General features: G+C 35.2%; 1 protein-coding gene across 1 annotated transcript; it reads right to left on the reverse strand.

Moving 5' to 3' along the window:
- Window positions 1–15,216: 15,216 nt before the first annotated feature.
- On the reverse strand, window positions 15,217–52,133 carry LOC127723259 (heat shock 70 kDa protein 12B-like). The gene is made up of 5 exons (XM_052229823.1): window positions 52,063–52,133; window positions 22,339–22,654; window positions 18,448–18,666; window positions 17,006–17,159; window positions 15,217–16,448 (listed from the first exon to the last, which is right to left on the reverse strand). The coding sequence occupies exons 2-5, from the start codon at window positions 22,645–22,647 to the stop codon at window positions 15,394–15,396; spliced, it is 1,737 nt and encodes a 578-aa protein (XP_052085783.1). The 5' UTR covers window positions 22,648–22,654; window positions 52,063–52,133; the 3' UTR covers window positions 15,217–15,393.
- Between the last annotated feature and the right edge of the window lie 10,300 nt (window positions 52,134–62,433).

Consider the following 62,433-nt stretch of genomic DNA (forward strand, 5'->3'; position numbering starts at 1 on the left):
TCATTTCTAACTGTTCGTTATTCTTATAAACCAATCTGATCTGCTTTTACTCTAATTTGTACAATAAAAAACAAATGTATTTTTGTAGTTAAATTTAATGTTATTTTTTTTGGCTGTTGCTAAGCAATTTTTGGGTTGCTATGCTCAATATGAACTTCTTAAAAAAGAATAATGATGACTCAGACATTATATATAAATGAAAATTCATTTTATGTCAGCTAAATCGTCATCCATTGCTATATTCATACCTCATATGGCAGAAATTACAAATTTTTTTAACCGTTGCAAGGCAATAGTTTTGTTGCTAGGTTGTTGCTAAGCATTTATTAAACTGAAATTGAAGTGACTATTCATTTGCAACTTCGAGTTATTGTTAAACAAACAATACTATTTTAAATAATGCTAATTTGTAATGAGAAAGCAATGCATAAGTGATAATTTGGCTATTTAATAAAACCGTTGCTAGGCAACCTCCCTTTCACAGGAACACAAAAAAAATCATTGTTTTTTCTAGTTTCTATACAAAGGCTATCAATGATCTATATATAAACTTATTCGGGAAGGGGGCCAAAAACGCCCCTTATCATACCTTGTCCTTTATTTGATGTATTTTTCTATTGTAAGATCTCTTGTTAATATATATATCGCGTCATTATTTCTGCTGTGTATGGCACAGCAAGGAAACCATATATTTAACAAGATAAAAACTATGTCGTTTCCATGCCTAGATGTTTAAATATTGTCCTCTGTATGTACATGTGTACATTGTAAAATGTGTCATATATATATTTTTGCTTTAGTCACGTGGCTTGAGTATACCTGCATGTAGAAAAGAGAATAGAAATTGGGAATGTGTCAAAGAGAAAACCACCCGACCAAAGAAAAGAAAAGAGCCTATGTCAGTAATGGGTCTACAGAAAAATCCCGCACCCGGAGACGGACTTCAGCTGGCCCCTAAATGATAATGTATATATATATATATACTAGTTCAGTGATATGTGTATTAGTAAACATATCAGATTCCTATATTTTTGATATAGCAAGTTTACAATACCTGTGCAATGATCGTTGTACCAGACAACGTGCTTAATCAAATCCTTTTCTGATACGTCACTAACAGCAAAGAGTGCAGAGATAGGGAGTCCAAGAACCTCTGAATGACCTTCACTTAATATTTGTTTTATCAATTGAATTCCAGGCAGTCCGCACAGTTTGGCATTACACCCATGACGCAATTCACGATGAACGTCCGCAAGAAATATCTTTCAAATTTCTCTTTCCTGGACTTCACATGTGCTCCATAGCAATTCCCTCCATACACACATGCCATATCCATTGTTCATTCCAGTCAGCACAGAAAACATGTGGACTTTTGTATGAACAAAAATAGAACCGATTACATATGGACAAATAAGAAAATTTGATTTCATATTAAAAATGCTTACCTAAGGGAGTTACCATTTGATTTTTAGGGGGGGGGGGGCTAGGATGTAATTTGAAAAAAAGGCAGGACAGGAGCTTTGAGTAAAAAAAAAGGCAGGATGAACAACTTGGCAAAAAAAAAGGCAGGATAACAATTTATGTAAAAAAAGTCAAGTTGAAGGAGAATTTAACGTCATAGATAAGAGAATTTACATCGTGTAACATTCGTGTAGGCCTTGTCGGAAATTCACTTAAATATTGATTGCATCCTGTTTTGAAATATGAAGGCAGTTATATTGTGTAAATCATATAGGGAAAAACCATTGATTAACGAAAAAAGAAACTATCTAACCGAAAGTTAACTTTTTGGAGACATCTTTTCAATGTCAATGTATTTGTACACATGCGCAAGATGGACAGATGTTATTTTTTTTCTTCTCTTGTAAAATGGAATAAAATGCAACAAAGGAAAGACTGTTCCAGCAACTCCGGAGATGAGCTAAGAAGTTTTCAGTAAAGGAAACTGAATCATACATAATAAGTGGTAGGCAATACTCTCAAATTTACTTCGGTATTGACATTTTGATTTGTGTGTAAATCAGGCATGGGGTAATGCAAATTTGTAATTGTAATGCATGGTAATGCATTACATTTTTCCAAGTAATTGCATGTAATGTGTAATGCAGCAATTTTGCATTACATGTAATTGTAATTTAATGCATTACTTCAGCAAAAAGTTGTGTAATTTCATGCATTACATTGCATTTCATGGCATTACTTTTTTCACATACTATATATCTTTAACAGATTGTTGGAGATTTAGCTAGAGCAGAATTTGGATTTCTTGATTAACTAAGAGCATAATCATTTGAATATTGATTTTCTATTTTCTATTTATTTTTCACACTTTGCATAAATCACTAGAGGGCATTTGGAGATTAAGCCTTGCCCAAGGTAGAACTTGAAAAAAATTGGTATAAATACTAGAATTACCAAATTACAATTCTAAATAAATAACACAACACTGTATATCAGATTTGGTTCTCTTTTTTTATTTTATTTCATAAATTTTCCTGCATAAAAAGATTGTTATTTGAAAAGCATTACTGTAAAAATCATGATTCAAAATTCCTATGGAGATTTGCATCGATAAAGGAGATAACTCTGCAAAAAAGGGCAGAAATATAAAAAAAAATGATACAAAATTATAATTTTACCGCTTTTATTCAACAGAATGTATTAGATTTTTGATATTTTAGCCGTCTTTAGAGTATAACAAACAACTCTAAAGGTGTTTTCATATCTTTTATCAAGCTACAACCTAGATTTCACAATTCATCAGTTGACCATTTATTAGATTTTTCAGCATGTCAAGGTAAAGAATCTCAAATTGAATAAAACTAATTAAGCATATATTCTTCTTTTTGTTTTGTGGTTTAAAGTTTCTTTAAACAAGGTAGATGCTGAACAAATATAATTAACAGATATAAACAATACCAAATATTCACATTATTTATTCAAAATGGTTACAAAGCCATAAATTTGCAATTTCTTTAATGAAAAATGTGCAAAAATAATAAAAATACCCATAACATTTTGGTTTTGTACATTTCATGAGCAGAAGATTATATAATATATTTAGATACCAACTTATAACCCCATCATAGTATCATACTTTACATGAATTTTAAGAAAATCAACCAAAAACTGACAAAAAAAAGACTAATTTTTGCGGAGTTATCTCCCTTTATAATGTTAATTTCCATAAGAAATTAATAATACAAAATTTTAGTTTTCCTAAAGTTAGATTTTATGGTATTTTTTTCTGTGTATATTTGGGGCTTAATGCTATAGATTAGAACTAAAACATTTTCTGTTGCATATAGTTTGAGGTTCAAACTTAGTTTGACTGGACTAATAGTAAATTGACGACAACCTGTCTTTACATATCCAGACAAGGAACGACAACGTAGCAACGTACATACTTTTACACTGACAGTGGACTACATAACTTGTGTACTAGGCAGCAACCCAACAACATTGAGCCATCATGGATCACAGTCACGTGGAACAGCAAGACGAGGTTCAACCCCAGAGGGAGATGTTTCTGGAGAACTATTAGAAAATCCACCTAATACCACACATTTAGATGATAATCCCGAGACTAGACGAGTACGTGATCTAACGGAAAAAGGACACGAAGCATTCGCGGAGAAAAGTGACAAGTTCTGTAAGGAGCTAGAGGCCCTTTGGTCAGGTTTAGAATTCCAGTTATTGGAAATGACCACTCCCCCAAACGAGCTCCAACAACTGCTTACAGCAGAGGACAAAATCGTACAAGCCTTTACTCATTATCGCAAGCGCATAAATGAGTACCTGAACTTTTTGAAGAAGACCAGAACGCCGGAAAGTCTTAAGAACATAGATACATGTAATCAGTCATCAGAAATTCGACTGTCTAAAGTGGACCTGGCTATGGAAACCCTACAAGAGCATCGTCTCGGTCTGACTAAGGCTAAATCCACCAAAACAAAAACATCTAATGGTAAGAAAACCTCGCATAGCGGTAGCTCCAACGTCTCTGATATGTCAAGCCTGGCACGGAGGAAGCGTGCCAAAGCAAAGGCTGCTAAGTCAAAAGTAGCCTTTGCCGAAAAACATGCCTTGATCATCGAACAGGAGGCATTATTAGAGGAACAGGCTCTGTTCAGACGAACTGAAATCAAAGCCGAAATGGAGAAACAAGCCATTCAAGCAGAACAAGGAGCCCTACGCAAAAAAGTTCAAGAGGCTGCACAAAGAAAAGTTAAAATAGAAAAAGAGGCCGCGTACCTGAAAATTCAAATGAAACAAGGGGCAGCACAAAGGAAATCTCAACTAGAACAAGAAGCCATTCGCAGAAAAGCTCAACTAGAACAAGAGGCTGCACGTGTACGCCGGGAAAAGGCTGAATTAAAAGCCAATTTGAACCTTCTCGAAGCACAGAAAGAAGCCGCAGAAGCCGAGGCTCGTATCCTGGAATACGATGGCAGCCAAGCATTTAGCGATCTGCCTGACGAAACAGAAGACCCGCTCCAGCGTCAATAAACATCCTGTACCATCTGCTGTACAGGAAGTAACAGAACCTCAAAAGTTAAACAAATTCCTGTTAAGATTGAGCTGAGTCATGAAGCACCAGCGTTCGTGCCATCCGTGGCACGGAACTTGCCGTCACAGACATCTGTTGTCTTGCCTTCCGATACTAAGTCACCAGAAGTTACTAATAATGTATTCCCAGATCTGGGAACAATAACTGGCATAGGAAAACAGGGCGTTTCAGAAAAGATCCCTGTTGCATACCATAAACAAGGCGTTATAGAAGAGATCCCTGTTTCACACCAAAAAGAAGGCGTTATAGAAGATATCCCTGCTGCACACCTGCAACCAATCAATCCTACATCAGAGATAACTAGATTTCTTCTACGTAAGGACCTGCTGTTCTCCCGGCTAACAAGCTTTAACGACCGGGCAGAATCTTTCCATACATGGAAAGCAAACTTTAAAAACGTGACAGACGAGTTGCAAGTTTCTGACTCGAAACAGATTGATCTCCTGATCAAGTGGCTCAGTCCAGAGTCTGCTAAACATGCCATTAGCATAAGAGCGTCGAACGCCAATAACCCTACAAAAGGCATACAGAGATTATGGAAGAGGCTTGACGAGCGGTATGGCGCTCCAGAAATGTTAGAGGCCTCTCTCACGAGTAAACTTGCCAAATTCCCAACCTTGACGAATAAGGACAACGCACGTCTCTATGAACTGTCTGATATTCTATCAGAATAATATCACAAGGAAAATCCCAAGCTGGGATGTCTGCTAGCTTGTTTCGATTCACCGTCCGGAATAAACCCTATCATTGAAAAACTACCATATGGACTTCAGGAAAAGTGGATTACAAGGGCGTCTAGATATAAATCTAACCACGACGTTGCTTTTCCGCCTTTTACAGAGTTATCTGCATTCATCAGTGAAATTAGCAAAATTAAAAACGATCCTGGGTTCATCTTTGGGTCAAAAGTCACATCAAATACAAAAGGTGCTGCGCCAAGGTTCACGTCTCACCCCAAGACTAAAGTTGGTGCTCATAAAACAGCGGTTGAGCAGCAATCTGGAGGCATTAGCAAACAAAGTCTATGTATTCTGCACAATACAAAGCACTCCTTAAATGAATGTCGAGCGTTTCGAGCCAAGTCAATAGAGGAAAGCAAAGGTCTTTTGAAACAAAACAATGTCTGTTACAAGTGTTGCGATTCTACCACGCACTGGAGCCGGTAATGCAATGCACGCATAAGTTGTAAAGAATGTGGACGTAAACAACACACTCCTGCACTTCACATCACTAGACCACAGCAACCTGCAAGTTCTCAGTCTAGGCCTGCGGCGGGGAGCCAACAGAATCCGCTGAAACTTAGTCAACCTCAGTTAACTCTACCTGTACTGAGATCTGCAAGGATACATATAGCGGGAAATCTTGTGCTAAAATACTACTCGTGAATCTTTATCAAAAGGATAACCAGGACAAAGTTATCCGGATGTACGCCATCATTGATGACCAAAGCAACCGGTCACTAGCATCGCCTGAATTCTTCAATCTTTTCGACGTAAAAGATAAACCGTAGAACTATACCTTATCAACATGCTCCGACAGAGTAGTCACTTCCGGGAAAAGAGGAAGAGGTTTCGTCATGGAATCAATAAATGGTAATGACAAATTTGACCTGCCTGTACTGATACATCTTTGCTAGCCAAGGGTTACGATCCACTTTCCTCCTCTCCACCCTTGGCAGATTAAGCCAACATTTGTAATACCAATGTTGTGCCATCTATCGGTAGATTAAAGTCACGCCCATTCCGAATACATTATTCTTGACCAATGGTAGCACTTGAACTCTTCAATTTGGAAGTAAAAACACGGTAGCGTCTAGATTCTACACACTTGGTAAAGCAGGAAACGAAAATATAGGTTGACATTCATGCATTTGTGCAAGAAACATACACAGGAACTTCTATTAATTGATTAAAAACATTCAAATTGTCACTAAATATAGTCGTATATTTAGGGATGTAAAGACTTGTTGCACAATAAGCACGTGGCAATTGTTTACATACACTTTCTACATTTACACGTGATCATGTTATAGGCGCTTTTTGATTGGATGCAGCGAGTTTCGACTGCAGCCAATGAAAATCATTACCTTGTGTCTCCGAAATTCTATCTCAATCTGCCAAGGGTGGAGAGGAGGGAAGTGGTGGATCGTAACCCTTGGCTAGCAAAGATGGTACTGATAGAATGTGATCATATTCCCAATAATAGGGACGAAATACCTACTCCTGAAGTCAAAATGCATCACTCACATTTAAAAGAACTCCGATGCAGCATTCCACAAATAGAGGAAAATTGCCAAATTCTGCTCTTAATTGGCAGAGACCTTATAGAGGCACACCACGTCCTTGACCAGCGCATAGGTCCACCCAGAACTCCATATGCACAACAATTGAAACTGGGTTGGGTAGTGAAAGTAGAGACTTGCATTAAAAGGCAGCACGTGCCCTGTGAATTAAACGTCAAAATAACCAACATTTTACCTACAGGACAACCGGCAACTTTTAAACCATGCACAAGCAAGTTTGACATCCGGGAAAATTACACAGACCCTGTAAAGAAAGATTTACAATCGCCACTCTTTGAAAAAACAAGGGACGATGATAAGCCTGGAATGTCATATGAAGACAAAATGTTCATGAAGCAGATGGACAACGAATTTGTGGTGGACTCGGAAGGAAGTTGGGTACCACCGTTACCGTTCCGAGTGCCAAGATAGCCATTGCCAAGCAACAGACCAGACGCTCTTCATCGTACTAATATGTTAGACGCCAGTCTGAATAAAAACCCAGTGATGCGGGAACACTTTCTTACATTTATGTGTAAGATCCTAGACAATAATCATGCAGAGCTCGCTCCACCATTGGACGACCACGAAGAGTGCTGGAATTTACCATTGTTTGGTGTTTATCACCCGAAGAAACCCAATCAGATTAGGAGTGTGTTAGATTCATCCGCCAAATATGACGGAGTCTCACTTTACAGCGTCCTGCTAACAGGTCCAGACTTGACCAATGATCTCTTGGGGGTACTGCTGCGTTTCGGGAAAGAAATGGTCGCAGTAACTGCAGACGTTCAACACATGTTTCACTGCTTTGAAGTAAGAAAAGACCACCGGAATTGTCTGAGATTTTTATGGCATGAAGACAACGATCTACAAGAAAACCTTGTCGAATACCGCATGAGAGTTTCTGTTTTCGGAAATAGTCCGTCACCTGCCGTTGCTACGCTTGGCCTCAGAAAAGCAGCTCAGACATCAGAAGAAGAGTTCGGCAGTCACGTGACTAGCTTTGTTACAAGAGACTTCTATGTCGACGACGGTCTTACGTCATGTCCTACAAAAGAAGAAGCTGTTAAGCTCATGAAGGACACACAGCAAGCTTTAGCAAAATATGGAAACTTAAGGCTTCACAAGTTCGCCTCCAATTGTGCGGAAGTTATGTCCGAGTTTCATGACACTGATTTGGCTTCAAATATAATGGATCTAGACTTAGAATCCGACAGCAAACCCCTACAACGTAGTCTTGGACTCAGCTGGGACGTAAACACTGACAACTTCTTATTTCAATTATCATCAGAAAACAAACCGATCACTCGGAGAGGAATTTTATCTTGGATTTTTGGCTCCGGTGATTATACAAGGGAAGCTCCTATTAAGGAAAATAGTACCAGAAACCGTCGATTGGGACCAACCTCTCTCTGATGAGACAGCAGCTGAGTGGAAATCTTGGAGAGATACTCTAATTGCTATCGAAACATTGCGCATTCCACGTACCTGTATGCCGTATCTCAGCAAAACCGCCACAAAGGAGTTACATGTCTTCTCTGATGCATCAGAAAAAGCCAAAGCAGCTGTTGCATATCTACGCACGACCGACAGTACTGGTGAACCAAACACAGGGTTCATTCTTTGGAAAGCTAAAGTTGCACCAACAAGTGGTCATACTATTCCACGACTTGAACAATCGCTGCTATATTAGCAGTTGAGATCACACAAACCATTGTGGATAATTTAGATTTACATATAGACACCGTGAAATTCTACACAGACAGTAAAGTGGTCTTAGGTTACATCAGTAACGAGACAAGAAGGTTCTTTATCTACGTCGCCAATAAAGTAGAGAAAATAAGGAAATTTAGCTCTCCAGGTCAATGGAATTATGTACCAACGAACCGTAATCCCGCAGATTTGGGAACAAGGTCCGTACCAGCCCACGAAATTCATAGAAGTGAGTGGTTATTGGGACCGAAACAACTTATTTCCTCAGAACAGGAGGAAAATTCCGAGGACATATATCAACTAATAGATCCAGAGGAAGACGGAAAATCCGTGCAACTGTTAATGTTGGAAAGACCTTTGCTACAACTGAGCTAAAAGGTATCGGAACTGATAGATTCAACCGATTCTCCAACTGGACATCACTTGTGCGAGCGATAGCATTTTTGGAACGTATCTCCCGTTTACATATGTCAAAACAGGCAGCATCAGTGACTTCTCTGGAAAGCTTTTCGAATGCCGAAAATGTCATCTTAATATCTGCTCAACATGAAGTTTACGGAGATGAAATAGATTGCATTAAACGTCAGGAAAAAATTCACAAGAGGAGCCCGATAGCTAACCTCAACCCGTTTTGGACGAACGAGGACTATTACGAATAGGAGGTCGTATTACCAAATCTGACTTAAACCTCCGTGAAAAGAAACCATTGATCGTTCCTGGACGCCCTCGTTTAGCGACATTATTAGTCCGACACTACCATGACAAGATAAAACACCAAGGTCGCCATTTCACAGATGGAGCGATTCCATCCGCAGGATTCTGGATCGTCGGAGCAAAACGCTTAATCTCTTCCATAATTCACAAATGTGTGACATGCCGCAAACTAAGAGGAAAACCGAGTGTCAAATCATGTCGGATTTGCCAGAGGACCGTCTTGAACCGTCACCTCCGTTTACCAACGTTGGAATAGACACCTTTGGACCCTGGACAATTGTTTCACGTAAAACACGTGGTGGATACGCCAATTCAAAACGTTGGGCAATTCTATTCACATGCTTAGTGACAAGAGCTGTTCACATCGAACTAATCGAGGAAATGAGCTCTTCAGCCTTTATAAACGCCGCAAGGAGATTCGCCGCTATAAGAGGCCAAATTAAGATTTTCCGATCTGACCGTGGAACAAACATTACTGGCGCAATCGACGACTTAAGGATTGACTCGCTCAACGTTGAGGATGGACCCCTCAAGAACTTTCTGTACAATTCTGGTACAACTTGGATTTTCAATCCGTCGCATTCGTCCCACATGGGAGGAGCCTGGGAGAGAATGATTGGTATCACCAGGAGAATTCTTGATTCTATGCTTCTAAATGCAGCCGGAAGAAGCCTAACGCATGACGTGCTCAACACTCTAATGGCAGAAGTTTCAGCAATAGTAAACTCTAGACCTCTGGTACCGGTATCAACAGATCCAGAGAATCCGTTTATATTAACTCCGGCTATGTTATTGACACAGAAAACCGACTACATCTTCACTTCAGATCATCTTGGAGAATTCGACAAACGAGATCTAGGTCTTGATGAATGGAGACGAGTACAGGCTCTGGCCAGTGTTTTCTGGTCCCGTTGGAGGAAAGAGTACCTGCCGTTACTACAACAACGACGAAAATGGACCGAAGATCGCTGTGATCTCATCGAAGGAGACGTCATTCTTCTAAAGGACAAAAACCTTTGCCGTACCCAATGGCCCGTTGGAATTATAGTGAACTCATTTAAAAGTTCCGACGAACATGTCCGAAAAGCAGAAGTGCGAGTAAACGTTAATGGAAAAGCCACAACCTACACACGACCTATCGTGGACATGATTCTTCTCGTAGAGAACAACCCTGTTTAATTATATGTATATATTTTGGATTTATATCGTGACATTCACATGTGTTATATTTTATGAAATAGTGATATCAGATAGATTTCAGACGGGGAGTGTACTAGTTCACGTTTGCAATTGTATAAATTACTATAACGTCTATTGGATTGAATTTTCAGACATTCATATTTTCAGGAAATAAATCTAGACTTATCCGTACGTTCACTACCGTTTACTTTCTCTTCCTCGCCTTTCAATTACAAATGGATGCCACGACAAAATTGCTCCTGTGGATATTGTGACATATTACCGTTAAGTACGTTTCAAATCGTTTATAAACTGTTAAATATATATACCGTTAATTCCGTTAACTTGAATTACACATTTATTCAACAAATACGAACTGTAATTGTTTATTTCTTTGAATTGAACTGCAAATTCTACTTTCGTTTTTGACTCGATTTTTAAAATTGCATTGCAAGTTCATATATTTCTTTAGTTCATATTGTAAAATATTGTATTTTTATTTCTTTCAGTTTACCAAACAATACACACTCTGTAAAAACTCCTGTATCCCTTCTGGTGGAATTATAATCTACAATCTTTAAACACAATCTTCAAGATACATTTGAGACTTTTTAAAATGCAACTTCGCAAGCAAGTGATGTATGAATAAAGATTTCAGAGGTAAGCAAGCTAACATTTGATTTTTATTTGTGGAAAAATGGAAAAAAGGTGTGGGGGGGGGGGGGGGGGGTAAAATAAATCTAAAATAAACAGGCTTGATCTTTTTTTTGTTGAAAAAATGCAGGATGTGCCATTCTATTCCCCCTTCAAAAATAATAAAAATCGTACGTTTGCTCCCAAATATATGAATTCAATATATATGAATTCAGAATATATATGAATTCAATAACAATATAAATGTAAAAAAAAAGAATGAATTTCCTATTTCATTAGTAATTGAAACGCTATGAAAAAATGTATTTTGTTTTTTTATTAGATATATATAGGCATTTATTTTGGATTTAAAAAGAAAATCATGCTTATAGGTTTTTATATGTCTCTGATAGTGTTTATCAGGATTAAACACGTGTCACAATATGCTCCAATCGCAGCTTACCGTACAAAACTTGTGACATAACTTCAATGTTCAAGATGTGCTGCTTATTTGACGTATTACACGGACACTTTTTATTTATAGGATCAATCGTGCAATGGTGAGTTGATAGGGATTTTATCTTATGATTAGATTTGAGTTTTTTTGTATATATTTCCTGTCTTTTTTTGTTGAAATATAAACCAGCATTTTTTTACTTTCAGTATTGTCCAGAATACTATTCGTGTCCATATATTGAAAAAAACATTTACGGACCGACCATTTAGCTTCAAAAAGGGGGGTGTATGTTTTTTTTCTGAGTAAAAAAATTATTTAGTTTTTCAACGCCATCACCCAAATATGTAATATGTTTTTTCGAAATTAGCACTCGGTATTCGGAAATTCAGGAATCAGAACAATATATTGGCATCTGCTTGACCACAATATATTTTATCTCATAAAATTGTGGATCAGAATATTTTTTTAGGAAAAAACCATAACCCCCCTTTTGAAGTTAAAAAATTGAAAACAACACGTTTAATAATTTCATGCGTCCGAATCGCTTTTCTGGATTTACCTTCATCAGGAACGCTCAAAGCCAAACATTTGAAATCCGAGGGATGTATAAGTACCGAAACAGTTGAAGAGCTATATGACAAAAATACCTAAAACAAATAGCCAAATTCATCTAAGGTCAACTTTGCCTGAGATGGTCAATCCCTTAGTGTACTGATATGAATAGTAATATACTGGAATTGTTTGAAAAAATAGAGTTATTGATGCCAACGTAAATATCTTAATAAAGAAGACACGAAATATGTCGGTGAAACAAAAAGTTCAAATCTAATTGAAATTTAAAGTGCCCATGAACTCTCTGATCATGCACGAGTGATTCTATTCATAAAAAAGTGTCCGTGTAACAACTAAAAAGTGTCTGTGTATCATTTTAAAAGTGTCCGTGTATCACCCGTTATTAATGTACTGTTTTTCTATATCTCTGCTGGGGGCAAAGTCGTACAACATGCCATATCTTCTTTTGTTTATGAAATATTTTTTATCTTAAGTTACAATTTTGATCACGTCAAAATGAAGTAAAATTGCGTGCCGCAACACCATGATTTCAGTCTTTGTAAACGATAGTGAGTAGTCCTCTTGCGATCTTACAAACGTCAACAAACTTAATTAATAACTTAATCATAAGTTATACTTACGAAAGACGCATTTTTTGTTAAATGAAGATATGTCAATACTGAAGCTTCAATACTCAACACGACGGGAGATAGAATAAAATTATGTCAATCCACTTTGGAAGCATATACATTACACCAAGGGAAGAACTCACTTACTCACGTTACACTCGATAAAGTACACATTTCGACTAACAGCAACACAATCGTTACTTTTATACAATGTTTCACTTAATAGACTTGCAAACATAATAAAAGAAGAAAAAATACTACATTGAAAAATAATCTTATGGACATATAAACAATGAATAAATACTTTAGTTGAAATGAAATGTGCACATGAGGGGGGGGGGGTAAAATAAATCTAAAATAAACAGTCTTGATCTTTTTTTTGTTGAAAAAATGCAGGATGTGCCATTCTATTCCCCCTTCAAAAATAATAAAAATCGTACGTTTGCTCCCAAATATATGAATTCAATATATATGAATTCAATAACAATATAAATGTAAAAAAAAAGAATGAATTTCCTATTTCATTAGTAAATGAAACGTTATGAAAAAATGTATTTTGTTTTTTTATTAGATATATATAGGCATTTATTTTGGATTTTTAAAAAAAATCATGCTTATAGGTTTTTATATGTCTCTAATAGTGTTGATCAGGATTAAACACGTGTCACAATATGATCCAATTGCAGCTTACCGTACAAAATTTGTGACATAACTTCAATGTTCAAGATGTGCTGCTTATTTGACGTATTACACGGACACTTTTTATTTATAGGATCAATCGTGCATTGGTGAGTTGATAGGGATTTTATCTTATGATTAGATTTGAGTTTTTTTATATATATTTCCTGTCTTTTTATGTTGAAATATAAACGTCGGTACCAGCATTTTTTTACTTTCAGTATTGTCCAGAATACTATTCGTGTCCATATATTGAAAAAAACCATTTACAGACCGACCATTTAGCTTCAAAAAAGGGGGGTGTACGTTTTTTTTCTGAGTAAAAAAAATATTTAGTTTTTTAACGCTATCACCCAAATATGTAATATGTTTTTCGAAATTAGCACTCGGTATTCGGAAATTCAGGAATCAGAACAATATATTGGCATCTGCTTGACCACAATATATTTTATCTCATAAAATTGTGGATCAGAATATTTTTTTAGGAAAAAACCATAACCCCCCTTTTGAAGTTAAAAAATTGAAAACAACACGTTTAATAATTTCATGCGTCCGAATCGCTTTTCTGGATTTACCTTCATCAGGAACGCTCAAAGCCAAACATTTGAAATCCGAGGGATGTATAAGTACCGAAACAGTTGAAGAGCTATATGACAAAAATACCTAAAACAAATAGCCAAATTCATCTAAGGTCAACTTTGCCTGCGATGGTCAATCCCTTAGTGTACTGATATGAATAGTAATATACTGGAATTGTTTGAAAAAATAGAGTTATTGATGCCAACGTAAATATCTTAATAAAGAAGACACGAAATATGTCGGTGAAACAAAAAGTTCAAATCTAATTGAAATTTAAAGTGCCAATGAACTCTCTGATCATGCACTAGTGATTCTATTCATAAAAAAGTGTCCGTGTAACAACTAAAAAGTGTCCGTGTATCATTTTAAAAGTGTCCGTGTATCACCCGTTAATGTACTGTTTTTCTATAGCTCTGCTGGGGGCAAAGTCGTACAACATGCCATATCTTCTTTTGTTTATGAAATATTTTTTATCTTAAGTTACAATTTTGATCACGTCAAAATGAAGTAAAATTGCGTGCCGCAACACCATGATTTCAGTCTTTGTAAACGATAGTGAGTAGTCCTCTTGCGATCTTACAAACGTCAACAAACTTAATTAATAACTTAATCATAAGTTATACTTACGAAAGACGCATTTTTTGTTAAATGAAGATATGTCAATACTAAAGCTTCAATACTCAACACGACGGGAGATAGAATAAAATTATGTCAATCCACTTTGGAAGCATATACATTACACCAAGGGAAGAACTCACCTACTCACGTTACACTCGATAAAGTACACATTTTGACTAACAGCAACACAATCGTTACTTTTATACAATGTTTCACTTAATAGACTTGCAAACATAATAAAAGAAGAAAAAATACTACATTGAAAAATAATCTTAAGGACATATAAACAATGAATAAATACTTTAGTTGAAATGAAATGTACACATGCAGACAACATTGAAAACAAAATATGGGTGATGTAAAGAAAATAATGCTTAATTTTCCTGAGCAAGACTTTCATAAGTGACCAGTACTTCATATTATTTCTCTAATTCTACAAATGAATGTCTCACAAAACATAATGTTTTCTTTTAAGATCGGTTTTATGAAGTTTTCAATATTTTATCATATCTTTTAACAGATCCAAAGTAAACAATATACTGATCTGTTTTTTTTTGTCAGGATGAAGGAAACTTTGTCGTTTAGGGAAAAAAAAAACAAAAAAAAATAAAAGTACTGTTTCTGAATATTATGTTCATTTTTATTACTAATAACATGTATGAAAACAAAACATCGGCGATTTTTAAACCTTTAAAGTGAATAAAAGAACTATATTTCACACTACATTTTGTAACACACTTTGAAAATATTACTAAGAGTGATAAAAACTGTTAAACGACCTCCATAGGCATTAGATCAGATTAAGCTTAGTCTTAATTTCGTTTCCAGAAATACGATCAGTTGCTCGTATTCCAATTTCTGTATTGCCAAATACAAACTCAACATCTACAGCTCTTTCGTCTTTAGTAGGGTCAGGAATGTCTAAATTCATTTTGCAGAGTTCTGTACATCCATCCTCATCCGTATACACAGGGCATTCGTCTGTCGAGACAAAAATTTCAAATGCTACTGATTTTTGCATTTCATGAACGGTCAAGAAGCATTGACTTTTCTTTGTACCTGCCTCAACCTCTTCATTTTTGGCAACAAATTTGGCAAAAAGTCTTTTGCATCTCATTTGTCCGCAAATTTCTTCACGGTATTTCTCATCGTGTTCCGTCGGGTCAAATATTTGAGTTGTCATAACTCCATATGTGAATCTCATGACACGTGATTGGACATAGTCTGGCTTATGTCCAAATAATACAGCTCCTTTCAAAACAGAAAGACCAGCTTCCTCAGGGATTATTACTTTCTTATTCCCAAATTTCTTTACGACAGCATCTTGAATTAAGCGACATTCAGAAAAACCACCTACAAGCAATATCTGAGTTATATTTCTTACTTTTTTGTCCTGGAGAATTTCGTACATGAGAGAAAGTATGTTATCAATTGTGGGTTTAAACAATTTTATCATCAGGTCTGCATCAATTCTCATTTTGTCTCCGCGTAGCGAAATTTGATTTGAAAACGGACATGACGCAATCACAGCTTTAATACTATCTCCCAACATTTCCATACAGTGAGTATCAAGAGATGCATAAGGAATAGCAATGTTTACTTTTCCAGTTTTTCCAGTCTCTATTGTTCTTTTTACAGCTTCAAATTCTCGGAAAAGATCCAGATAGGCCGATGGATCTTCATCTTTTATCTTTTTCATCAATGGTCCACCTAGTATCTTCACCAACATCTGGAAGAATCTGCCATCAACTGATGTACCACCACAATCATTGCCCGAAGCTCTGTGAAGCTCCTTCAGACGTCCATTTTTTGTTTTCTCATGAACAGTCATATCTGCTGTACCACCTATTAAATGATTTATCAATAATTCAATTATATCGGTAGCTATCATTCAAGTCTCAAAATATTGGGTAGTATGTGGAAGTTACTTGTGAGTAAGGATTTTACTGATGAGGATTATTTCCGAAACTGGTGTTGTGTGCAAACCCCGAAGTATTAATATATTTCTTGCTTTCTTGTTGAAGTTAAATCCAGAAAAGCGCGTCAGACTCACCAAATTTATTGTGTTTATTCTTTTTTATAGAAAGAAGAGGAATTTGCGAAAACATTTGACAGACGTTAAAATAAATTAGAGAAGCATACAAGCGTCGATATCGTAATATTTTAACTTAAAAATCATCAAATTTCAATAATGAAAGACTTACGTAAACTATTTTGAAGTTTTAAAGGAAAAAACAATAGAGAAATACAATAACACACCAATAAGATTTTGCACTTGCGACAGACCAAGAGTTGCATTAGTTTTAGAAGAACTGCTGAAATTAGTGAATTGCGAATAAGGAACTTGAATTCAAAATATAATTGGAAATGCGCATACCATGAGCAATTTATAAAAAAAATACCTCCTAGGTCAGCAACCATGTATTTTGTTCCCTCTGCTGACATGGCAAACGTCTGGTTTGCTCCATGCAATTTCTCAGTCGGAAGGTACTGGCAGAATATACTAGCGGTTTCTGGTTCAAGAGCAAGCAGCAATTTTTCCGCTGGAATGCCAGCCTAAAAAAGATTAATATCTGATTTAGTTAAGTCCTTATCAAGAATTTTGAACTCACAACAAAACTGGAAATCCAACATATACCCCTACATCATTCAGGACAGAGGGGATTTTAAAATCACAATCCCGTCATTCTCTTATTTAGAATAAGCACCAAAAAAAAAAAAAAAAGAAAACAAAAAGCGATGGGAATCTCCTGTCCTTATATTGAATACATAAACTTCACAAAAATACTTATAAATATGATAACTAGACCAGTCGTCAAGATGTCTGACTAAAAATCTTTCTACAGTTAAAGATGACCTTCAGAAATATTGTGATGATGTATATATTCAACCAGATGTGCTGTCTTAAAAATCACAAAGTTCTATTACTGTCTTCAATCATAATCTTTACAATGTTGCTGTAATATAAAAACAATCGGGTTTTCTACGCTTTACACTACAAAATAGATAAGAAGAAGTGGTATAAGAGCCAATGAGACGATCCCCATGATCAAGATCGACTACATCTTCTCATTAAACAGACCTTTTGCTACAAATATGGGAATCATAGATACAAATTTCTTGTTTGAGGTTATGAAAAATCTTACTTTGTGAAGAATCACGTTAATTCTAAAAACAAATACACCAAATAATATATCATCAAAATGTTGGAATAAGGTCAAGTTCAGATAAACCCTGTCTGTCGGACATGAAGACCTTGTCAGTATCCGGCATACAAAAATCCAGGTAAGTTATTACTCATAGTAAGTGAGAATAGCACTCGATAAAAACAAACTATACTGAGTTTTTAAGCAGTTGCTGAACTATAAATAAGAGGTCAATAGCAACAGACATCTCACAGACAAAAACTTTTAACATATTTATACAAAATATGAAGTATCAAGGTCTAATATTTTCTAAAATATAAAGCTTAATACTAAGAGTTGCTATTGTCGCTGACGCTGCCCGATGAGCATATGTCTTGCATCCTGCGACTTTCATCAAAACGAATCAACAAATATGTTTCAAATGGAAGCTGACAAAAATTGTTTCGTATGAAAATTAACGAATAAAATAAATACAAGATGGAGTTAAAGCGTAAATTGTGTTTCCTAAGACCCTCCTAAACATGCATGTTCGTAAAACTCGTAATTAATTATGTGTAATACACTGCTGACCATATCACTAGCTTGTAGTTTAATGTATTAACTCGGTCGCCTTTCACGCACATCCACCATACAAACCTTAAGCTTTCAACAGCAAGCACAGTTTTTCAAGTAAATTCAGCAAAAGCACAATGAATTACCTTTTCAGCACATTCCCTCATGAACTGTTTGGCAGAATCCGTCCATATTGCTGGTATTGTTAAAACCCACTGTATTTCCTGTAATTTCACACCAGTTCCCTGTTTTTTTACACTGTCCATAAAATGATCTACCAAAGCTTTAATGGAAAGACTAAAAACATCAACTGCACTGACGGGCTTACCCAATATGTCTTCCAAAACCATTTCAGCAGAAATATTCTAAAACAACAACTTCAGACTATATATTTGGGATAAATAGAATGACATATTTAAAAAAAGACCAACATTATTCTGAAGTTTCTATATCAAACATATTGTATGTGGTAAAATATAAATTGTGTTACTGCTTCAAATGATCAGACTATAACTTATTTTCACATTAACAGAACGTTACGGAACCTTTTAGGAGTCCGTAAGGAAAGAAAACTGCCTTTACAAAGCATAGAACTTTTTCAAGTAACCTTTATTCATCCAGTTTGCAAAACTTAACTATTTGATTTATTGTTTTTGATAGCTACAGATAATCTATCATGCCAAACAATCTATTTGTCCAACATATATATATAAGCAAAAAAAAAAAAAGGGACGTTCGCTATGGCCCCATTTCGGCCTACAAAAATGATGCATTACAAATTTAGGGGTTTTAAACACAAAGTTAATTGATAAGTATGTGCAAAGTTTAAACTGTCATATCTTCAAATTCCATTTTCTCTACAAAAATAAAACAAATTGCATATTTTTATACATATTTGTAAATTGGAAATATTGAGCGCATGCAAGTACCACACCAATTTTTGCATGAAACGTGTTGTTCATATACTGATATATACACATATTGTGGTTAATTATTTATTTGGTACTCGCATGCACTCTATATATGCTCCAAAAACTGTGCAAAATAAAAATCTGTTTTTTTTTAGAAAGACGTAGAACGGCCTTTTTCATGACGTCACATCTGTATGCATTGTGACATAATGGGTAAAACAAATACACGTTTTTAATTTTCCATAAATCAACTGTTAAACAGATATAAATGGAAATCTTAGAAATAAAAGATCAATTTCAGTAAAAATTTAGCCCCCGAAAAGGACCCTTATTGCACCCTGTCCATTAAAAGTGTTAAGCGCATAAAATAAAAAATTTGTATGATAATAAAAATATGGACAAAGTACAGTACCTTACACTATGCATTGAAAGTAAAATTATCATACTGCCAGTCAAATTCGTAAAAATACTGTTAGTTGTTGACAGTTAAAAAATGCAAAAAAAAAAGTATGAGTCTTGACCTATGACAGTCATACAGAATATAATGTAAACCCTTTAAATGAATTAGACTAGTATTTCAGAAAAACAATTAAAATTGAGAATGGAAATGGGGAATATGTCAAAGAGACAACAACCCGGCAAAAGAGCAGATAACAGCCGAAAGCCACCAATGGGTCTTCAACGCAGCGAGAAAATCCCGATACCGGAGGTGGTCCTTAGCTGGCCCCTAAATAAAAATGTGCACTAGTTCAGTGAAACTGGACGTCATACTTAACTCCAAAACATACAAATGAACTACAGCAGAATGCATTGAGTGTGTAGGTAAAGGTAAAATCTTTGGTTAGCTTTCTTGTTAGCTGAACCGTGAAGTTATTATTAGGTTAGGTATACTACCTCCTTTCGGAGTAGTCTAGTCCTACAGACAGATAGATTGGTAATCGGTCGGACTAGTCTACTCTTAAGGTAAGGGAGGGTAGTTTACCTAACTTAATAATGACTTTACGGTTCAGCTAACAAGCAAGCTAACCAAAGATATTACCTATACCTACACACTCAAAGCAGTCTGCTGTAAAATTAAAAAAACATACAAGACTAACAAAGGCCAGAGGCTCCTGACTTGGGACAGGCGCAAAAATGCGGCGGGGTTAAACATGTTTTGTGAGATTTCAAACCTCCCCTATACCTCTAGCTAATGTAGAATAAAGAAACACACAGCGATGCGCACAGTAAAATTCAGTTTAAAAGAAGTCCGAGTCCGATGTCAGAATAGGTAACAAAAGAAACTAAGCAAAATGACAATGATACATAAATGAACAAAAGACTTCTAGCAGTTACTGACATGCCAGCTCCAGACCCCAATTAAACTGATTGAAAGATTATGTCTTCATCATATGAAAATCAAGTACAATCCCTCCCATTAGGGATTTAGTATCATGCCATCATAAAATATATGAGAAGAACATAACCCGTATCATACCAACAACTGGTTTTAGAATAAATGTGTTTATTTCCGATGCAAAGACCCTATGAGTGAATCAATATTAATACCAAAATATGCAATCCTTAATGATCGTAACTATATCCCTTCCGAATAAGTCTGTTTAAAGGTTTGGTTAGCTTTTGAGGTGCATGCCGACATTTTTGTGCTTTGTAAAGAATATTACCATGAAAGATTGGATGTGAAATACCTAAACGTTTAAGATGTCTGCATGTTAATTTATATTTCCGAATAATGTCATTGTACCGATGATAAAATTTAGTAAATGGTTTGACTAGTTTTTGAAATCGAAAACCCTGGTGTAATAACTTTTCAGTAATACAGAGATTTTTTTCGTTTAATTGTTTATTTAAAACCAAAGACAACTAATACAAGATACTGTCAACTCCATTCAATGGACATATAATTTGTTAAAATAGCATACGCCTTTTTGACTAATTTTCAAACTCACTTTTCATTAAGAAAATAAAGAGATGTGGTATGGTTGTCAATGAGACAACATTTCACCATATTATAAATGAATTAGATATATTAAGCAATTATAGGCAACCGTACGATCTTCAACAATAAGAAAAACCCACACCGTTTAGTCGGCTATAAAAGACCCCGACATAAATAATATGAAATAATTCCATTGAGAAAACTAACGAGAAGTAACATGTCGTCTAACTTTTTGGATTTGATTTAATAGATTGGAAGTAATATTTCATGAACAATGGAAGTAAAAAGCTGACATCAAGATATTCATAATTCAACGCAGTTAAAAAAAAAGAGGAGTGGTTTTGGTATGATTTATTAATAGGATCTTGCAGGTATTATTATTTTGTGATTTTTGTGAGAACAAGATTTTTATTCGTTCTTACAAATATTCAATGAAATCACATGGGCTGCGTGATATCACGAAATTTCGCCGTGTAGCCCACCTCATGCACTATATTTCTCTGTTTATGATATGGTAACAGTATACATAATTCCATTCAGAATAATTTGTTGAGAAAATTGTAAAAAGAAAATTGCCACCTTAAAATCCTTTTTTCTCAAAATTCTACTGTTTCCAGTAGTTTCCCAATTACCTTCAGTTTTAGTTTAGAACGAGTCAAGAGCTTTAAACTTATTTTTTAAACATTTGCCAAGTACATTGTTATACATCTTTTACTGATCTTTTATCAATTGTTAAAGCACACTAGTTTTTGTCATGTATGAAATGTTTATCAAAATCTAGAGAATTATCTTTATCAAGTTCAACAAATATATCAGTGGCAAAGGTTTACTAATTATATATACCATCATCATATATATATATATATATATATAAATAAACCCCTTTTTAACAAGGGTCTTTATTTCATCTGATGGTGAATTCTGTCTAAATGTAATGAATTAAAAGTAATCAATCAACTCAACGGTTGCTGCAATTCTGCTGGGTATTTTCCTTATACGATATAACAGCTTAAAAAAATATAAATACGTTTAAAGATAAATCTTTCTACCAATAATAAATCAGTTTATTCCATGTAACCTGAATCTATTCACCACCGTAAAGATAGTACTCTATTCTTCCATACAACTTACCTCACTATTGAAGAGTATTCTCTTATACTATCAAAATTGTTTAAAATGTGTAATACCTTGTTGTTATGGAGATTCATTTTGAATCGATGAAAATAGAAATATTCGTCTTGTTTGTCATCCATCACAATATCTGCATACTGATTCTCTGCGTCATACCCAAAAGCAATGAACTGCTTTTTAGCATTTAGAAGTAGGCATGTTGGCGTTTTCAGTGATAGGAAGGCTCGGCCACCGGAATTCCAAGCCTGGTTAGCATGTATTTTCAATGGATCAGTTTTGAATTCATGTCGCATGGAAAATGCATACCCAGAATACGTCGTTCCGAAATCCAATGCAGCAACTAACAGGTGGTCATTTGTTGCCATGGTGAATCTGTAAAGATGAGATAAATAGACATTTTTAAAAGCAAAAATGATTAGCAAACAATATCTACAAATAAGTCAATATTTTGCGAAAACGTTAAGAAACTCTTTACAGAAGTGATTGCACTTGTATGACAATTTTTACCCTTTTTGTGTATTGGTGTTTTGGGCATTAATTAAAGGAGATAGACAAAAATTATGAACATAAAAAATTATCAGCAATACAAGATCAACAAAAGCAAAGATTTTGTTAATTAATTTTATTCAAGTGTGTGTGGACGGGAATGAATATATATTCAGTCAAACACGCAAGAACAGAAATGCAATTCCCTGTCGAATAAATTTTACAGAACTGTGCATTTTGTCGGTTTTTGTACACATTGTGTTTGGAAAATTTGGTTGCGCCAACAATGCGTGCTTTTGCGCCAAAACTCATTTGGCCAATGCTATACGTTTGCGCCACTAGTTTTCAAAATACATAGTATCATTTGCGCCAAAAAAAGTGTACGATTGCACCATGCATTTAATACAAAATGTTAAATAACATAAACAGTATTAATTTTTCTGCACCAGATACGCATTTCGACAATCCATGTCTCTTCAGTGATGCGCGAGGCCAAACTATTTAAACATCCAAAGCTTATTAAAAAGCTGAGCTATAAACCAAAAGTGACAAAAAAGTAAAGCCAAAGCTGGGCAAGGAATCAGAGTTTTGCATAAGGGAGATACATTCCTTAACCTTCTCCTTTATTTGGGCTAACTGCGACCGCTAGTTAGCACTGGGGAGTAAAATCGTGTTAAGTTTATGATATAGTATCTTTTAAAACATAAAATTATTTTCATTGAGACAAAATAATTATATTTAAGGCTGGAATTTGTAACTCATGGCACGCACATAGTCTCTTAACTGCTGAGTTCTTCTTTCGTATAATTCTGGTACTTTTGAACGACAAATGAATTCTTTTATGATATAACATAATTTATGGGTACTACGCAATTAAATATAGGTAGTGGCTCGAAAGTTTGTATTTGCTGCGACTCCACTATAAGTACGCTGCACTTACATGATTTAGGAGTAAGAGCAAATTAAGACTGTCTTGGGGTCAGATAAGTGTGCCTATGTATGGCGGAATGTCTTCCTGTAGACTTAAACCATGTGAACTAACAAGTTAAAACCTGGCTCAGCGTGTCGGTCTACTATAAAGTAGGGTTCATATTCATACCATATTAAGATATTCTTCTCCTGATAGGCATACATGTATGATATTTGCCTCTAGACCTTAAGCACCAGCCTAACATATCCTTTTATTTAAAAGTAAAAAACGAATTGATTAGCGTAAAGTATAGGTTCCAAACTCTAAACATGTTGCGGACATCTAAATGAACATTTACGTGTGACGTTTCTAATAAAATTACATAAAAATCATTCAAAGTTTACCATTTGTTATATGTTTATTTTTTCCATAAAATTGTATGCACGTGGATTGGCTGAACTCTATAAAATATATATTATTATACGTAATCGCGGTAGCTTAACAACCTTTACTTCCCGTAATGGAATGACCGAAGTATTGAAATATAATCCACATGGACTGCTCCCATTCAACGGAAAAACCCAATACGGCTGAATCCATGTTTTCGATTCTGGCAGTTTTTTTTAAATGTTGGAATGTATCCAGAAATTAGAAGAATTCTTGATATATTGAATTAAAATTGGAAATCAAGATTCACGATTTACAAATAACAAAGTTAAACACATTGTTATGTCATTGAATTTCCTTAAATTTTATGTAATAGTAAAAGCTCAATGATATGTTAATATTGATATTAAAAGAATCTGCACAATAGGGGTGTTGAGATCCCCGAAACCGAAGGGCGAGGGGATTTGAACACCCTTTTTGTGAGGAGGTCTTTTAATGTCAATATTAACTAAATCATTGAACTTTTACGGACTTACAAGTCGTCAAAAACTTTAAGCATTAAAATAAGACCATAGGATAGTTTTATGAAATAAAAGGGTAAATTTATATTTTTGAATTCCAACTTTTTAATATAACGATTTTCTATTTTATAAATGAGGAAATCAAAACCCTATACAGACCTCATTTACAACTGACCAATAAATGTTCTGTACAAGAACTTCTTGTTATATATATTTGATGTTTTTAATCTGTCAGTAATCATGAAATAGATTCGTAAAGACCTGATCAAATGAAAACAGTAAGTAGACTCTTCCAACAATTAGCTAAACAGCTTGTTTCACAAGTTCTAATCGAAAAGACCTAGATATATAAGGTCCTTCACAATATTCAGGTAAATGTTCATTTTGGTTTTGATTCTGTAATTTTCCTTCACTACGTTACAATCAAATGCAAAATATTTAGTGTTGTCTGCTCAGTCCAATTAATTAATAAATCGTGTGTTTTTTTGTTTTTTTTTTAAAGACAAAAACTATGGATGTAAACTCTAATGAATAAAATCGAATTAAATAGCCTAAATGTACCATCTTTAGCATCAAGTTATTTTTTTTATTAGTTGTTATTGGCTTTGAACTAGCTGTCAGCAACTGCGAGTACTCTCAGATCTGTACTTAGTGTCTTTTTTGTTGTCGGGATGTACAAGTACCCGTCCACGTCCACTTTATGTTTTTGTTAGATTATTTTTATTTGTATCCAACTGATTTTTATAGTTTGTTCTTTTGTTCGTCGAACTGTCACACCACTGGTACCATCTTACTAGTTTAACTTCTGTATGTGCCTGTCCCAATTCAGTAGTTGTCATTTGTTGCTGTGTTACATATATGTTTTTTCGTTCATTATTTTGTACATAAATAAGACCGTCAGTTTTCTCGTTTAAATTGTTTTACATTTGTCATTTCGGGGTCTTTTATACCTGACTATGCGGTATCACGGTAGGTATAGTGTCCGGCTAGGATCGTGGTTTTTCGAGTGAATCGGTCCATTTTTTTCGAGTGTAGATCGGGTTTTTTCGAGTGATAAAACATGCGATCAGGTCAATTAACTGCTATGTCGTAATTATAATAGTTTTTTTCATGACTACCCATCTTATTTTGAATACAATACATGTTTTGAGCAACAAAGAAGCACAATTTCCTTGTATTTAACCAAACAATTCAGTGTTTAATATTGTCCGGGTATTTTCGAGAGTAACTGTGAAACCGTCCGGGTTTTTAAACAAATGTTCCGGGTTTTTTAACGAAAATTTTAATAAGAAAAAAGGTATTCTTGACTTTAAAAAATGACTTTTCTAATTTATAACTATAATTTAATGAATGAAAATTATCATATATTCTCAATAAATTACCAAACCATATTACTACCTTGATCAAAATTAACCTTTTTTAATTTAATGCAAATTTTTTGTTCGGAAAACGTTCTACCACAACTTTTCAGTATCAAATTAAAAATTATTGGATCCTTTATAAAAAAAGTCTCTAGAACATACTATGTTACATAGTGCAGGGGACTCAAAATCTTTTCAACTTCATTTTATGGTACTTTTGTTGTCACAGTTAATAATATTTTTCGTGGTGAACCCCGGAGTTTTTATACGGGACGTATTATGGTATACCGTCATCCGTCCGTCCGTCTGTCGTCAGCATGTAGGACAATAACTCAAAATCGCTGTAACCAATTTACATGAAACTTCGGTGAATTGTTTATATCTATTGAGGTATCCTCCCTTTCGAATTTTAAAATTTTAGATTTAAGGTTTCCGAGTCATGGGATTTTATTAAACGAACTAGAGGCTCTAAAGAGCCTGTGTCGCTCACCTTGGTCTATGTGCTGCAGTGCATATCAAACACAGGACACTCTTCAACATTAAAGACAAGAATGGTGACTTGTTTGTAGATCTTACTTTACTGAACATTCTTGCTGTTTACAGTTATCTCTATCTATAATGAACTTTGTCCAGTAGTTTCAGAGAAGATTTTTGTAAAAGTTAATGGACGACGACGACGGACAACGACGGACGCCAAGTGATGAGAAAAGCTCACTTGACCCTTTTGGACCAGGTGAGCTAAAAAGGGGTGATTTTACAGTTTTCGGACAATATTTTTAAAGTGATTTGAGGAGTTTTCATGAGACTTTGGTGACTGGTTTATATAGATCAAGGTAACCTCCTTTTAGTTTTTCATAAATTTTTGATATGACATTGAGACATTATTTATAGGTTTCATAACGAGTGAGAATGGACATCGCTTGATATCAACTCGAGTTATTTAATTTCAATATAATAATAAACGAGCCTTCGGTGAGTTTATTATTACTATTTGAATTAAATAACGAGAGTTGATATCAAGCGATATCCAATTCTCACAAGTTGTTAAACCTATTTGTCTTAAGGTCAACACTCTCATTGTGTTAAATTATAAATTCCGCGAATCGTTGGTCTAGTATTTTGCACATGAAATGTACATCGTCGTAAGCTTTTAAGGTCATCAATGACCTAACGAATAGCCAATGGAAATGTCGTAGTATCGTCTTATAATGCTGGATAAGCAAATCAAATTAACGCAAATTTTCGTATCACTTTTTCGTATCACACTCCGTGCAGTGTGATATAAGAAATGTCTATTCATGCAAGAAATAGATAATAAGCCACAACCATAAGAGAATGAACTTTATTCTTTGAAAACGCGACGGGTGTTTATTGAAAAACGGAGTAAGAAACCTACTGGACAGCAGAGAAGAATTAGAAAAATGCTATGTAATAAAAAACATTCTACTCAAAGAGGTCTGCCCCCTGCCCACAAAAATTTAATTAATAACAAAAAAAAAAAAACAAAAAAAAAACAATACAAACATTTAATCCGACCAGTTTTTATTCCCACTGACAATAAAATTTGAATTAAATTTCATATATAGTTAACAATGAAATGAATAGTTCATCAGCTTAACACACTATATGTACGTACGTCTCAATCCAAATTGTCTATGCTTACATTAGATTGTTGACATCATGAATATATACTGTACATGTAATTTATAAGATTTGACAAACAACAATATATAATACAAATGAACGATCTTTGTTTATAAAGTGTAAGTGTTAGTACACCATTATCAAACTAATGAATGCATTGGTTTCGTGCCTTAAAAAGTACATAATTTGAACCTTTTTTTGTTTGTTTTTAAACTTAAATACACTGACACATAACATTTTAAGCTATAGGAAATTTGTATAATCACTCGATAAAACACGCACGCACTCGAAAAAGCCCGGACTGCTCTCGAAAAAACCCGAACACATAGAAATGAATTTAGTCTCAAAATGTCGTTTTCAATGCAATAACAAGAATTTTTGTAAAATGTCTGTTTATCCAAGGATTCCATGTATGCATTTCCATCGACTTTTGTATTGGTATGTGTATAAAAATGGCTTTATTCTGATTTTTGGAATAAAAGCATTATAAGGCTAAATTCAACTTTTTTAACGAAAAATAATGTCGGATTAGTGATATCTTTTTATCTCAAATACTAACACACATTGTATATCCTTGTATATTAAACTCAAGCTTCTATATCACGTCTTGTCAGAAAGGAAGTCTGTTTGTTTACATTTTTGATCATATTCACTCGAAAAAAAGTGGTCACACTCGAAAAAACCCGCTCAAATCACTCGAAAAACCACGATCCTAGCCGGACACTATACCTACCGTGGGTATGGGCTTTGCTCATCATTGAAGGCCGTACAGTGACCTATATTTGTTAATTTTTGGGTCAATTGGTCTATTGTGGAGTGTTGTCTCAGTGGCATTCACACCACATCTTCTTTTTTATATGTAGGTTTGAGTGGCTCTATCAAAACGTGTATAGATGAGACATTTTTGCAAGGTTGATCATCATTCTTTAATTGAAATACAATGTAGTATATGGAAACAAACACTTGTGTCTGTTGGGATATCATTAACGGTAAATGATATTAAATCAAATGTTTCCCTGTTGGGATATTTTTGACTGTGCCTTTTATAGCTGACTATGCGGTATGGGCTTTGCTCATTGTTGAAGGCCGTACGGTGACTTATAGTTGTTCATTTCTGTGTCATTTGGTCTCTTGTGAAGAGTTGTCTCTTTGGCAATCATACCACATCTTCTTTTTTATATTTGACGGTAAATATTATTAAATTAACTCCGTATTTTTTAGTCATGGAACGGTTTTGAGATTATTCTGTATACGCATCTTTCTATAACAAAAGACTATGTTGAAACTTAATATTTTGATTTGTCTGTGTCGTTTGGTTGCTGCCGCAGTAATGTATGCCTTTATCTCCTTTTATTCAAAAAGCAAAGGATTGACGCTAGACTCAAGCTAGCAGCCACTCGCTAGCAGCCACTCCGCTAGCAGCCAGTTTTCAGATATGTCTATTAACCCAAAAGTTGCATAAGATTCAAACTTACTAAAACGTTTTTATTTTATATAACCACAACAATATCTTTTTTAACGTGAATTTAGCAGTCAAAAACATAATTCAATGAATTTTAAAATTTCATTTCCTCTTCAATATTTTAAAAACAATATTTTGTGCTTTCAACATCGTGCTGCACGCTTTAAAACTTCAACTGTCAACACTGACAAAAAGAAATTATTTAAATATGGCCAAATTTTCTTGTTTCATTGTATCGACTTTTCCATCAGAAAAATTTGGTCGATATTGTGTGAAATAGCTTTCCATATTCTCGGCATCCTGTAAAATAGTTCCTAAAAAGTAACAATATTTCTACGCTACAAGAATTCAAAGTTGAGTTCGTACTTTAATACTTTCATGTCAGCCAAATCTGTTTTAGCGAATCATTCTCTTTCTATAACAATGTGTTTCGCTTAGTTTTGATGATACGCAGGGATTATTTTAAGTAATCAAAGTATGGTGTGCAGGGACATCACTAATTAGCTATATTACCAATTTAAAAAAAAATCCGTGCTATACCCCACCTGGAAATTTTAGTCAAGCATGCCTAAGGGTCCCAACTTTCATTTGCACCTAGTGTGGAAAAAAGTATTGCCGTAGGAAAATTTTTATTAACTCTGAAAGTTAGGGTAGGGTAGGGTGTCGGACCCCAACTTTGGACCAAAAAAAAAAAAAAATCCGTGCTATACCCCACCTGGAAATTTTAGTCAAGCATGCCTAAGGGTCCCAACTTTCATTTGCACCTAGTGTGGAAAAAAGTGTTGCCGTAGGAAAATTTTTATTAACTTTGAAAGTTAGGGTAGGGTAGGGTGTCGGACCCCAACTTTGGACCAATTTAAAAAAAAATCCGTGCTATACCCCACCTGGAAATTTTAGTCAAGCATGCCTAAGGGTCCCAACTTTCATTTGCACCTAGTGTGGAAAAAAGTATTGCCGTAGGAAAATTTTTATTAACTTTGAAAGTTAGGGTAGGGTAGGGTGTCGGACCCCAACTTTGGACCAATTTTAAAAAAAAATCCGTGCTATACCCCACCTGGAAACTTTAGTCAAGCATGCCTAAGGGTCCCAACTTTCATTTGCACCTAGTGTGGAAAATAGTATTGCCGTAGAAATTTTTTTATTAACTTTGAAAGTTAGGGTAGGGTAGGGTGTCGGACCCCAACTTTGGACCAATTTTTAAAAAAATCCGTGCTATACCCCACCTGGAAATTTTAGTCAAGCATGCCTAAGGGTCCCAACTTTCATTTGCATCTAGTGTGGAAAAAAGTATTGCCGTAGGAAAATTTTTATTAACTTTGAAAGTTAGGGTAGGGTAGGGTGTCGGACCCCAACTTTGGACCAATTTTTAAAAAAATCCGTGCTATTCCCCACCTGGAAATTTTAGTCAAGCATGCCTAAGGGTCCCAACTTTCATTTGCACCTAGTGTGGAAAAAAGTATTGCCGTAGGAAAATTTTTATTAACTTTGAAAGTTAGGGTAGGGTAGGGTGTCGGACCCCAACTTTGGACCAAAAAAAAAAAAAAATCCGTGCTATACCCCACCTGGAAATTTTAGTCAAGCATGCCTAAGGGTCCCAACTTTCATTTGCACCTAGTGTGGAAAAAAAGTATTGCCGTAGGAAAATTTTTATTAACTTTGAAAGTTAGGGTAGGGTAGGGTGTCGGACCCCAACTTTGGACCAATTTTAGAAAAAATCCGTGCTATACCCCACCTGGAAATTTTAGTCAAGCATGCCTAAGGGTCCCAACTTTCATTTGCACCTAGTGTGGAAAAAAGTATTGCCGTAGGAAAATTTTTATTAACTTTGAAAGTTAGGGTAGGGTAGGGTGTCGGACCCCAACTTTGAACCTATTAAAAAAAATCTAAGAGATACTAGACCCTGGATGTTCTTTCTCAAGCAGACCTTAGTTCCCCAACTTTCGTTTGTACCTAGTATGGGAAAAATGACTTTGATGAGGTTAACCACTTTTTTGTCATCGTCGGTTTTACGTGATCGCTCAGATTCAGTCGTATGTTTCAATTGAACAATCACCCTGTCGAGGTATTTGGTTTTTTTTACTCATCGAGAACATGCTCTCAACAAGCTCATAAATCATCTTTTCATTTTGATAAAGTTAATGAACATATTTTATAGGAGTAACACGACGGGTGTCACATGTGGAGCAGGATTTGCTTACCCTTTAAAAATATCCTTTTGGCATCTTTCGCCTCTCTTTTAATCACAAAGTGAGCAGACCCTAACCTAGCAAATACTATAATAAAAAAAGATGACTGCGAATGTAACGGTGCCGGATCAAGGAACCTTCCAAGATTTTAAAAACCATATGAGATAAATGAAAGTTCCAATCATAGTGTACGGAAAGTGTTTAGAGAAATGTTCCCTTGATCCGGATGAATTCCAACTTAGGGCTTGCTATATCAAACGAATTACAGTAGACACGACTACCCAGTAAACATGAATACGCGACTACCTAGACAGCCTCAATGATACATGTGTATTGCATTAATTGCAGTAAGAGTTTTTCTTATGATACTGGACTGCGGTAAAACTCCGATTGCAAACTATAAGCTGGAAAAATTAGACACACACTTTAATTTGCCAAGACCACATGTATGAGATTTACACAAAGAATGGTCACCAAATTTTACTGGCCTTTACTTTGTTGAAAAGTACATACCTCGGCTGAGGTTTGGATAAATGTACCATCTTTTGTGTTAAATGGATTAATTTTTTCGCAAAGAATATATATCACGCAACAGACTGCCTTGATTAATCAATGGTGTTCCCAGAAAGTAAAAAGTAATTGATTGTGACATCCCCTTTCCTGTTAAGGAAATCGATGGAGATATGATAGCAAAAGAAATGTTACCTAATGATTGTCCACTGGCTCCACAATCTTTGTAAATGAACGGAGTCAAATCAAGAACCAGTAGCTAATCTTCAGAACAAGACAATATATGTGGTGCATCATGTGCACTTAAAGAGATATCTGGCCACGGGGTTGAAACTTAGGAATCTACATAAAGTTATGTTCAACCAAAGCCCACTGTTGAAACCTTACATTGACAAGAAAACGAAACTCCGAGCCGAACATATGGCAACATTTAAAAAAGAATTCAATAGGATGATGAAATTGTTTGCAAAAACATTGAAAATATCCGGAACCGTGTTGGTATCCGTAACAACACGAAAGCTTTAAAACTAGCAATTATCCCCAAATTCAAGAAACGGACTATATTTAATGATTTGTTGGCTGTACACAGGACACGAACCAAGCTGGTATTTGACAAACCAATCTACCTACGTTTGGAAATTTTGGACCTGCTAAAAACACTGATGACTGATTATGAATAAGACTACCTAAAAACCAAATACGGAACGCGAGCCACGATCTGCTTCACACACAATACTAAGTCTCGTTTGCAATATTCAGACCTGAGACATTTACAAATACATATATAAACATGTGCTCAGTGGTACGAGATCTCCAATTACCCGACTGACCATAAATCCAAAGTTTTGACTAAGGTCAACAAGAAAGTTCTTGGAATCTTTAACGAGCCGGCTGGCCAATCTAAGATATTCTCCACGTTGCCCATTGTACCAGAGATAAAGGTAGATATTGCCTCTAATATGGCCAATAGCACTTATGCACTAGACCCGTACGAACTTGCCACATTAGTGTGAGGGGTACCTAGTGTGTAACATACTAGTAGTCCAATAACTATTGCCGATTGTCCAAACTTAGATATTCTCCTTGTTGGCCATAGTACCAGAGGTAGAGGGAGACATTACCTCTAAATGGACTTTAGCACTTATACTCTGGAACCCGTTGCTTATTCTCCTTCGATATATCATTGGATTTTTGATATTTATCTTTCTGGCACAGCGCTCAAAAATCTTATTCAAGTTTATTCACAAAGATATTGGCCACTGCATTGTACAATGTGTATAACAAAGTGGTTCTCTAGTTAACACCCTGTCGTCATAGCACTTAAGGATATAGCAAATTCCGGGCGGTGTGTGCTTCTGGTAGGGTTTGATGTCTGGTTTGCAGTCATTCTTTTGGCACCAATGACTCATAATTTCTGCGGCTGAGATCTCTTTCTGTTCATTGATTTATTTTACAAAGTCTTTGGCTTGATTTCTCTTCGACCCCTGACAACGTCTTCAGTGTAGTGGCGATGAAGACATATAAAATATACAGCCGTTCAAGTCAACCATTTAATAACATCTTATTTTGACTTCCGCCCAAGACGACGTACCGACGTCAACAAACGAAAGTACAATAAAAGAGGAACGTAGTTCGCGCTATTTTCGCGACATTATCCGGGCACGCAAAGAAAATAAATACAATTATATAAAAAAAAATAATTTCCAGTTACCAATTAATGACTTTAAATCAAATAATTCTCCAAACATGTCCTTGGTTACGGCAGAAAGTGAAATTAACTTTAAACTGTCAATATTTGATTTCACTGAATTTAACTTTAACTTTCACAAATTATTGTCCGTGTATCCACTTGTGAATTCTTTCATTCGCTCGTACTGATGCTTCTGTCAATCTGCTTTTCGGCAATGGTGGCGGGTCAGTTTCTCTGTGTGGTTTCCCGCTAACTTTTCGGGAAGTTATACGTTTGTGAAGAACCTTCTTCGCGTACTGGCGAATGCATGGATCCTAATATGTTTATCTTATCTGAGTTACTGTAGCTAGTACTCCAGAATGTTTCAATGTTTCATGTACATCCAGTACAACCAATGGAGTAAGTGGGGGATCTATAGGTAATAAATAAGGGAATCTAGCAGTCTCTGTCAGTGGTTCGTCGTGAATCATACCACCGCAACGAATAGTTCCATTTAAATAAAAAAATAATCTTAACTGTTTCACGAGTGACAATCTTTTGCTGGTCTGTGACTTCAAGTTGTTGTAGTTCACTAGTATCAAGCAGCTGGTCGGTTTTTCTCTGTGATTTTGGAATTTTACAGTTGTCTACAAATCTCAGAATAAAGGCGGTCACTCGGATCGTTTTGTATAAGGTGCTGTACCGAGTAATGTTCATAATAATATCAATTCCTGTTTTCTTTAGACTGTTCCTTTCTTCTGTTGGTGTGTTGTCCTTGTTGTCGTGTTCTACGAAGGATGATTATACGGTACTACTTGTGAGTTCCATGTCGGCCATTTTTTTCTCATCTGTTACCCATTCGGGTCCGTTAAACAAGAGTGTGTTCTATAAAAACTGTTCCGCAGTCAGTCCTCGATTCAGTAAGTCTGCTGGATTCTCTTTAGTTGGACAATATCTCCATTCATCCTGTGCAGTCAAATTTTTTGTCTCATCAATTCTTTTCTGAACGAATCGTTTTAACTGTGTCGACGTTTTCAACCAGTGTAGAACAATTTGGCTGTCTGACCAAAATACCACTTTGTTGCTAGGTAGGGTAGTCCTGATGTGGCTTGCGAGGCGAGCGCCGATAAGTGCTTCCATTAGTTCTAGTTGTGGAAGAGTCAACTTCTTTAGTGATGCTACACGATTCTTCGCCATTACTACTGCTAAATTACTTTCATTACCAATATATGCTACTGCTCCATATGCGCCCATACTTGCATCGACGAAAACATGTAGTTCATTGTGGTCCATGTTGACTGACGAGCTTGTGAAAAAGTGTTTCAGTTTTGCAGTTGTTGTGATCTTTAAATATTTAGCAAGTTTTATCCATAGTCCATTTTCTGTCTCCATAAATCTTGCATTAGTAGTTTGGCTCACACAGTAATAGGACTTAACGGATCGTAAATCCATGAAGACTGGCTAAGAATCTCCCGCTTTGTGATATTCCCGATTTCCTGGTTCAATTTTACTTCCGGACTAGTTTGTCTGTTGTTGTATCCCAACGTAGTCCAAGTATTTTCGTTTTGGTGTCCTTGTCCAATACATTTTCAACTTGTGCAAGTTTTCGGGAGATGGTTACTACTTGATGTCCATGAGCGAAGATTAAACCCAGCTTCTGACATTAACGATCTTGCTTCACGGAAGTACTTAAGAGCTTTCTTCTCATTTTCAAGGCTTGACAAAATGTAATCAACATTCAAATCCTTCTTCATGGTGAACGCAGTTTCCGTTTTGTATTCATCTTAGTTCTTCAGTAATGCTGCATTTAAGATAAATGGAGAGCATTTTGTGCCAAATAATACAGATTTAAACCTGTAAGTAGTCAGCTGGCTAGTATGATTATTTAGATCCATATGAAGCGTGTTACATCTCTGTCACTGTTGTCTAGGCCAACATGTAGAAAGGCGTTCTCAATATCTGTGCTCACTCCAATTTTGTTGAGTCGAAATCTCATCAGAATTTTTGTTAGATCATTAAGTACTGGTGGTATCTGCATTAAACAGTCGTTTAAGCTGGCATGGTTTTGCGATTGTTTGCAGCTTCAATGTGTACTAATCTAATGAGTGTGGTAGCTGAGTCCTTTCTTACAGCATGGTGTGGAATGTAATGAGTTTTGACTGTAATTGTGTCTTAATTTACCTTTTCGATGAATCCTCTTTTCTCCTGCTCTTTAATAATATCCCCATACCTGTGTAGTAACTCTAGTTCCCGAGAAAGTCTTCTGATTGGGCTCTCTGTTTCCGATTTAGCAATATAAAAGTTAATGGCAAGTCAAGATGTTCATATTTCCATGGCAATTTGGCCTGGTACTGTTCGTTTTCAAATCATTTAAGTCTGTTTTCAGTTCTTCTCTCCTCCATATGATGACTTGATGATGTTCAAAAGGACGGGAGAAATTGATGAAGTCATGTTATCGCTAACTGGTCCTTACAATATCAAGCCAATTTTGGAGCTAACTGCTGTGAGTCAATCACCTCGTATCACCTTATCCTATACTATCTTACAGTAAAAGTCTGCTCCTATCAGCAACGAAATTTCAAACTGTTCATGTGAAGTCAGTAGATACGCAAATTTAAGTCTTCTCAAATACGGCAGATTTCTCACGTTACGTGTCATGTTGGTCTGCATAGGAACGTATATGGTTGGAACAATCAATGCGTGAATTGGTATATTCTCTCCAGAATCGGTCTGTATATCAATGGTTGCAGATTCAAGTTGACGTACATTGTTACTCACATCTCCAAATGCAGCAAGTTGAACTGTTTCTTTTCCTGTGGCGTTAACATTCACTTTCCTGGCTAAACTCTCAGTTATGAAAGAACGATGAGCACCCTCGTGAAATAAAATGTTTGTTTCTGCGTAATTGTGTTCAAAATGTACTGGTGCTATTGCGGTTTTCAACAAAACATTCGAGTGTAGTTAAACATTTCCATTAACGCTATCATGTAGGTATGAATTATCTTATGGGGCTGTCCAAAACTCTTTTTGAGTAAATTGATGGCTGTGATGTAATTTGCATTTGTCAGTGCGAAACTTTCAATTGTTTGGGCGACGTGACCATGTAGTTGGGCCTTCTGGTAACTAAATGTCTGTATCTCGGTCAAATTATTGTTGTAATGGATAGTTGATTCATACGAATCCTAAACGGTTTGCCATTGTAAAATGTCCCCATCAAAGTGCGGTAAATTTTTAGGATCGATAATCTGTGGTTTTGACTGCTATTTGATACCGAAGAAAAGCCTTGGTTGTACAAATTACTTGTAGAGTACAAGTCACGATGGATATTTAGCATGGAGCGGAAATCATCAAAATGTGTTTGTTGTACATTTATTCCATTTCCATTGCTGTGTATGACATTGCCATTGGTAAGCGATGAACTCGTCGGGTAAGTTGGCGTAACACTGTTTGCATTTGGATCTAAAGACGTTGATGCGACTCTTACATTTTGAGACAGGGTGAGACAGTTTTTTTTCGAATTTTCCGAAGCTTGGAAAAAAGATGTCAGACCACCAATTCAAAATCCCCATTTATTCAACCAATTTTTCCATTTTCACAGCTTTCGAAATATTTTACCTTAAGATTAACTTCATGGAAACCAGTTATATCTTGAATTGTACATGTATCACCTTTCTACATGCTAATTTTTAACCCATGTTCAACTCATCCAGAAGCGCCTGCATACGGAGTATATATCTCCAAGTTGATACGATATTCCAGGGCTTGTATTTCCTGTCATGATTTCCTTGAAAGAGGGTTGCTGCTCACAAGGAAACTTCTAAACCAAGAGTTCCAAGTGGTGAAGTTGAAGTCATCCCTTCGTAAATTTTGCGGACGCCATCACGTGTTGGTTGACCGTTATGGAATATCCGATTCACAGATGATAACCGATAACGGATATGTTCCGATTGTCGTAACTACAATCCCGTTCCCCCTTTCCCCAAATATGACCTACCGAATTAGACTTATTACTGGGTTCCAACATGAGCAACACGACGGGTGCCACATATGGAGCAGTATCTGCTTACCCTTCCGGAACTCCTGAGATCACCCCCAGTTTTTGGTGGGGTTCATGTTGGTAAGTCTTTAGTTTTCTATGTTGTGTTTTGTGTACTGTTGTTTTCTGTTTGTCTTTTTCTTTTTTAGCCATGGCGTTGTCAGTTTATTTTGACTTATGAGTTTGAATGTCCCTTTCACCTCTCTTTAAAGTCTTGTAGTAAAATACCAACGTTCCGAAGGTAACTACTACTGTCAATAACCCCTAGTTTTCTGGAAATCTTGAATATGTATACTATGGAGCGCATTAATCCTCAATTTTTAATGCAAACTTATGGACAAGTAAATTTTGGCTCAATATATATTTTTCTTACATCAACAGTTGTATTTCTGGTCAGTTTCAGTAAACAATGATATCAAAAGCACTATTTTAGTCAAGAAATATGCTACTTTTACGTTCTAGATTGGAGTGAGTGAATTTTAGGTCTGACACCTAAAGGCAATGACTTCAGGTTTCCTAGACTAAAATGTCCCGGTATGAGGACTCACGCATGGACTACCTTTTATGTTGAATATGGGGGTCTGATATAACAGACCCCTAAGCTACTCTTAATCTAACTCCATACGTCAATGCTTTTATCCCCATTAGTAACAAAATCAAACCAGTGACCTACGGTTTCTTGAGTCAAATTGCACATTTTGACACAACTGTTGGAAGGTCTACAACACATTTCTATTATCGAGTTCTGACGTTACTGACCTCTGTGGGTTGATATGAATTATCATTGATAATTATGGTCATAATCATAAATTAACAAATCTTTAATCTTTTATAAAAAAGGATTTTCTACCTCAGGAATAGGCTACCTTATAAATTAGTTTGGTCCTCAATGCTCTTTGTACTTTAATTTACCATTTTAAACTTTTTAATTTTGAGCGTCACTAACGAGTCTTTTGTAGACGAAACGCGGGTCTGGCGTACAAAATTTTAATCATGGTATCTATGATAAGTTTCTTTTCACAGCCTGAATTAATATTTAATCTGTGAAAAGATTCCTACGTCGATAATTTTATTTGCACTAGGCGCATATGAAAGACAGAGGCCAAATATTTATTGGACTAAAAGGCCCAGGCGAGACAACTCAAGGAAGGTCTACAGCATTAGTTCCAAATCGTGGTATGAAATACCTGACCCCATACCTACCCTAATTTCAACCCCCACCCCAAAAAAAAATCGATCCTTTAAGGCTTTTTATTCACAAAAGGTACAAATAAAAGCTAGTGGCCGATAGTATTCTAGATCAAACTGTCTAGTGGGATACCTTTTACGCCCTAGATGCAAATGAAAGGCAGTGGTTTATGGATTATTTAATCGGCTGGCCAAACTAAGATATTCTCTAAGTTGGTAATGATACCAGAGGTAGAAGAAGACATTGCGACAAAAAAGGCTCATATCGCTGATGCTTTATACCCGTACACTTTTATATGGTGAAAACGAGGGGGTACCTGCTATATAACACATAGTCCATCTTGACTATCAAAGGCCGACCATACTAAGAAATTCTCCAAGTTGTCCTTTGTACCAGAGGTACAGGTAGACATTGCCTCTAAAATGGTTCTTTGCACTTATGTCTTAGACCCGTATGAGTTTGTCAGCAAACTAGAGTGAGCCAGCTGGCAAAAATAAAAGATTCTCCACTTTGGCCATGGTATTAGAGGTAGAGTCATACATTGCCTCTAATATGGCCAATATCACTTATGCCCTAGACCCGAACGATTTTGTCAGCATATGGTTATGAGGGGGATACTGGTTTGTCACGTAGTCAAACTTAACTATTTCGGGCTGGCCAAGACACGTTGGCAATAGAACCAGACGTAGAAGTAGAAATTGCCTATAAATTGGCTTTTAGCACTTATGCCCCTAAATAATAACCCATACGAGCCTGTCAGCATAAGGAGAGGGATGGGGGTGAATTAGGGTACCATGTATGTCACAAATTCCGAGTAAACTATTGCCGGCTGACCAAAAGAAGAAATTCTCCACGTTGGCCATGGTACTAGATATACAGGTAGACATTGCCTCTAAAATGGTTCCGAGCACTGATGCCCTAAACCTGTATGAGTTTGTCAGCATCGGATGGGGCGAACTTGTTATATCTCATAGTCCGAGTTAACTATTGGCGGATTGCCAATCTAAAAGATACTCCACGTTGGCCATGGTACCATACAATACTTTATTCTCTAAAATCAATACTACCAGAGGTAGATGGTGACATTGCCTCAAAAATGGTCTATAACACTTATGCCCTTGACCCGTACGAGTTTGTAAGCATCGGGTGGGGGAACTTGGTATGTAACATAGTCCGACTTAGCTATTGCCGGATAGCCAAAACTAAAAGATTTTACATGTTGGCCATGAAACAAAAGGTAGAGGCATTGCCTCTAAAATGGCCTTTAGCACTTATGCCCTCGACCTAAACGAACTTGGCAGCATTTGGTGAACAGGGGGAGGCTTTGTTCCTAGTATATCACATAGTGTGACTTAACTATTGCCTGCTAGCCAAACTAAGGGATTATCCACGTTAGCCATTGTACCAAATGAAGAGGTAGATATTGCCTCTAAAATGGCTCTTAGCACTTACCCCCTAGACCCGTATAAGTTTGTCAGAATAGGGTTTGGGGTTCTTGCATTTCACATATTCCGACTTAACTATTAACGGCTGGGCACACTACGAGATTCTCCACAGTGGCCACGATATAAGAGGTAGAAGAAGATATTGCCTCTAAAATGGCCCTAAGCACTTATGCCCTTGACCCATACGAGCTTGTCAGCATGGGGTGAAGGGTGAGGGGTGTGTACCTGGTATGTTAACTTGCGAACTTGTTATATCTCATAGTCAGACTTAACTATTGCCGCCTGGCCAAACAGATATTCTCCAAGTTAGCCATGGTACCATAGGTAGTGGCAGATATTACTTCTTAAATGGCTTGTTGCACTCATGTCCTAGACCTGTTCGAGTTTATCAGCATAGAGTAAAAAGGGGGGACCTGGAATATCACATAGTCCAATTTAACTATCAAACTAAGAGATTGTTCACGTCAACCATGATACCAGAGGTGGAGGTATACATTGCCTCTAAAGGGGCTCGTAGAATTGATGCTCTAGACCCGTACGCGTACGAGTTTTCAGCATCGGGTTTGGGGTAACTGGTATGTCTCATTATCGAACTTTACTATTATCTGTTGGCCAAACTAAGAGATTACAATGTTTGCCATGACACCAGAGGTAGAAGAAGACATTGCCTCTAAAGTCGCTCAGAGCACTAGTACTTATGCCCTAGACCCGTGCGAGCTTGTCAGCATTTTGGGGTTGGGGTGGTGGGTGGGAAGGGGGGATGTTGTATCCTGGTTTATTACATAGATATAGGAAGATGTGGTGTGAGTGCCAATGAGACAACTCTCCATCAAAGTAACAATTTATAAAAGTAAACCATTATAGGTCAAGGTACGGCCTTCAACACAGAGCATTAGCTCACACCGAACAGCAAGCTATAAAGGGTCCCAAAAATTACTAGTGTAAAACCATTCAAACGGGAAAACCAACGGTCTAATCTATATAAAAACGAGAAACGAGAAACACGTATGAACTACATAAACAGACGACAACTACTGTACATCAGATTCTTAGTTCACTTAACAATTGTCGGCTTGCCAAACTAAGAAATTCTCCACGTTAGCCATGGTACCACAGGTATAGATACGCATTGCATCTCAAATGGCTCTGAGCACTTATGCCCTAGACAATTATAAGTTTGTCAGCATATTTCAGTGAGCCGGCTGCCCAAACTTAAAGGTTATCAACTTTGGGCCATGATACCAGAAGTAGAGACAGACATTACCTCTAAAATAGCACTTAACAATTATGCCCTAGATCTGTAGGCAGATTGTCAGCATAGGGTTAAATGGGGCATACCTGGTATGTCACATAGTCTAACTTCACTACTGTCGGCTGGCCAAACCTATATACTATTCGCGTTCGCCATGAAACAAGAGGTAGAAGAAGAAATTGCCTCTAAAATGGCCATTATGACTTATGCCCTTGACCCGTAAGACCTTTTCAGCATTGGATGAAGGGTGGGTCGGGGGTATTTGGTATGTCATACTCTCACTTAACTATTGCCGGCAAGCCCAACTTATTGTGTCAGCATAGGGCGAGGGAGTCGGGGTACCGGGTATGTCACATAGTCTGACTTAACTTTTGCCGGCTGGCCACACTAAGAGATTCACCACGTTGGCCATGATACAAGAGGAAGAAGAAGACATTGCCTATAACATGGCTCTGAGCGCTTATGCCCTTGACCCATACGAGCTTGTCAATATTGGCCGAAGGGTGGGTTGTACCTGAAAAGTCACATAGTCTGACTTTACTATTTCCGCCTGGCCAAACTAAGATATTCTCCATATTGGCGATGATACCAGATCTAGAGGTAGTGGTAGATATTGCCTCTGAAATGAATCATAGTACAAATGTCGTAGACTCGTACGAGTTCGTCAGCATGGGATAAAAAGGGGGCACCTAATATGTAACATAGTCCAATTTAACTATTACCGGCAGGTCAAACTAAAAGATTATTCACGTTGACCATGATACCAGTAGTAGAGGTATGAATGGCCTCAAAAATGGTCTATAGCACTTATGGCCTAGAGCCGTACGAGTTTTCAGCATGGCGTTAGGGGGACCTGGTATGTCTTATTGTCCAACTTAACTATTGCCGGCTGATCAAACTAAGACATTCTTCACGTTGGCCATGGTACCAGAGGTAGAGCTAGATATTGCCTCTGAAATGCATCATAGTACTTATGTCGTAGACTCGTACGAGTTCGTCATCATTGGATAAAAAGGGGCACCTAATATGTAACATAGTCCAATTTAACTATTACCGGCTGGTCAAACTAAAAGATTATTCACGTTGACCATGATATCAGAAGTAGATGTATGCATTGCCTCTAAAATGGCCTATAACACTGATGGCCTAGAGCCGTACGAGTTTTCAGTATTGGGTTAGGGGGACCTCTCATTGTCCAACTATAAAATGGCCCATAGCACGTATGCTTAGACCCGTACGTATTTGTTAGCATGTGTGGTGGCGGGGAGTGGGGGGTTGTATCCTGCTATGTCACATAGTCCAACTTCACTACTGTCGGCTGGCCAAACCTAGATATTATTCACGTTGGCCATGATACAAGAATTAGAAGAAGACATTGCCTCTAAAATGGCCCTTATGACTTATGCCATTGACCCTTAAGACCTTGTCAGCATTGAACGAAGGATGGGGTTGGGGTACCTGGTATGTCATACTCTCACTTAACTATTGCTGGCAAGTCAAACACTAATTGTGTCAGCATAGGGCGAGGGAGTCGGGGTACCGGGTATGTCACATAGTTCGACTTAACTATTGCTGGCTGGCCACACTAAGAGATTCACCACGTTGGCCATGAAACAAGAAGAAGATGAAGACATTGCCTCTAACATGGCTCTGAGCACTTATGCCCTTTTAAACGAAGGGTGTGTTGCTTGAGACCCGTACGAGTTTGTTAGCATGTGTGGTGGGGGGGGGGGGGGGGGGTGTCCTTATATCCTGATATGTCACATAGTCCAACTTCACTTCTGATGGCTGGCCAAACCTAGATATTATTCACGTTGGTACCAGTTGTTGCCTCTAAAGTGGCTCATAGAACCTATGCCCTAAATCCGTACCAGTTTGTCAGCATAGGGTAGGGGTACCTGGTCTTATCTTTTAGTATGAGCTGTTAAATATGGTCGAAAACGATTGTTTATAATAGGAGTACTGTAAAATTATGAAAGTGATTTAAAACCAGTAAAAAATGTCACGTCGGCATGTAAGAGAATTTAATAACAACCATTTTGTAATTCTATATGGAACGTGTCTTTACCGAGAAGCATCTGTAGATTGTATTTATGGTTCAGCCTAATGTTTTTATATAAAAGGCTTTTCATTGATGTTTCAATTAGCATTTTATATAATTTACCGAAAAAATATTTGTAATTATTGGTTCTCTTAAGTAAACGCAGACCTCGAAGAAGACACCCATAGTGTTCAGATTTTATTGTTATTTATAGCAATATCAAATATAAACAGCAAACATGATTTTATCCTAATAAACGATATTTCCTTACAACGCCTAATCGAACCCAGGTCATCTCATGAATATTATCGCAGGCTCATGAATATTATTGCAGATTGGATAGAAAGTTGCCGACTGTTATCGCCGGCTAGCTTCACAATAGTCATTTTTTGGGCCGGCAAAGCCGCGCGAAAATTTACTTTCGATTTTGTACACAATAATTCTTTATTTTGGATAGAATATTCATTTCATCCTGTTTTCGACAAGATAGGTTATGTTTAGTTCTGAATTGTCTATGACAGCTTATTCATTTCATTGCTTTTATTCAGTTTTAACTAGCTAGAATTCATCAACCGAATTAAAATATATAATAGTCCCTTCCTTCTGGCATCATTTGTGGATAAATGCTGATTGTTTTCCGAAGCTGAAAATAAGTTATTCGAACTACATGAATATTCACAATGAGTCTCATGAAATAGGCATAAAATGAAACTGAAATTAGCTCAATTATATATAATTTCTGTAACTGTTTGTTACATGATCATTAATATTTAATGAATAAATGCTTGACACCTTATGATACAAGTATTTGTAGTTTTACGCATCAAAGAAGACTTACTATTTTAATTATTCTAAAGTAGTAAGTTTTAAAGGGAGGTAAATCATATTTTTTAAAGATTTTTAACAAAAATTGTTTTCCACGTTTCCATGCTTTTGAGGGTTACAATTTAAATTGTTTAAAAAAAATACTGCTTAACATTGTGTTTTAAAAAAGTATTTCCTTATTTCTCCACTCTTGCAGTGTACTATATATATTTTTTTATCTATGTCTCACCCTTTCAACGCGTGCAGCGCGGTGTGCTGCTAAAATATACAAATGCCATTTAATTCTTGATCAAGAAATGAAAATGTAAAAGTCAGTTGCGGATTCAGATTAGGCGTGGGGGGCGTACGCCACCCTCCTCTTCCAACGGAAAAATATCTTCTTATTTTTTGCACAAAATCGTCCAGCAATTTTTTGTATCCCTCCATTCGGCGGTATATATATATATATATCGTTTTTGGTAATTACCCCCCCCCCCCCCCTTCCCCCTTTCCCCCTTCAAAATTCTTGGATCCACCCCTAAAACGCATTCATAGTGTCTTCGACTGTTAAACTAAAAAGCGTTATATATATAGTATAGAAAATAATTGAGTGTTATGCAACTTTTGGGTTTATAGACATATCTGAAAACTGGCTGCTAGCGGAGTGGCTGCTAGCGAGTGGCTGCTAGCTTGAGCCTAGCTCACTTGGGTTTTGAAATATGGACAACTCTGGACTTCCCCGGTCCGACAGTATACCCTTGCTACCTAGTATAGTAAGAGTTTCACGCTGTCTATACGTTAAAAAACCATTTGAATAACTCGTTGAGGGGGAAATACGATCTACACACAAGTTAAATGATTGAATCTGTAAATAAAAACAAAGGTCAGCTAAGTTTTTAAATAATTCGCATGGGTGATTTTAACACATTTTTTGCGACTTTTGCTAACACAATTGTAGATAAAAAAAAAAAAAAAAATAACAAATAAATAAATAACAAAACCGATCAGTAAGACTATATCTAAATTTAAATAAAACGGCCAAAATAAGTTGAATCCTTATATAATTTCTTGCCAACATACCAGATATAAAAAAAAACAACTTGAAACAGCAAATGTTGTCACCTAGACGAGACTCTGGTCGTTGTACGCTTCAATATATGAGTAATTGCTACTCAAAGAAGATTTTTTCTGTTCTACTCCCCTCCTCCTAGTTTGGTTGGATAGGATACAATGTAACCCCTGATGTCGACTACGTTATTTAATGTTGAAAAAAGATTAAATGCAATGAGAAAAATGAGGAAAGAAATGCTAAAATTTACGCTTAAAAAATCAATATATAAAAATTGGAAAACTGCCTGAGATAATTATCAACTGAAGACTAATGATTATACATCACTAAATTGTGTTGATTAATTTATTGCTCCCTTAATGTCCAGTGGCAAATATTTCATGCATATTCACGACGAGATGTAAAGTGGATCAACCTGAAGCAAATGATGATAATTTAAGAGCGACACTCTTAATAAGATAGCGTGTTGACTAGAGGTAAAACGTATGCCGTACATGTAATAGAATAAAATTGGCCCATGATCAAAATCGTAAGTTAAGCTATTAACCCCTCTTTTTTTCTCCACGGCAGACGAATGCCAAAAAAAAAAAAAACGACATGAATTTACAATCAATAACGGCCACCATAAGTAAATGAGATATGGACTTATTTTGTAAATAAATTCCTATTGCAGCCAACATTTCCCGGTTTCGGACAAGTTATATTTCCACTCAAATACCGTTTGATTATTGACTGGAGATATCAAATCAACCAAAAGCACTTTGATTCTCTGAAATTGTAAATTATGGTATTTCGTTGGTTGTTTTTTTTCCCCGATAATTTTTTTGGACCCCTTGGTTCTACGAAGGTGTGTCTACTTAGTCATGCCCGATTTACTTTTAGTAAATTGAACCTCAACTTAATGACCTACACCGGGTTAATAAGTTCGAGGTACAATAATAAAACAAAAGAAATCCTTTATAAAACGAGATCGTCCCAGGTATCTTAGACAATTATTTTGCTTTGAATAACAATGGAAAATGCACGAACAGTTTTGTAATAAAGGTAAATGTACGGAAGCTGGTTAGTGTCAGGGTGTAGTTTTATTTTTTTAAGTCGTTATAGCGACTTAGCTAACTCGTTATAACGACATAGTAACTCGTTATAATGACTGAGCTAACTCGTTATAAGATGCACAATTGCAAAAAAAAATTGAAGATGAAATGCATGTTTTCTTAAATGTCCTAAATACATAGAAGAGCACACGCAATTTGTAGATAATGTAGAGCTTTTTAAAGGTGCTAAATACATAGACATTCACTGCTAAATCTAAATTTGCCTCGTTTGTAAGTATGGAACAAAATGAATCTCGTCTTAGTTGCTTAAAACGTTAATGGCAACTAAAATTATTGCAGTCTTATAAATGAAGGGTATTTTATTTATATAATTGAATTTTCTTTGTAAATAAGGCTAACCAAATAAGACATACGTATTACAATAAAACGCATTAAGATATCTTATTTATGGCGATATATCAACTTATAATGCATTCAAATGATGTTGTTTTGAGTAGCTTTCTGTCACCAGACTCCAGCTAGCGAACAATAAGTCCGCGAAATATAAGTTGTATTAAGCAAGCTTACAATAAGCCAGCGAAAAATAAGGTGTATCAAGCTATCAAAAAACAAGCCAGCGAATAAGAAGAAAAACGCACATAAATTTCATTCGTCCGAAGCGGATTTACCCTCATCTGAATCGCTTAAAGTCGAAAGTGTGAAAGTCAGGGATGTATAAGAACTGAACAACTACCTTATCTCATCTAAAAACAGATGACCCGATAGAAATAGAAAAACAATCTCAAAATTTCGGTCACCAAATGCTTAAGAAACGCACCGAACTACAATCACAATGATACATTAATCAGAGACTGAATTGAAACTGTTAAAACATCTAAGTACTTTCCTTCAAGATCCCCAGTAATGTGAGTTTACATTTAAACAACATCAATATTACTGTATCGTACTACACATATTAATACAATGCATATACAAAACAGGAAAGATGGACCAGGCAGTCTGCATAGAATGCCAAGCTAACTGCCTCCATCTATGACTAGATCAGCTGCTTGCATCTAATTATATGCTTAAGATCTTAGCAGGGGGTCAAAATATTTCCAAATTTTACGACATATAATAAATGTATAGTTATTGATATATCTTATTTTTGGTTATCTCGTCTAAAGCTGATACCATACTGACTTCATTGTCTCCCTTTCTTTCTTTTTTTGTTTGTTTTTATTAACTATATTTTTATCTTTTAATTTTTTATCTTTTACTAATTTCTAATTTTTTAACATATGGCATACACACTCATCTGTCTTATTAAAAGAAACTTAAAGATTATTTAAATCCTTAATTTTAACCTAGGTAGAACTATAAATGATGTAAATAGCACATAATTATAAATACTCGTTTTTAAAATCCACAGTTCTAATCTGTTTATAAAACTATTAAATTTTAGCACCCCACCACACTATGTGAATATCTTTGTTAATATTTGTTAAGTGTTAAACCTATATCCCGAGTGTTATGCTCCGATATATAACTGAGGAAAAATGCGTGTAGAGAACAGAACAGAAAGCTATATGACCAAAAGGGACCTAAAAGATAACCAATTCAATCTAAAGTTCAACTTTGCAATTTGAAAAAAAAATATATGATATGATAATAAATGAACATAAAACTTTATGCGGCCGAAGCGTTTTTTCTGGATTTAGCCTCATCCAGATCGCTCAAAGCAAAACATGTGAAAGGCAGGGATGTATAAGAACCGAACAAGCTGAAGAGCAATATGACCAAAAAGATCATATAAAGAAGCCATTTCAAACTAAGGTTCAACTTTGCACTTTAAAAAAACAATTATAAACGGACATTTTAGATGATTAATTGTTGGTGTCGTATTCCAGTGGCAAATGTTTCGTGCATGCTCAACACGAGAACAAATTAACAATAATTATAATAGGTAGGTCTTGTTATAGAGGCCGTTCGGGAAGAAGGTCGGTAAATTCAGAATGCCTCTGGAAAATAAGTGTACAATGTATATTGGATAGGGAAAGAAATTGAAATTTTGCATTGCAACAGGCCACTTATGGACCTTTATGGCACTCTCTCTACACGTTCCATTCTAACCGGACGTTGCTGTGTACTTTTACATCCTGCACAGCCAAAAGGACGCCCACTCTGACTAGGGTTTTACTGCCGGTCAAAAGAGGACCGGAGTGACCATATTTCTATTCTTCATTCCCCATGGAGGTAAACAATTTTAAACAAGTTTGTTATAAATCATGTCAGTACTGACTACTGAGCTGATGGTAACCTCAGGGAGTTATCCAATGTATTTAATAAACAATGAAATAAATAATCTATAATCTTTAATTCGATTCTTTTGAAATAATGATAGATAACTAAAAAAATGTCTATACAATATACTTAAAGCTCACAAAGATAAACTGTTAATTTTTACTGTTTTAATTTTTAATGGAAAGGAAGCAATGATGGTGCTTTATTTGATATTTTGAGCATTTAAATTTGAAACGTCGGTTGTGATATTTTGACAAATTTCTAGGATTTAGTTGTTATAAGTAAATATAACATTAGTAACGTAAAATTAGTACGAGTTTTTTTTAAATATACAGAATATACACGGTAGGTTTAGTGTCCGGTTGAGATCGTGTTTTTTCGAGTGAATCGGTCCACTTTTTTCGAGCGAAGATCAGGTTTCTTCAAGTGATATTAAATTCAACGTTTTACTTTGTCCGTGTTTTTTCGAGAGTAACATTAAAAACGTCCATGTCTTTTAACAAACGGTCCGGGTTTTTTTAAAAAGAAAATATGAACAAAAATGTCATTCTTTGAATTTAAAACTGATGTTTTCTAGTCTATGACTGTTGTTAATGGACTAACACTATCACATAATCCCAATAAGTCACAAAAACATCTTACAATGTTGATGAAAACAAAGCTATTCTACTTAAAGAGGAGCCCCTCCCCTCCCTCAAAATAAACACACACACACTTAATCCTCCCATCTTCTATTTACCATTGAAAATAAGATTTGAATTGAATGGAATATATGATAATAAATGAACATTACACTTTAAAAATGTCATGCGTCCGGGGCTTTTTTTTCTTGATTTAGCCTCATCCAGATCGATCAAAGCAAAACATGCGAAAGGCAGGGATGTATAAGAACCGAACATGTCGAAGAGCAATATGACCAAAAAGGACATAAAAAGTAGCCAATTCCAACTAAGGTTCAACTTTGCAATTTAAAAAAAATAAATTTAAACGGACATTTTAGATGATTAATTGTTGGTTTCTTAAGTCCAATGGCAAATATTTTGTTTATGCTCAGGACGAGAACAAATTAAAAATAAATACAAAAGGTAGGTCTTGTAATAGAGGCCGTTCGGGAAGAAAGTCAGTAAATTTAGAATGCCTCTGGAAAATAAGTGTATATTGGATATGGACAGAAATTGAAATTTTGCATTGCAGCAGGCCGCTTATGGACCACAGAGAGAGTTGTTGCAATGCTTCTCAACATGTACAGTGGACGTGCATGATGTGAACAGTCTTTACTTGAGCGAAGACATGTTTGATCTATCAAAATATACTTATGCTGGTGTCCACCGTAATTTATAAGACTTGGCAAACAACAATATTTTCAAATGCACGATGCAATTTATGAAATTTACGTGTTAATACAGCATTTTCAAACTGGGATAATGCATTGGTTTCGTGCTTCGAAAAGTACTTTATTTGAACCTTTTTATTGGTTTTGAAACGTAAATGCACGAACATAATACTTTGTTGGCCATATGATTTTTTTTTCACTTGATAAAACATAGACGCACTCAAAAAAACATAGACTGCTCTCGAAACAACACGGACATATAAAAATGAATTTACTCTCCAAAATGTTCTTTTCAAGGCAAAAACAGATTTTTTTGTAAAGTGTCTGCATATCTAAGTATATATATATGTATGCCATGCATGCATTTCCTTTGTCCATAATCCTGCATCTCATTTGTTCATGTGCCGTCTATTTCAATTGTGTTTAAAGAATGCAGTATAATTCATGTTGAAAAAATTCTCTGCAAAATCTGAGTTAAAATTTCAATATATTAAGGAACAGTTTAGTCCATTTAAGCCACATTTTCACGTAGAATTAAAATAACCATTTAAAAGAAAATCCAATCTAAAAACTACTGATTAAAATACGTCCAGATCATATGCCAATACTTTGCTATAAAAAAAGAACCAACTTTTTTTCTACTTTCTACTTTCTGTTTAAAGGACCTTTCGGGATCCTCCGATTTTGTAGAAATGATACACACCTTCCAAAATATAGAGTCAGACATATCATTGGCAGATTTACATGTAATTAAAAGAACTGAAAATAAAACGGAGTGTTGTCAGATCCTTTTAGGTGAAGCGTGCACACAGGGTCTTTATTATGATAAGATTGCCATTGAAAATGGACGAGCTTCTTGTGGACATGGATTCCATCTTGTTCCGCAATTTATAATCAAGATATCGCACTCGAGACAAAAAAGAATAAAAAAAAATTCAAAGCCAAAAAATAATGTGAAGATCGAGCTGATATAACGACAAAAGGATTAAATCATCATAGCAACACTCTGACAAAGAATCGAGTCTATAAACTAGGGACATATATTCCTGAATTAAGAATCCCCTCGAAATATATCACCATACATATTGCATCTACTATAATGAAATTCAAGGTACCAATTTATTTACTGCAAAAGATGCACATTTCAACAATAAATCTATTTTCAATGATGACCGAGGCCACAATTTTTGAAAATTCAAAAACTAATACAAACTTTGAAGAGCTTATCATGATATTATCGAAAAATATCAAACTGTATAGCCAAATCCGGACAAGGAATCAGAGCTACGCATGGGGGAATCACGTACATTACATAAATTAAAATGATTTATAACAACGAGTTTCAATAAAACAATATTCGTATTGCTATGCCAGCATAACTTCGGCGAACAGACCACAAGCAGATGTATTGAACCAGTGAATAACATAAACGGTACCCAGTCAACGAAGTGCGCATTTCGACAATTAACGTTATTTCGTGAGCCTGTATATCAAAATGATTCACAATCCAAAACATTATACAAACCCCAAAGAGCTGCTATAGCAGAAAAGGTTCAAAATGTTTGGCCAAACACAATTTATTTAATATCAGTAAATCAATAATTTATCAAAATCAGGTACATTGTAGAAATTTTAAATACAACCCAATATCCTATATTTTGTAAACTGTAACCTGACCCTCAGTCATTACAAATAAATAAATCAAGTTTATCATACTTAAACATCAATCAGTACACATCGAATTGATAAAATGTAAAGAGATCATAAAGAGTCTGAGAAAAACATGACCCCTCGCAATGCAAAAAAAAAGGTACTGATTTGATGAAGGCCCATATGTGTATTTTTAATCTATTAATAACAAAAGTAATGTTAAAAATCAAATACATTCATTTTGTATTTCAGAAAGAAGAAAAGATATGAAATTGCTCATGTTTTCGCAAGGAAAGTCAGTAATTCTAAGAAGTATATTTACAAAGCCTAAACGAAAACGAAAGTTACTGTTTTCTTTAAGCACTAAGACTTAAAACTGCCAAATAAATTTAAATTTTGTAAAAGAAGATCATGCATTGTAAATAAAAAAATACGATGCATCATTAAGATGAAATTCATCAGACGAAAAATATATTAAATTGCTCACGTTTTTAACAAGGAAGATCTTCAATTCCACGAACTAGAGATAGAGAAATACCTGTGGTAGAATAAGATCACGTGACGTACATTTAAGTGTTATTTAAAAGTAACATAGATAAAATCATTACATACTGTGAAATCATTCATCTGCGAAACCGTATCTTAGACGGAGATTTGTTTCTTTTTTATGAATTGCGAGCCGAAACATGGATGATAACCATGATACGAAAAACACAGGGCTCATTTTACCTTAATTTATTTCATAATAAGGCCCAATTTCTAAAACTTTCTTAAATAAAACAAACAGAAACTTTATCTTAGCTCCAAACAGGTACTTTTGATTCGTAGCATTATGTCGTATTAAGTTGGCACAGAAACAGAAATTTAGAAAGATATCAAATATGAAAAGCGAACTAAATTGTAATTATATTATAGATAATGCATACATTAAGGTTTTTCTTAATTGTCGCATAACACACCGATGGTGTCATGATTGATCGATATGTGTGTTATATGAGAAAAAAAAACTTAATATATAAAACAAAATATGCATAGTCCGACTTATATAAAAAATATTATTTTCTGAGATGATTTGCAGTAAATTGTATCCCCTTATATTGATTACATTAAAGCAAAATACTCCTTTCTGATGCCTTTAACTAAAACCTTTCCCGACGGACCAATAAATAAATGAAACAAAACTCACCAACACGGTAGGTATAGTATCCGGCTGAGGTCATGTTTTTTCGAGTGAATCGGTCTACTTTTTTCGAGTGTAGGTCAGGTTTTTTCGAGTGATAAAACTTGCAATCAGATTGATTTACTGCTATTTCGCGAATTTAATAATTTTATTCGTGACTGTTTATCTTATTCTGAATGCTATATATGTTTTGAACACAAACGACTCACAATTTACTTGTAGTTCACTCAAAATTCAGTGTTTTATACTGTCCGTGTTATTTCGAGTGCAACATCAAAAACTTCCTGGTTTTTCAACAAATGGTCCGGGTTTTTTGAAGAAAATGTGAACAAGAAAGAAGACTATCTTGGGTTTAAAAACTGAATTTTCCTTGTTTGGAACTATCATTGAGCGAAGGACAATATTATTTATTCTTTTAAAGACATAAACACATATTACTATAATGATTCATTTAACCCTGAAAACATATTTCCATAACCTTGCAGTATAACGATATATACAAAATCACTGGGTCCTTTTTAAAACCGTCTGTAGAACCAAGGAGAGGGACTCATAATCTTTTCAATTTCATTTCATGCTACCTTTGCTTTTACTGTCAATGATATTTTATGAATTATATTTCAGCCTTGTATCACCATCACTGGTGATCCGATAGATACAATCTGTCGTAGAGTTGTCACTGGTTCAGACGTACTTATATATATGTACAAACCCAATCATAGGTTTGAACGTTGTTTTCAATTTAGACTTGTATGTATACATATATATATATATACAATTCTAAATTGAAAACAAACGTTCAAACCTGTGATTGCGTTGGATAAAAACCGCAATTTTTATACGTGTGCATGCAAAACAAATTTCTTTGTAGAGGGTTCTAAAAACAGCACAAACAACATTTTCCCAAAGACCAAAAAAAGTGAAAAAGTATATTTTAACAAAACGCATTCAACTAGCAGGTCGAACAACGGATGTTCTTAAACCCTGCTGACTGCTATTGGCGATTGCCAAATAAACGGATCACCAGATGTAACAAAATTGATCTCAATTATTAATTCAATAACAAACAGAAAACAATAAACTTGCGGAAAAGATGGTATAACGCAAACAGAAGGTGCAAAAATTAGTACACCATATCCGGATTTTTGACAATTAATGTCTCTTCAGTGATGCTAGGAATCGAAACGGTATTTGGAAGGCCATATAATTTACCTCAATTTAGGATAGACTCTTGAATTGTGAAGATTCGAAATAGTATGAACGGATCATATAAACCCGAAGGCAAATATAATACAAGCCCAAATGAAAAAATATATACAAGACTAAATTGAAAACAAACGTTAAAACCTGTGATTGCGTTGGATAAAAACCGCAAGTTTTATACGTGTGCATGCAAAACAAATTTCTTTGTAGAGGGTTCTAAATACAGCACAAACAACATTTTCCAAAAGACCAAAAAAAAAAAATGAAAAAAAAGTATATTTTAACAAAACGCATTTGACTAGCAGGTAGAACAACAGATGTTCTTAAACCCTGCTGACTGCCATTGGCTATTGCCAAATAAACGGATCACCAGATGTAACAAAGTGGATCTTAATTATTAATTTAGCACCAAACAGAAAACAATAAACTTGCGGTAAAGATGGTATAGCGCAAACAGAAGGTGCAAAAATTAGTACACCATATCCGGATGTCGACAATTAATGTCTCTTCAGTGATGCTAGGAATCGAAACGGTATTTGGAAGGCCATATAATTTTCCTCAATTTAGGATAGACTATTGAATTTTGAAGAGTCGAAATAGGATAAACGGATCATATAAACCCCGAAGGCAAATATAATACAAGCCAAAATGAAAATAATATAAACAAGACTAAATTGAAAACAAACGTTGAAACCTGTGATTGCGTTGGATAAAAACCGCAAGTTTTATACGTGTGCATGCAAAACAAATTTCATTGTAGAGGGGTCTAAATACAGCACAAAAACCATTTTCCAAAAGACCAAAAAAAGTGAAAAAGTATATTTTAACAAAACGCATTCAACTAGCAGGTCGAACAACGGATGTTCTTAAACCCCGCTGACTGCCATTGGCGATTGCCAAATAAACGGATCACCAGATGTAACAAAATTGATCTTAATTATTAATTCAATAACAAACAGAAAACAATAAACTTGCGGAAAAGATGGTATAGCGCAAACAGAAGGTGCAAAAATTAGTACACCATATCCGGATTTCGACAATTAATGTCCCTTCAGTGATGCTAGGAATCGAAACGGTATTTGGAAGGCTATATAATTTACCTCAATTTAGGATAAACTCTTGAATTTTGATGAGTCGAAATAGGATGAAGGGATCATATAAACCCGAAGGCAAATATAATACAAGCCTAAATATAAAAATATAAACAAGTCTAAATTGAAAACAAACGTTCAAACCTGTGATTGCGTTGGATAAAACCACCGCAATTTTTATACGTGTGCATGCAAAACAAATTTCATTGTAGAGGGTTCTAAATACAGCAAAAACAACATATTCCAAAAGACCAAAAAAAGTGAAAAAGTATATTTTAACAAAACGCATTCAACTAGCAGGTCGAACAACGGATGTTCTTTAACCCTGCTGACTGCCATTGGCGATTGCCAAAAAACGGACACCAGATTTAATAAAATGGATCTTGGTTATTAATTTAATACCAAACAGAAAACAATAAACTTGCGGAAAAGATGGTATACCGCAAACAAAAGGTGCAAAAGTTAGTACGCTATATCCGGATTTCGACAGTTAATGTCTCTTCAGTGATGCTAGGAATCGAAACGGTATTTGGAAGGCTATATAATTTGCCTTAATTTAGGACAGACTCTTGAATTTTGAAGAGTCGAAAAAGGATGAATGAATCCTATAAACCCGAAGGCAAATATAATACAAGCCCAAATGAAAAAAATATAAACAAGTCTAAATTGAAAACAAACTTTCAAAACTATGATTGCATTGGATAAAACCCCCATTTTTTGTACGTGTGCATAGAATACAAATTTCTTTGTAGAGGGGTCTAAAAACAGCACAAACAACATTTTCCAAAAAATCAAAAAAGTGAAAAAGTATATTTTAACAAAACGCATTTAACTAGAAGGTCGAACAACGGATGTTCTTAAACCCTGCTGACTGCCATTGGCGATTGGCAAATAAACGGATTATCAGTTGTAACAAAATTGATCTAATTATTAATTTAATACCAAATAGAAAACAATAAACTTGCGAAAAAGATGGTATACCGCAAACAAAAGGTGCAAAAAATAGTACACCTTATCCGGATTTCGACAATTAATGCCTCTTCAGTGATGTTAGAAATCGAAAAGTTATTTGGAAGGCTATATATTTACCTCAATTTTGAATAGACTCTTGAATTTTGAAGAGTCGAAATAGGATAAACGGATCATATCAACCCGAAGGCAAGTATAGTACAAGCCCAAATGAAAAAAATATAAACAAGTCTAAATTGAAAACAAACGTTCAAACCTGTGATTGCGTTGGAAAAAAACGCAATTTTTATACGTGTGCATGCAAAACATATTTCTTTGTAGAGGGTTCTAAAAACAGCACAAACAACATTTTCTAAAAGACAAAAAAAAGTGAAAAAGTATATTTTAACAAAACGCATTTAACTAGAAGGTCGAACAACGGATGTTCTTAAACCCTGCTGACTGGCATTGGCGATTGCCAAATAAACGGATCACCAGATGTAAAGGTATTTGGAAGGCTATATAATTTGCCTTAGGTGCAAAAGTAGTACACCATATCCGGATTTCGACAATTAATGTCTCTTCAGTGATGTTAGGAATCGAAACGGTATTTGGAAGTCTATATATTTACCCCAATTTTGGATAGACTCTTGAATTTTTAAGAGTCGAAATAGGATAAACGGATCATATAAACCCGAAGACAAATATAATACAAGCCCAAACGAAACAATATAAACAAGTCTAAATTGAAAACAACGTGCAAACCTATGATTGCGTTGGATAAAAACCGCAATTTTTATACGTGTGCATGCAAAACAAATTTTTTGTTAGAGGGGTCTAAATACAGCACAAACAACATTTTCCAAATCACAAAAAAAAAGTGAAAAAGTATATTTTAACAAAACGCATTTAACTAGCAGGACGAACAACGGATGTTCTGAAACCCTGCTGACTGCCGCTGGCGATTGCCAAATAAACGGATCATAAGCTGTAACAAAATTGATCTTAATCATTAATTTTATACCAAACAGAAAACAATAAACTTGCGGAAAAGATTGTATACCGCAAAGAATATGTGCAAAAATTAGTAAACCATATCCGGATTTCGACAATTAATGTCTCCTCAGTGATGTTAGGAATCGAAACGATATTTGGAAGGCCATATAATTTACCTCAATTTGGGATAGACTCTTGAATTTTGAAGAGTCGAAATAGGATGAACGGATTATATAAACCCGAAGACAAATATAATACAAGCCTAAACGAAACAATATAAACAAGTCTAAATTGACAACAACGTGCAAACCTATGATTGCGTTGGATAAAAACCGCAATTTTTATACGTGTGCATGCAAAACAAATTTCTTGTTAGAGGGGTCTAAATACAGCACAAACAACATTTTCCAAAACACAAAAAAAAGTGAAAAGGATATTTTAACAAAACGCATTTAACTAGCAGGACGAACAACGGATGTTCTTAAACCCTGCTGACTGCCGCTGGCGATTGCCAAATAAACGGATCATAAGCTGTAACAAAATTGATCTTTATCATTAATTTTATACCAAACAGAAAACAATAAACTTGCGGAAAAGATTGTATACTGCAAAGAATATGTGCAAAAATTAGTACACCATATCCGGATTTCGACAATTAATGTCTCTTCAGTGATGTTAGGAATTAAAAACGGTATTTGGAAGACCATATAATTTATCTCAATTTTGGATAGACTCTTGAATTTTGAAGAGTCGAAATAGGATAAACGGATTATATAAACCCGAAGGCAAATATAATACAAAACCAAATGAAAAAATATAAACAAGTCTAAATTGAAAACAAACGTTCAAACTTGTGATTGCGTTGGATAAAAACCCCATTTTTTTTACGTGTGCATGCAATACAAATTTCTTTGTAGAGGGGTCTTAATACAGCACAAACAACATCTTCCAAAAGACTAAAAAAAGTGAAAAAGTATATTTTAGCAAAACGCATTTAACTAGCAGGTCGAACAACGGATGTTCTTAAACCCTGCTGACTGCTATTGGCGATGGTCAAATAAACAGATCACCAGATGTAACAAAATTGCTCTTCATTATTAATTTTATACCAAACAGAAAACAATAAACTTGCGGAAAAGATGGTATACCGCAAAGAAAAGGTGCAAAAATTAGTACACCATATCCGGATTTCGACAATTAATGTCTCTTCAGTGATGTTAGGAATTAAAAACGGTATTTGGAAGGCCATATAATTTACCTCAATTTAGGGTAGACTCTTGAATTTTGAAGAGTCGAAATAGGATGAACGGATCATATAAACCCGAAGGCAAATATAATACAAGGCCAAATGAAAAAATATAAACAAGTCTAAATTGATAACAAACGTTCAAACCTGTGATTGCGTTGGATATAAACCCCAATTTTTATACGTTTGCATACAAAACAAATTTCTATGTAGAGGGGTCTTAATACAGCACAAACAACATTTTCCAAAAGACCAAAAAAAAAAGTGAAAAAGTGTATTATAACAAAACGCATTTGACTAGCAGGTCGAACAACGGATGTTCTTAAACCCTGCTGACTGCCATTGGCGATTACCAATTAAACGGATCCCCGAATGTAACAAAATGAATCTTAATTATTAATTGAATACCAAACAGAAAACAACAAACTTGCGAAAAAGATGGTATACCGCAAACAAAAGGTGCAAAAATTAGTACACCATATCCGGATTTCGACAATTAATGTCTCTTCAGTGATGTTAGGAATCGAAACGGTATTTGGAAGGCCATATAATTTACCTCAATTTAGGATAGACTCTGGAATTTTGAAGAGTAGAAATAGGATGAACGGATCATATAAACCCGAAAGCAAATATAATACAAGGCCAAATGAAAAAATATAAACAAGTCTAAATTGAAAACAAACGTCAAAACCTGTGATTGCGTTGGATAAAAACCGCAATTTTTATACGTGTGCATGGAAAACAAATTTCTTTGTAGAGGTGTCTAAAAACAGCACAAACTTCTTCCAGAGACCAAAAAAAGTGAAATAGTATATTTTAACACAACGCTTTTCTTTAGCAGGTCGGACAACGGATGTTCTTAAACCCTGCTGACTGCTATTGGCGATGGCCAAATAAACGGTTCACCAGATGTAACAAAAATGATCTTAATTATTAATTTTATAACAAAACAAAAAACAATAAACTTGCGGAAAAGATGGTATACCGCAAACAAAAGGTGCAAAAATTAGAACACCACATCTGGATTTCGTCAATTAATGTCTCTTCAGTGATGTTAGGAATCGAAACGTTAATTGGAAGGACATATATAATTCACCTCAATTTAGGATAGACTCTTGAAGATATATATATATATATATATATATATATATATAGACCCAATAGCTTGAGTTCGAATCCCGACATGGGACAAACAAAAATTTTCTTCAGCAAATTTGCAGATTTAACAGTGTTGTGCTGATATTTAGAGTAATAATTATGAATATAATATGTGTTTTCAGCCGTGTATGTAAAACTAGCGTCTATGGAAGACGAATCCTACAGATGTATCAGATATGTTCCATATAGTTTAAGTGCTACCTGTACCTTAAAGTAGATGTTGAACATATATAGTATGATCTTTTAAATAGTGTCTTATATATTAGCAAAAAAGTTTTTTTAACCCAGCAAAGTCAAAAGTGCAATATGGACAAATAGTTGTGCATGTTATGATGTGTTATATACATTTTATCAGTATGACAGTTATCAGCAAAGCTAGAGCATTGAAGATTTAAGTTTTATTTTTCTCTTGACATCTTATATAAAATCATGTATTTGTACACAACATGTAACTGGACAGTATTTCTGATACTCTTATGATCAGGTCTATTTTTAATGAAGCCTTTGATGTGAATAAAATATTTCTTTATATTTTCCAACTCAGAAGAAGTTAAGATTTAACATTATAATAACAAATCTTACTTAAGCAAGTAAATTCTATCCAACAAGCTGTTCAATTATAGCTTTCATTGTTCAGATATTTTTACCTCCAACTAGGTAACAGATTGATTAATATACAAAAAAGTCAGTGACCATTTGATTATTTTATATCATTAAAATGGAAAATGATGTATCAACAACATATAATTTTCTAAGATAATCTTAGGATTGGAAATTAGAGATTTGATGATTTTAAGACAAACGTATCGAGTGTTTTTATCTGAATTTATGTACTTTCTTTACAAATTTTCACCTATTTGCAAAGAAATCAATCAGTAATATTTGAAAAAATAAAATAAAAGAGGTAAATGTTTTATTTTTTTGATTTTCAGTTATAGTTCCACAAACCAAAGTTGCATGCAAAATTTTACCAAAATCTGTGACATAGCCCATTTACTGTTCCTTGACTTAATAATTCATAGTTTTAGTTATATTAGTTTTGTTCACAGTTGAAATAGCATGTAGGTTGTACTTTTTTATCTTATGTTGTGATCAAATGATTTTTTGAGTTTTCCTGTAGAAAAACACTGACTTGATGGCTTAAACCCCTGTTCTTTCTTCTGTCGTGGATAGTTGTCTAATTCGCAATCATACCAAATCTCCTACAAATGTCATAATGCATGCTGCATATTACAATGTATATATTGGAGATATCAATACACATTGGAGAAAGGGTTAATTGGTTGCCACTTTGTCAATCAAGCAAAGATGTTTTATTTGGAAGGCTTTGCTTCTAAAGCCATGGTTGTTAAGCAATACCTATACAGTATATAATAGATTACTGTGGATTCATTATTATTCGTGGGATACCAATTTTTGTTGATTTCTTGGTGATAAATAAACCACCAATTTAAATGTTCAATGAAATACACCACATTTACTAGAGACTTGTATGCATACTTTGGCAAAAACATAAAATCTAATATCCACGAAAATACAATTGTTCCTTCATCCACGAAAATTGGTACCCACCAAAATAAACGAATCCACAGTATTGTAAATGTTTAGGTTAAGCTTTCTTTTTGTATGACATATCTTACATGTATATATTGATATTTATATTAAGAGTTTTACTTATTTTTTATGATTTACTTTAATTTATAAAGATTTGCTAACTCTCTTGAAATTAGATACTAAATAAATACTAGTTTTTTACAGATAAATAAAAATCTAATTAGCTTTACACTTTTAGGCGTTTCAAACTTATGTACTGTCAAGATACTTTGATTAAGAAATTTAAATTTTCAATTTTGGTGGTGAATTCACTTATTTTTCAAGTTTTCATTAAGACTTTGCACACATATACATGTAGTCATTTTAAAGCGTGTAATTTGTCAGATTCTTAATTTTTAAGAATTGGTATTAAAAAAATAAGGGTATTTTTACTGTACATGTAATTTAAACAATTGTGTAAGGCTGTATAAAACATTGTTTATGTTGACACAAACACATTACTTAAATCACAGATGACAGTACCTTTAGATGCAGGCTATTTGTTTAAATGCACACAAGTAACATCTGCTTTATAATGCCTTGTGTTAACTTAAGATAGCATTTTTTAATTAGCTCACCTGGCCCAAAGGGCCAAGTGAGCTTTTTTCATCACTTGGCGTCCGTCGTCCGTCGTCGTCCGTTAACTTTTACAAAAATCTTCTCCTCTGAAACTACTTGGACAAATTTAACCAAACTTGGCCACAATCATCATTGGGGTATCTAGTTTAAAAAATGTGTCTGGTGACCCGGCCAACCAACCAAGATGGCCGTCATGGCTAAAAATAGAACATATGGTGTAAAATGTAGATTTTGGCTAATATCTCTGAAACCAAAGCATTTAGAGCAAATCTGACATGGATAAAATTGTTTATCAGGTCAAGATCTATCTGCCCTGAAATTTTCAGATGAATCGGACAACCCGTTGTTGGGTTGCTGCCCCTGAATTGGTAATTTTAAGGAAATTTTGCCGTTTTTGGTTATTATCTTGAATATTATTATAGATAAAGATAAACTGTTAACAGCAATAATGTTCAGCAAAGTAAGATCTACAAATAAGTCAACTTGACCAAAATGGTCAGTTGACCTCTCAAGGAGTTATTGCCCTTTATAGTCAATGTTTAACCATTTTTCGTAAATTTTTGTAATCTTTTACAAAAATCTTCTCCTCTGAAACTACATGGCCAAATTTAACCAAACTTAAGCACAATCATCATTGGGGTATCTAGTGTAAAAAATGTGTCCGGTGACCCAGCCAACTAACCAAGATGGCCGCCATGGCTAAAAATAGAACATAGGGGTAAAATGTAGATTTTGGCTTATATCTCTGAAACCAAAGCATTTAGAGCAAATCTGACATGGAGTAAAATTGTTTATCAGGTTAAGATCTATCTGCCCTGAAATTTTCAGATGAATCGGACAACCCGTTGTTGGGTTGCTGCCCCT

Source organism: Mytilus californianus, unplaced genomic scaffold (assembly GCF_021869535.1).
Source record: "Mytilus californianus isolate M0D057914Y unplaced genomic scaffold, xbMytCali1.0.p SCAF_13, whole genome shotgun sequence".
Lineage (NCBI taxonomy): Eukaryota > Metazoa > Mollusca > Bivalvia > Mytilida > Mytilidae > Mytilus > Mytilus californianus.

Coding starts and splice junctions, on each gene's coding strand:
- LOC127723259 (XM_052229823.1), bottom strand. CDS start 22,647: ATGGCAACAAATGACCACCTGTTAGTTGCTGCATTGGATTTCGGAACG. Junction 18,667..22,338: donor TGAATCTCCATAACAACAAG/GTATTACACATT, acceptor TTGTTGTTTTAG/AATATTTCTGCTGAAATGGT. Junction 17,160..18,447: donor TGAGGGAATGTGCTGAAAAG/GTAATTCATTGT, acceptor AATCTTTTTTAG/GCTGGCATTCCAGCGGAAAA.